General features: G+C 35.4%; 2 protein-coding genes, 1 long non-coding RNA gene and 1 pseudogene across 11 annotated transcripts; 3 read left to right on the top strand and 1 right to left on the bottom strand.

The window, feature by feature from the left end:
- Positions 1-4,143: 4,143 nt before the first annotated feature.
- LOC126728053 (zinc finger CCCH domain-containing protein 49-like) lies at positions 4,144-9,176 on the top strand. Its single transcript, XM_050433935.1, has 4 exons — positions 4,144-4,443; positions 5,490-5,759; positions 6,950-7,173; positions 8,072-9,176. The coding sequence occupies exons 1-4, from the start codon at positions 4,339-4,341 to the stop codon at positions 9,006-9,008; spliced, it is 1,536 nt and encodes a 511-aa protein (XP_050289892.1). The 5' UTR covers positions 4,144-4,338; the 3' UTR covers positions 9,009-9,176.
- Positions 9,177-13,667: 4,491 nt separating this feature from the next.
- LOC126728049 (uncharacterized) lies at positions 13,668-24,300 on the top strand. 2 transcript variants are annotated; one of them, XR_007656400.1, is made up of 6 exons: positions 13,668-14,204; positions 14,535-14,564; positions 15,673-15,770; positions 20,076-20,167; positions 20,247-20,493; positions 24,032-24,300. It is a non-coding gene; the product is annotated as an uncharacterized LOC126728049 (long non-coding RNA). The 2 variants fall into 2 exon arrangements; XR_007656399.1 differs by lacking the exons at positions 13,668-14,204; positions 14,535-14,564; positions 15,673-15,770 and having other exon boundaries at positions 19,830-20,167.
- A 13,246-nt stretch (positions 24,301-37,546) lies between these two features.
- On the top strand, positions 37,547-41,648 carry LOC126728013 (serine/arginine-rich splicing factor SR45a). Of its 8 annotated transcripts, none has more exons than XR_007656398.1 (8): positions 37,547-37,697; positions 39,446-39,468; positions 39,570-39,653; positions 39,785-39,902; positions 40,023-40,172; positions 40,347-40,431; positions 40,622-40,685; positions 40,789-40,971. XR_007656398.1 is itself a non-coding variant. In XM_050433903.1 (8 exons), exons 1-8 carry the CDS (start codon positions 37,695-37,697, stop codon positions 41,481-41,483), a joined length of 1,095 nt encoding a protein of 364 aa, XP_050289860.1. In that variant the 5' UTR covers positions 37,548-37,694; the 3' UTR covers positions 41,484-41,648. The 8 variants fall into 8 exon arrangements, 3 of the variants coding, with proteins under 3 accessions (XP_050289871.1, XP_050289860.1, XP_050289856.1); XR_007656397.1 differs by having other exon boundaries at positions 40,347-40,434; XR_007656395.1 differs by having other exon boundaries at positions 37,548-37,697; positions 40,332-40,431.
- Positions 41,649-43,239: 1,591 nt separating this feature from the next.
- LOC126695880 (alpha-glucan phosphorylase 2, cytosolic-like) lies at positions 43,240-48,267 on the bottom strand (annotated as a pseudogene).
- Positions 48,268-54,577: the final 6,310 nt, after the last annotated feature.

Below are 54,577 nucleotides of genomic sequence, written 5' to 3'. Positions count from 1 at the left end.
TATAACCCTAGGAGAAGATCCAAGCAGAAGAGAAGAGATGTTTAAAGTTCCGTCCCACTTATACTCAACTACTCAACAATATAGAGAACTTAAGGAAGACTTTACCTTTGGCACAATGGAGCTTGGAATTTTGTAGTGTTTAAGGATATCTAGTTGAAAGCTTCTATGATTCAACCTTATATAACTTGAAAGGAGTATTCTTCAAACAAAAAAAAATGTGTTGGTGGTGCACCCCTAACTCTAGGGCCAAAAGAATAGCCTTGGTTTCACCAATCAAAGGATCCATAGGAGGCAACACATATGATTGGGCAAAAAGTATGTCCCCCACATCATTTCTACCAATAACAGCAACCATAGAAAAGCCAAATCTGATAGTACTGTCGAAATTTATTTTCATCAAACGTACAAGAGGATGACACAAGGAAGCTAGGGGGTGACTTTAGGGCTATCCATGTTGCAAGGCGCTCTTGATAGGTTTTGTTGATAGATTCTACTACATATCTAGGTTCTATAGTGGTACCTAATTTTTATATATATTGTAGGCGAGTCCAACACACTAAGCCCACTTAGAATAGTGGATTTAGGTTAGATGGCCCAATATAAGTAATTTGTTAGAGGGTGGGATTCCGAGGTCAACTTTGATGTACTAGTATGATTTAATCTTTAGATGGATAGGAAAAAGTTAGATAATTCAAGAAAGAATAACATATTCTTGGAATTAATACTTCCTCGGACTTGGCCAAAGAGCAGTTGTTCATCTATTGTTTAAATCTTAATCACAGGATAGTGCTATAGAATATCAATATTTCTTTTCAGTTTTTCGTCCCCCCTTTTGTTAGGGCTTCCTTTCTTTATATACTTAACTGAATTGCATCTGAGCCCTCCACTTGTACAGTCATTGACCTTCCTTTAGATGCTTGTCCCATCAAGGTTTTGTTGGAAGTGGTAGAGTGTGCTGCAAGCTATGAAATCATTGTTTTGAGGTCATTCCTCCATTAATGCGGCTAACTGAGTTAGTTCAGTGCATTGAATTGAATGTGGAGGTGATGGTTACTTTGTCTGGATACTTCAATTCTTCCTTGATTGCACGTCTTTATAGTCTTCTTTGGTATTCTATTATCTAGTGCAAGTGGCCTACCCAACAATTTCCGATGAATGCTCGTTCTTCAGGCTCCTTAGAAGGTGGGCCTCTTCATGGTTCCTCCTTGGATTCTCATCCACATGTTGGGTCAGGACTAATGTGTGGGTGGGTCCTTCCCCTTCCTTGAACTTGGCCCATGGGCTCTATTCTGTACTCGGATCTTACCCCTCCCACACACACACACACACGCACGCACATATATATTGGATCCTCCAAATATTGTCAGTAAGTTATAGAGATAAAAAGAGTAAAATGATGATTATCCTCTTTAGGTATTGTAATGAATATGGATGGATTGATAAGGTGTTTCATAGTGTCACTAGTAGACAAGGATCCCAAATTTGAAAGGTTAAAGGTTGCAACTTGCATGTGACATAGTGGTAATGGTGAAAGAGCATTGAATGATGAGGTGCTCAATTAATTCTAAGTGGAGATTGCAAATCTCATAGTTTAAGTCGCTTTGGGCCTATATTTTATTCAATTCTTTTGTGGGAAGGGCATCCTAGTTGTACTTAGTGGGTAAAATCGTAAAAGTGATTTGTTATTTTTACGATAAAAGGTTAAAAATATATATTATTAATAGAAAAGTTATTTATTTAGCTTATTCAAGCATGTCAGTTCCATGCATGTGAGTCTCTCACGCTATGAAAGGAAGGTGCATATGCATATTATAATTATTTCTTAAGCAGGTGAGGGAGATTCAAACTTTAAGGGTCCATTTAGTAGAAGGAGTGGAAAAGTGGGAGGATAGAAAATGGTAGGAGGATGGAAAAGTGGGAGGATAAAAATTATTTTAATTTCCCTCATTTTTGTTTGGTGGGAAGTGAAAAAGTGGAGGGATAGAAAAAGCGAGTTTGTATAAATTTATGCATAAACCATTGTTAAAAAAATATGGCCAATTAAAACAAAAAAATTGATAAACAACCAAAAAAAAAAAAAAAAATCAATCACCTAAATTTATTAAAAAAATAAAAATCATGTCCACTACCTCTGCTTAGAGTGTGTTGGTTGCACCACTCTCCATTCCCAGACAAAATTATTTATCTTGTTTATTACCTCTCTCTGTCTTTACTTCACCCATCCAGATAAGGATTAAGCTACCTCATCACTTACCTCTGTAGCATGCATCAAGTGGTTCCAACCCATACTTACCTCTTTTGAGTAAGATGTCATCCCAGCAAGACATTTCTCTCAAATAAGTTTGAGTGGAAACCCCTAAATAGACCCCTTTTTCTCCCTACCACCAAACCGCACCCTCTGAAAGCCTTGACCTGTGGCTCACCTCCCATGTATTGGCTGGTGCCTTGGCCTTTTGTGCATGCTCCACTCTATTTGATTTTGCTTCTTTTTGGCCTTCACACCATTTTTGCTGCTTTTGCGTTTGTTTGGTTCTGCTGTACGTGTTAATTGGTGTTTATTTTTTGTGATGTGAAGGGTGTATGGCTTTTGGGCTCATATTTTCTCCCTTTCATCCCTCCTTGGAATGGGTATCACTTTGGCAAAAGCCTTCATCCTCTTGCTGAGCCCATACTTTTTCTTCTCTATGATAATGGGCCATTTGACCACTGATCCTGCCATATCACTTCATCATGCCTACTATATCTTTATCTCTCTTTTTATTTCTTATTACCCCATGAACTTGTGGGCTGATGTTCCTACCGTATCAACCCATTTCTTCATCATTCTTTTGCTCAGGGTTTTCTTGGCCTACTTTCCACATCTTTACCTCTTTTGGGCTTGTTGGCCAACATTTCTGCTGTACTAGCCCATTTTACTACTTTGATCTTTGGGCTTTCTTGGCCTATTTACTTCTTTTTTACCTTTTTTACTTCCATGAGTTTTTTTGTTAAATTCTTTGGGCTTTCTTAGCCCAATTACTACATTTTTATCTCTTATTATTTTTCGGGCTTCTTGGCCTATAAGCCAACCCATTAAGTTTACCAATTTATTTCCTAGGCTTCCTTGACCCATTTACTTATTATTTACCTCTTATTATTCCTATGGGCTTACTACTTCATTCATTGGGTTTCCTTGATTCATTTACTTCTTTTTTACCTCTTTTTATTTTCGTGGGCTTGCTAGCCATCAATTTTGCTACTTCAACCCATTGGGCTTGTTTCCTTATTTCTTTACTGCTTTCCCTTTTTTTTACCTTCTTTATTGTTGGGCTTCTTCTACTGTTGGGGCTTTTTTTTTATTTTATTATTATTATTATTATTATTATTTTTAAAGGGGCATCAACAATAACTTAAGGTTATAAATGAGCCTAATATTTATCAAGTATTGAATATTTAAGTTCCGCTTGACAACAAAAATAAAATGTTAAAGTTCAGCTTAAGCTTAGACAAAACCTACAAACAATGTTTGAACTCAATCTTGTAAAAGAATCCAAACACTTTAGCTGGCTCAACATGATTCATCAATCTATTTGAATTCAAACATATTAAGCTTTTGAGATTGAGATCCAACACAAGTGCATTATCAAGTCCATTTGGTTTAAACAAGTGGTAACTTTCAATTAATTAAAGGTTTAGTAGAATATGAGTTTATTTTCAAACCCATATCAAACCTATTACCAAGCACAGAAAATGAGTATAGATTCAACTTGTTTTATTTTATTTTATTTTATCAACCCTTATTTTTTAGGGGTTTTCTCATGAAATTTTATATATATATTTTTTTTGGCTTGGGCCTAATTTGTATATTAAAAAGGTTTAAAATTAAGGATTAGGCTTGGTTTTTTTTAGGGTTTGTTTGGGTAAATTGTTTAAAAATAACATTTTAGAAAAGTAGTTTTTTAAAATATGTCTTTTGAAAACACAGTTTTGAAATAACAAGTTTTATTTATTTATTTATTTATAGAGTAAATCTATATAAATAGTTTGGTTTATTTAATACCCTGTTTACCTTGGTCATTAAATTGTTTCACTATTCTAGAAGAATGGTAAAAAAAATAAAGGATAGAAAGATAAGGAAATAGCGACGGTAATTGGCGACTAGGCATATAGCCGAAAGTACCCAAAACAAAAGCCAAAACCATATTCTCTTGCAGCAAGCAACTGGCATCGACGCCCGCCCTTGAGACTTGAGAACCAGCACAAGCCAGAGGAGGAGGCCACAGTGACCCAATCCAAAGTCGGCGAAGACCTCTATATATATATAGCTTAGGCCTAGGGCACAACAGAGCCGAACCAAACATGGCGCATAGAATGCTCAGAGATCTGGAGGCCGATGGCTGGGAACGCTCCGACTTCCCCATCATCTGCGAGTCTTGCCTCGGTGACAATCCCTATGTTCGCATGGTATGCTTCTTTTTCAATCTCTTTTCACCTTTTCTTTCTTTGCCACTACAATTTCAATTTCTGTGAAACCCTAAATCCCCTGTTCCCAAAAGCGCAACTTCCCGCTTATCTTGTCATATGTTGTGTTATTGTTATTATTAGTTTGGCTTAGTAATGGCTTCTATGTATATAATTGTTGTGAAATTTCAAACATTTTTTTTTATTCGAAACACTAGCTTAATGAGAATGGTTTTTTTGGGGATGTAAAGGCTAGTAGAATTTGATGTGGTAAAGAGATGAATGATGGGTCCCGAAGAGAGCACGGGTTTGTTTGGAGTTGAAATAGTTGCAGAGTGTTTTGTATGTGAAGTTTTATGTATGTTTGTAGCTAATAGTAGTGGTGTGTCTCCATTTTCACATTGGTCTGGAAAATGTATTACAACTTAATTTAAATTCAATATTGTTTTATAATGAAATTGGTTAATTGGGATTTGGCCAATAAGCTCGAGCTCAATTGGAATTTCCTCCCATTGCAAGTGTTAAGTGGAGGGTGAGGTTATGGGTTCAAGACCCACATGTGTGTGTAATTTACAAAAAAAAAAAAAAAATGCAATCATGATTAGGTCCCTTGGAAAAGTAGTGATGGGCTAAAGGGGTTTCTTAATAGTTTTTTGGTCTTTTTAGAAAAATTTTAAGAGGCTTTAGTAATTTCTTCCAGTTGAAACATGGATCAGATTGTCATCTTACCATCTATATGTTTCTTTGGTCAATTATGCTTTGTAAGTCTATTGTAGAACTGGTTGATAATTCATGTTCTCTATATCGCTAATTCCTGTGTCATTTATTTTCTTGAGAAATTAAATGCAATTTAGGAGGGCAGCTTGTCAAGAAAGAGGTATGCAAAAAATACAGTATGACTGTATGATAAACTTTACTGTATTTTTTGGGTAGTGATACATGTATTTTTCATATTAATGCCAGTGCGGTTTCAAATTTCAATTTTCTTTTCCTAGTAATGGTCAATTTCAACTATTGTTAAGTATTGGTACCCATGTATTTGAATGCAGACAAAAGCAGACTTTGATAAGGAATGCAAGATTTGTACACGACCGTTTACAGTTTTCAGGTGGAGGCCTGGTCGTGATGCCAGATTTAAAAAAACTGAAATTTGCCAGACATGCAGTAAGTTGAAAAATGTTTGCCAAGTTTGCCTTTTGGATCTTGAATACGGTTTGCCGGTACAGGTTCGAGACACTGCTCTGTCAATCAATTCCAATGATGCCATTCCCAAGAGCGATGTGAATAGGGAGTATTTTGCTGAGGAGCATGACCGCAGGGTATGTTTTTTTTTTTTTTTTTTTTTTTTGCTTAAGATTACATGGCCAAAAAATGCTGAATTATGGAGTAGCATAGTGGTCGGTGATGGGAAATAATGTTAATTTATTTTATTACTATTACAACTTCATTTGCATTTGTAAGCCTACAAGAATATGTTGATGAATTTCTAATTTTATTTGGCTTTGTAATGCTGCAATTGTTTTTTCATTTGCATGGTGAACAACTACATTGTTGATGGATGAATATAGAGAAAATTGCTTTAACACTCAGAGCAAGTCAAGCTCCATGAAGCTTCTCCAAATTATTTCCTATGTAGTTGGGCAATAAAGATACCAATGTTTCCTGCTTTGGAGGTGTTTGAGTTTTTTTTCTTTTTTGGTTCTACATGGTTGATTGGGTCATGCACAATATCAATGAAAGAAAATGTTAGATAAAATCATCATGTGCTTTTTTAACGCATATCCTCAGTAGATCTTCAAATTTATGCCATGATGCTATTAATAGCCAGTTTCCATGTGTCCAGTAGATCCCGTGATTTCGTTGACCTTCTCTTGCTATAGCACTTCCCACGTGGTTACTGATAGTGTTGTTCATCTACCTAGTGCCTTGGTCTGTTATCTACCTCCACGACCTAGTTCTTTTGTCCGACTAACCAGAGTAGAATAACTGTAAACTTCCATTCCTATCTAATTTTGCAAATTTCCTTCCAGTATTCTTCTCACAGCTCTTTGGTCACTGAATTCTGATTTATCTGCCTCTGGCTCATTATTTCCTCTACGGCAGTCATGAAAAAAACCTCTCTTCAGCAATCATTAATATATAACTAATCTGGTAAGAAATCATAAGTAACTGCTGAAAGAAAATTTAGGTTTCAAAAACATTATACCTGTTGTAGGACTGCAATATTCTGGAGTTGAATAATTGTTTATTATAAAAAAGTTAAGGTTTAGCCTTTTGTTTCTTTTGACAAGGCCCAAGACTAAGTGTAAGGTTACTACTCTCTCTCCTCTTTGCGTTTTTGATTGAATGCAAGAGCTTTGGTAAATTCTAGTTCTCATGAGAGATGCATAAGTGATGGTTTAGTTTTGCTGTTTAATTTGCATTTTTTAGTTTTTGGCTTAGATGGCAAGGTTACATCTTCTCCATTCTGTCATTCTTTTGTGCTTATTTAAGTCTTTACTTTATGCAGGCTAGAGCTGGTTTAGATTATGAATCGTCATATGGAAAGGTTCGCGCAAATGACACCATTATGAAGCTTCAAAGAACAACGCCGTATTACAAAAGAAATAGAGCGCATGTCTGCAGTTTCTACATAAGGGGTGAATGCACAAGAGGTGCTGAGTGCCCTTACAGACATGAGATGCCCATAACTGGGGAGTTGTCACAGCAGAATATTAAAGATCGTTACTATGGGTATGTCCAGTGGTTGATGATTTCTTCATTTTTGAGTAAAATGAGGCATATTTAAGCTGATATCTCTCCCACTGGCTTGCTTGCTCTGTATGGTTTGATTTTAAAATGTCATGGGTGTGAATGCTAAGCTTTTATTAAATGTGATGGAGATTAGCATTTATGCCCATTCATTTTGGGATCATGTGGGTAACTCATACACTTGCATTAGTTGGTCAATTGTCATTATTCTAATATTCTTTGCATGGAAGTTCTAGATAATGGCATAGTCATGTATCCATGACATATATTGTTTGCAGTTTGTCTCTCCTACCATAGGCTAGGAGTTTATTTGCTGAAAACTCTACCTTCTGTCAGTTAGAATGAAAGAGCTTGGTCTTACTTGATTTTGCCATGTCCCACTAAGGGGGCTGGATGGTGTTACTACTAGACCAAAGGCCATTCTTGACTTAAAGAGATAGCTCATATTGGGATTGGTAGGGGTGACTAGTTGCTTAGTTTCTTTGAATTAGAGGGTTAAAATAGTCTTTACAAGGCAATGTTAAAAGTCTCCCCCTGCCCCTTCTCTTGTGTGTGTGTTTGTATTTTGCCAAGTGTGTTTGATCATCCATGTTTTTGTTTGGTAATATTCTTTACATCTCTGAGCATGTTTTGATTTTCAATGACTCAAATCAACCTTTGTGCTTTGTACTCTATTCCCTGTTCTTCCCATTGCCAAAAACCTGCAACAAATCACTTGCATGGTTGCACAAATGCCTGCACTTGCATGCTTACAGATATGTGCATCTGTGCACCTGAGCATGTAATGCATAACTTTAAGAGATTTTGATGTTTGCCTTTGATTTAATATTCTAAAATATATGCATTCTAACTTAAATAAATAAAATTCTAAAATATGCAGAGTGAACGATCCGGTTGCAATGAAGCTACTCAACAAGGCAGGAGAGATGCCTTCTCTGGAACCTCCTGAGGATGAGAGCATCAGAACCCTCTACGTTGGTGGGCTTAATGAAAGGGTCACAGAGCAGGACCTGAGGGATAACTTCTATGCCCATGGTGAAATTGAATCCATAAGGATGGTGCCCCTACGAGCTTGTGCTTTTGTAACCTACACAACCAGAGAAGGTGCAGAGAAGGCTGCAGAAGAGCTCTCCAACAAACTGGTCATAAAGGGTCTGAGGCTGAAGCTGATGTGGGGTAGACCTCAAGCACCAAAACCAGAGTCAGAGGGCTCAGATGAAGCAAGGCAGCAGCCTGCAGTGGCTCATAGCGGGATGTTGCCTCGGGCAGTTATATCCCAGCAGCAGAGCCAATTACAGCCACCTGGCACTCTGGACCAAAACCAACCTATGCATTATTTCAATATTCCACCTCCTCCTCAGCAGGAGAGAGCTTTTTATCCGTCAATGGATCCTCAAAGAATGGGTGCCGTTATTCCATCACATGAGGGGGCTTCCACTGGGCCCACAGGGTCAGGTGAGAACAAATCTGGGCCTGAGAAGCAGCAGCAAGGCCATCATTATCCCTATCAAGGTATGCCACCACCACATGGGCAATATCATCAGCAGTTCTATCCTCCATATGGATATATGCCGCCAATGCCACCTTATCAGCAATACCCTCCACCATATCATTCAGCAATACCCACTCCACAGCCTCCACCAATGAACCAGCCTTATCAGCATTCTGCACCACCAGGGTCTGGTACACACCCAGGATCTGCACCATCAGGATCTGCTACTCACCCAGGGTCTACATCAGGATCTGCACCACCAGTGTCCACCCAGGCAGGGTCTGGACCATCGGGATCCTCAACTCCCGGGTCATCTCAGCAGTGAAACATTTTTCCCCTTGTATTTTCTTTTTAACTTTTGGTTATAAGTAATGCACTTCTCATGAAGTTGACTAAACTGGCTCGCATCTTGGATTCAAAGATGCTTCTACTTTCAAGCATTCCAGAGTTGTATTTTATATCTCATGATATGTGCATTATAACTATTGGCTCCTTTTTGGGCTTTTTTTTTTGCCTTAAATCTTGTTTAGGATATATGGTGTCCTAGTGACCTTGATCCAAAGCAGTTAGATTTCATTTATTTATTTTTCATCCAATTACAATTTTGGTCTCTTGTTTGGTTTGTTCTTATCAAACTTCTGTACATGTTAGTGGCAATTGATATTTTTACTTTTTGAGTACATGTTAACCACCAAACTCTTTACTAAAATTAAGTAATTAATTCATTTATACTTCAATAATATAACAATTTTAAAAATAATAAATGTACATGTAATTCATTTTGATAAAATGGGTGAGGTAAAGTTTAGCTACAAAATTAGTTGTTGTCCTACAACTTCACTTAGTGTGCGTTTGGATAATACTTATTTTGAAAAAAAAAAAAAAACCGCGGACATAGACGCAAACGCACTATCCAAACAAACTCTTAATATCTTTTTATTAAAAGTGAATTTTGACAAATTCACTATTGAATTACATAATCTTCTTATATTATCAAATTAAGATGGTACTCCAACCCCCCAACTCCCCTTGCTCTGAGGAAGTCTAGTGGATGGTATCTCTGAACATGGCTCTCACTCTCAACGAAATTTGCTTTTTAAGGAATCAGGGATTCCACTTGGACAACCAGATTGACATCCTTGACTCGGTAAAGCATATCTATCTAAAGCTAGCTGAATTCTTTGCCATATTTGACCTCGAGAAGCCTTGTGCACCTCCACCACCACAGCTCACCTAGTCACCTCCACCACCACAGCTCACCTAGTCACCTCCACCCTCTGATTGGATCAAGATAAACTCGGATGCAGCCATCTCAGAAACTACCCTTGCATTTTTAGCTCGTGAATGTGATCACAAAGGCGATGTCCTCAAAAAGCAGAAGCTGATGCTATCCTTTGGGCTGTTCAACTCGCTTTATCTGAAGGTTGGGACATAATCATCTTTGGGGGAGACTCTAAAATTTTCTTTGACCTGCCTATCATCCCTTGGCTCCCTCTCCGCCTGGTCCATTAGTAGTATTATTACAAATATTTTATGTATAGTAGAATCCTTTAGTAGCTGCTCTTTCCAATGGGCTAAGAGAGATTGTAAGTTGTAACCACGCTTCTCACATAGCTGCCAAACTCTCTCTAACATCTCGTACTCCTTCATGTTTCAATGATCATAGTTTGCCTGTGCTTTAGTTAATGTTTGTAAGGTAGACTGTTGTTCTTAGTCTCTCTTGAATAAAATTGAAGTTTTATAAAATAAAATAAAATAAAAATGTCATCAATCAATTGTTTAAATTGTAAGTTTTTGTAGTTTAAAATTTAGTATAAAAAATAAGTTTATGGGTCATATACTAAATAGCATTCAATTTACACAAAATTTGACATATGTGTCTTAAAAGCGTAAAAAATATGCAATTTAATGGCCCTTAGATAAGAGAAAGGTAGGCTTAATGCCCTTAGACAAGACAAAAGTGGGCTTGTCCCTAGACAAAACAAGGATGGGCTTAAGGCCAAATACAAGACAAGAATGAGTCTAGGCCCAAAATAAAACAAGGATAAGCCTAAGGCCCAAGACGACACAAGGAAGGGCTTAATGCCCCTAGGCAAGACAAAGGTGGGCTTAATGCCCCTAGACAAAACAAGGATGGGCTTAAGGTCCAAGATAAGACAAAGAGAAGACAAGACATGGATGGGTTTATGCCCAAGACACAACAAAGGAAAGACTCAAAAAATGCGTGGTTATATTTTCAAAGTATGTAGAAACATTAATTTTTTCAAAAATTAATTTGTAGCTTTAGGCTACAACCAAGTTTGTAGACAAATTTTGTCTAAGTGAGAGAAAGGGATTGGAATCTACACTATGTTTGAAAGTGTGGAAGGAGATGAGAGTAGAGGTCTAGAGGGTAAGGAGGGGAAAAAGAGGAGAGTAAATGAGAATGAAGGAGAATGGTTACCCATTCACTTTGTATGAATGTTCTAAAATCTAATAGGAGAAAAAGGGGATTAGATATCCTCCCATTTGTTTGTAAATTTTAAAAATCAAGTAGAGAGGAGAGGTGAGGGAAGGTGAATTTCATATAAATTGAAAATTATGATATTTAAAAAAGAAAAGAAAAAGTAAGATGAAACATTTCATAAACACAACATTTATAATAATAAGCTATTATTAGTCCTCTTTATTTTTAAAGAACAAAGTTTGGCTTAAAACATGTTTGAAGTTATCTTGCTCCAACACGTGATGTGACGATTAGACTTTTTTTTAATAATATAGATAAATGTTCTTATAAATTGTCACGTCAGAAAAGATAATTTTAAACATATTTAGTAAGAAAATTTGCTATTTTGAAATGGATAATGTGATTGAACATTTTGCTAGTTGATATGTTCATAATATTTTTACAGCAAATCTTAGGGGCAAATTGTTTCTAATTCTAGTATGAGTCTTTTCCACTCATTAACGAGTAAGTTTTATAATTTCTCTGTCGCTAAAAAAGTAGGGTTTCCTCTTCTCTTAGGCATTAGAATTATTTGTCCCTTTTGTTAAAGGAGATTTTGTTCTCTTAAAGCAACAGGATTGCCTTTTGAGCTTGTGGATTTTTTCTTTTGGGGTTGGGGAAACAGTTTTTTATTTTTTCTCTTTTATTCTTCACGATACTATGGAGGATTTAGCAAACATCTGGAGTAATCTTTCTCTTACCGAGAAGGAAAACACTGGTTTCAAATTATAACAAGACCAGTGATCAAGAGAGTTCATCATTGTAGCAAAGTTCCTAACAACCCCTTTTTTGAACATGGAAGCTATGGCAAGGGCTTTCAAACAACTTTGCGTTCAACAAACGGGTTTAAGATTCGTAACCAAGGTGACCATCAAGTCCTTTTTGTCTTTGACAATTCCAATGACATAGATAGAATTCTTCAAAACCAGCCATGAAGTTTTGACAAACATTTGGTAATGCTGTAAAGGTATGAGAATGATCGTCCAATACGCAGTTTAGTTTTTAATAAAACTCTCTATTGGGTACAAGTCCATGATATTCCTATTAGATATATAAGTAAGAAGGTGGCTGAGGAGATATGTGATACAATATGAGAAGTGCACAAGTTGACTGGTGCAATAGATGAAGAGGGTGGAAATTTTATCAGGGTAAGAGTTACAGTCGATATTTCATTACTACTATGTCGAGGTAAAGTTATAACGATGGAGAATGGAGGAAAGAATTGGGTTTCTTTTAGATAAGAGAGGTTGCCTAATCTTTGTTATTGGTGTGGCCGATTGAACCACGATGACAAAAATTGCATGATATGGATTGAAAGCGAGGGGACTATGTCACCTGAGAAACAACAATTTGGTTCTTACTTGAGGGCTTCCCCCTACTCCTCAACTGGTAAGAATGTTATTTTTGTCCTTGGATACTACGAGAATTTTTGGTTTTGTTTCAAGGAGAGAGCAGTGGATACGGTAGCTCCTCCAGGGGAGGTGATGGTCAGAACTGAAGGCATCCAAGTAGGTATTTTTCAGCCAGATATGGAAATTGAGGTTTTTGGGGGATAAATTGAAATTGAAGAATTTTCAAATTCATAAAATCCTGCTGCTACTTTTGATGAGGAGACAATCATGGACATACCTTTAAAAGCATCCAAGTCAACTTTGAATTCTCCTCCTCCATTTATTTCTGGTAAGGCTTTTAATGATGAATTATTCCTTTTGAAACTATCCGATATTGACCAAGATATCAAGAAATTTGATAAGGAACCTTACGTGAAACAAGGGATATCCATAGGACCATAGCGTTACAATCCACTGATCCAGCTGTGGAGTCTAATCCGGACTTATCGAACCTAGCAAATCGGATTTTGAAAATCCCCCACATGTTGGAGAGGATGCAGGTATCCTCAGTTACGTAACAAATGAGAAGTTCAGAATTGCTCCATCTCCCCTACAAGGGAATTAGAAGCACTGCGTAAGGAAAGAAAACATGGAAAATAAGGGAGTGATTCACTAAGCTCAAGCAAGAGAGCAAAATAACCCTACAAAATGCGGGGGCCTTGAGCCGCGTTTTTTTAGGCCGTGGCTATAAAAAACGCGGCCCAAGATAGACTAAAGCCGCGTTTTATAAAAACGCGGCTTAAAGAAAAACTTAAAGTCGCGTTTTAAATGTGGGGCTATAGAAGGGTTCTGAAGTTGTGTTTTTTTAAGCTATAGCCGCATTTTTGGGGTTGGGGCTATGGCCGCGTTACCTCCGTATTTAATTTTTTTGGCAAACTCTTTTTTTTTTTTTTTTTTTTTTTTGTTTTCCTTAACTGTGGCTGCATTTTTAAAATGCGGCTGTAGCCTACCTAAAGTCGCGTTTTATAGACGCGGCTTTAAATTTGGTCTGAAGCCGCGTTTTAAACACACGGCTTTAGTTTTGGATGGGGCCGCATTTCTTAAACGCGGCCTCAGATTTTGCCTATAGCCGCATGTTAAAGACGCGGCTTTAGGCTTTGTTTATATACTATTGCTTCAGATATTTTCAACCCAAGCCTCTCAAGAGCCCGATCTCAATCCTCACTCTCCAAGCCTCGATCTCCGATCTCAAGCCTCACCCTCATCCTCCATCTCTCCGATCTCAACCCTCACCCTCCATCTCTGATCTCACCCTCACCCTCCATCTCTTCGATCTCAAGCCCTCACCCTTACCTTCCATCTCCGATCTCACCCTCACCCTCCATCTCCGATCTCAAGCCCTCACCCTCACCCTCACCCTCCATCTCCAATCTCAAGCCCTCACACCCCACCGTTATCGCACAGACAAAGTCCGTGTCTCGTGTCTCTCTTTTTGTGAAATCAGAAAAAGCTGAGAGAGACTTAAATCCGATTTTGCAAGGGACGATCTTCTATGGCTTTTGATTTTCATAGCATTTTTTTCCTATAATATACCCATGGCTGACCTCATCTCTCTCGCTTGCATGTGGGTCTCTCATGATGTCAATCTCTTGGGTCACAAGGATTGCTGAGGACTGACTTTGAGTTTTGGAAGACTTTGTTCTCGGTGAGTTTGAAAAAAGTTTAAAATTGGGTCTCTGATTTTGATTAAGTTTTGGAGACTTACAACATGCAACAAAAAATTTTGCAATTGAATATGAATCTATTTAATGAATAAATAAATAAATAAGTAAATCTATTATACTTAGCTATGAACAATTTATACTTGCTATTGATTATTGATCAAAAAGACAATGTTTAAAATCAAGATTAGTAAAGATGTAGTAAACTTTAAAATTTCTCTTCTTTTCCTCTCTTTATTGTTTTATTATTATTATTATTATTATTATTTATTTTTTATTTTTTTTTTATACTTAACCAGTATTTGTTTATGTAGGTATTCTCTCGTCAACTATCAATTTTTCCTGTAAGTTCTCTTTTCTTATGCAGTTGTCATCCTTCATATTTCTTGAAATGATTTTGCATGATTAACGTTTAGAGAATATTTATCTATTAGTTAGCTTGAGCAAGGACTAATGAAATCTAATATTGCTTATAGTTATATTCCAGAAATTTAGATCATAAATTATAAGCTACAAAATTTAAGTTCCTCTGTTTTTTCTCTATAAAAATCAATAAACTTTTCCCTATTGAACATTTAAAACATAGCTAATAAAATCCATAATTTTAGATTTTAAAATATTTCTTCATGTGAATAGAGCTTCAAATTTTGGTAACCAATGTGCACTGAGTTGATTGTTAATTTTTAGTTGTTCTTTCTCATTTTCATTTCGATATGCATGCATAAGCGTTTTGGTGACTTCCAATTGATTTTCCCAAAAAATTGCTTATTAATCATGACCACATACCTTAGTTGCCGTAACCTCTCCTAAATTTTTCATATTGTCGATGGATGATGTGTTTTGTATTTTTCCTTGAACTTAAAACCATTCAGAGCCATTGCTGTTGTAGTATAAGGCCTTGGTACGTTAATTAAGTAGTGCTAAACATCTTTTTAGTGGTTTTGAAATTTAAATAAGTCATTATTGATCTTGAATGTCTTTGCTAATATATTCATTGTCATTAAGTTATAAATTGTTCGTTAAAATATAAGTCCCTCCGTATTTAATGAATGACTTTGAGTGCTAGTATTATTGATTAGTTCGTGATGAACAATTTATACTTGCTATTAATGACATATTTTTTGGTTTTGGTTTTGGTGTTGTGCTTGGAAATGTTGGATTCTGCAACAATTTAGGAACAAAAGTTTTGACTCATTTTGAAAGTTTGGTTTTTGAGGTTGATGTGTTTTTGGGTTTTGCGTTTTGTGGATAGGATTTTGGTTGGTATTAATGTTGCTTTTGGGCTTTGATCTGTTTCTGGGTTTTGCTTTTTATGATGCATTTTGCTAGGGATTCAGTATTGTGCTTGGAAGATTTAACTGCTGCTCCTATCAAAGACCAAAACTTTGACTTGCAGTGAGGTTTTGGTTTTTGGGGTTGATCTGTTTTAGGGGTTTTCTTTCTGTGATTCAGGTTTGTACTGGTTCAAACAGAAATAAAGTTGAGCTACAAGGATCCTTGACTGACGGGAAACCGTTTGTCTGGTTGCTGAGTTTCTGAGAACATTGACTGTAAGAAAATGGAAACCAAGTGTTGATTTTGCTTTATTTTCTCTTGGTTGTTGAAACTAGATCAACTGAGGTTATTAGTGCATTAATGCTTGGTTGAGTGGCAGCTTGTTTAATTGGTTCTGGTCTATGAACAATGGAAAAATTGGCTAATGCAATCTGTTTAAAATGATTATTTGGTGGCAGCATGTTTTTTTTTTTTTTAATTTTTTTTTTTAAATTTTTTTGCATAAAACACCAAAAAAGCCAAGCAAACTCATGGAAAATGGGGTCCACTTTAGGTGACAGATATAGTTCAAAGTTTGACTGTCATTTTCTATTTTAACTATTATTATTTTTGTAATATTGTTGTGCGTAGTTAATTAATTTTAGCTTAAATTATCATATCATTTCATTTTTATTTATTATTATTTTATACAGTTTTAATTTACATGCATATTTCTCATATAAAATAACAGTTGCACACATATATGATCATTTTTAGACATATACCATATTATATTACATCCAACCCACTTTTAATGCTATAAAGTTTTTTTTTTTTTGGGATCAGACCCCCAAAAAGAGATTCTACATTTAACTGCATCTTATATATTTGTAATAAACATTTGTAATCTGAATGGAAAATTCTTTTCTTTTACTTCTTCATAATCTGTATATATTAAGAGGATTCAAAAAGTTAGTTATTGCTTTTTTTCCTGTCAAAAATACCCCTAAATTAATTAACTAACAACTTAAAAATGAGGTTAAAATAGTAAATTAGTAAAAGAAAGTTAGTTATTGTTTTTTTACTGTCAAAAATACCCCTACAAGATTTAGGTAATCCTTTTGTTAAATACTTATTGCATTTGTCCACTGATTTAGATAAATTCACTAACTGTTACATTCAATGTAAGATTACAAAACCGTTTCTAAATTAACATTGGTGCCTTTACATGTTGTTGGCTAGAAAGAATTGTAGTATTCAGGTTTAGCAAATTATAAGACAGCTGAAATTTTGCATGATATAGGTTTATTTTATTTATTTATATTTTTTTTTAGAAATAAATTTTAGATAAGTTAAAATCTAAGATTTTTAAGTTTTTACTTATCTAAAATTTTAAAAGGAGTAACCGAGTTAAAGAACCATGGATTCCGGGTGACTTTCTCATTTTATTTATTTTAAAAAAAGTGATAAGTGATTATCCTAACCAACTTTTATTAAGCCTTCAACGTGTAGGTGTAAGGATTTTTTTTTTAGCTAATATGTGTTTATGAACAGTTAAAACTCTTACATTTTAGATAAGTTTTATTATTATTATTATTATTATTTTAAGAAAGAAATTTTATATAAGCTAAAACTTAAGATTTTTAAGTTGTTACTTATCTAAAATTTTAAAATTTAGTTAAGGAGTAACCGAGTAAGAGAAATTTCTAAACAATTTTAAAAGTTTTATTTTATTAAAAAACTTAAAAAAATAAAAATAAAAGATAAGATAAGGATTAGAAGTTAAGACTAAGAGTACAGCTTGAATTGCCCGATTCAAATGGGAGAAGGTCTGTGTGGTGGTGGAAGTTTGTATTTGTGTAGAAGTTGAGTATTTTAAATTTTAAATAGTTAATGGATGTCTTTCCTATGTGTAAAATAAAAAACAAACTAAATTTCATGTTTATCTTAATCTATAAAAAATAAATAAAAAATTATTGTTTGCTATTTATTCATAGAATATTTAAAGTCCATCTATTACTTCTTTTTTTTTTTTTTTTTTTTTTTTTTCAAATTGTTGCAAATCCTTATAATATGTCACTTTTTGTTGTCTTTTAATTCACTAATGGGAAGCATTGATTTTAATTTTTAATCAAATTTGTATTAACTAGATATGAGTTCAGGAAATAATTTTTCATCACACCCCTAGGTTTTTTTTTTTTTTTTTTTTTTTTTTTAATTTTTTTTATTGGAAAATGTAGTAATCTCAAATTATAATAAATACTCTAAATTAACCCTTACCCAAAAAATAGAAGAGCTCAGAGTCTAGTATAAATTATTGTGTTTGGTGATTGGAAAACGATCTTCTAGAATATAGAAAAAGTAACTAGTGTTTCCGTTGTGGTCACCTAGCTACCTGGGATAGAAAAATAAAAAGTATTCTAAATTTTGTACTGCATGTAACGGAAACAGTACTAGATATCATCGCCCTAAGATGTCCCATGCAACTTTTATTACACCTGTTCAGACTAGATACATACTGCACGTCCTCTACTTCCTAGTTAGACTTATTAGGACCTATGTTGAAGAGCAGCATGTGTTTGGTTGCTTTGAATTGAACTCCATCATAGTTCTTCCAAAGCAACCAAAAGGTTTTAAAGTTTTGTTAGCTTTGGTTGGAAAAGGCCAAATCGGGAAATTAACCTTAAATTTCAAACATTATAATTAGTAGTTTATATTTTCAATCTATATTTTTTACTAGCATCTCGAGTCTAAGAGACTCGATTTAGGGTTTATAAATCGACTTTTTGGGACTCGATTTTCATGGGTTGTTCACGTCTGATGTGGCACTTTTTTCAAGTGGGATCTACCTGGAAATCGAGTCTCTAAGACTCAATTTCTAACCCAAAAATAATAATTATTAATGACCCAAAATGCAGAAAAAGCAAAAACGCGGAAAGAAAGAAAGAGAGAGAGAAGAAGAAGAAATGGAGATGCAAGCTCAACCCGACCCAGGCGTGCAAGACCAGGCCGTAGTGTGACCCAGGTCGTTGCGCAACCCAGGCCGTAGTGCGAACTAGGTCGCCGTGCGACCCAGGTTGCCACGCGACCTAGGTCGCCACGCAACCCAGGCCTCTCTAACTACAACCCTTTTTCTTTTTTTTTTTTTTTTTTTTTTTTTTTTTTTTTTTTTTTCTGATGAACACATATTCTTCTCTGATGAACACATATTTTTAGGAATTGCTGTTGTCGTTGTGGATTTCTTTTTTTCTTTTTCTTTTTAAATGTAAATCGAGTCTTAGAGACTCGATTTTCAGGTAGATGCCATGTGGAAAAAGTGCCACATCAGACGTGAACAACCCATGAAAATCGAGTCCCAAAAACTCGATTTATAGACCCTAAATCGAGTCTCTTAGACTCAAGATGCTAGTAAAAAATATAGTTTGAAAACTTAAACTACTAATTATAATGTTTGAAACTTAAGGTTAATTTCCATTTTTCTCCGTTTGAAAATTGAAAAGAAATCAAAAAAATAAAAGAGTCCAATGTGACAAAGATAAACAAAAAGTGTGGTCGCCTTAACTCTAGGGCCTCACAACCAACTGTTGAGTGGATTCCTACCATACTTCACCACTAACATTGGTCAGCTTTTGTTTAGTAACATTTTTTCTGTTGTTGTGCTACTTATTTGCTCCTACACATCACTAATTAAGTCTTACACCATTAATCAACTAATAATTCTTTATTGTTAATTTATTATTATTGTGCATTTCCTGCCCATTGTCCTTTTCCTTGTCCTTGTTTTTATATTTTATTCTAAAGATAGATATTGTTACATGCTAGTGTACATTTATCTAGCAACTTACAATAATAAAGTTTTATTTAGTTTAACTGGTAAAGATTTTTGTAGTCAAATAAATAATCTAACGTGTAAACTTTCCTAATGCTAAAAATTAATTAGTATATTAGCGTGATAATAAATATTAATTATCATAGAGTGGACACGATCGATATGTTAAAATTGTATTATATCTATAATAATTAATAATAATAGATTAAAAAAAAAAAACGCATCTTACTAGGGTCAATTATATGCCCTTTGTTTGAGATATGAGTGATCATATCTAGTTTAGAAAATCTATGATCTTTGCCATTATGGATCTTTCTCTCCCTCCACCAATTTTGCCTTTCGGTCTTCCCAAAATCACTAGAGATTCTCTCAACTGTATTGTTTTCTATTTTTTAGTTGAATTAAAATTTGTTGCTTTTTAGCTGCAAAGTAAACCCCACTCAACAAAGTCTTGGCATATTGTTATAACAATTGAATTATTATAATAAAAATATTCTTACAATGACATCCATTATTTTCAAAGTTCATCTTTTGGTTAAGAGCTTAAGATACAACATTCAGAATAGTTATCCCTGCCCACATTCTCTTTCCAGAATTTGTGCCATGTATTAAATTACTTCGAGTGTGGTCATAAGGATAAGTTGTTGTTGCAAAGGCATTCTTGCAATCCAAGATAGAAAATTTCTTATCTAATTTCTATTCAAAGATCAATATCTGGTTTAGTGGGGAAAGAATCCCAACAAGACACTAATGTCTTTCTTCATTTATGCAGGTGTCTGCCAACATGATAATATAACTGAACGAGATAAGCCAATTATCAAGCAAACCCTCTTTTCTTCATACAACACCTTGTTGGCTCCAAAGGTAAAAGCTGCAAACAGTAGTTATGTCTCATTTCTTTTACTCTTTAAAAGTTCCTTAACTACCAATTATTTTATACCAGACTTGTAGCTCTCAGCCACACATTTGAATCTTATTCAAGCACATGAAGTTTCTCATCAATTGCCTTAGCCCTGTGGGAAAAGCTCAGGAATAGTGATGCGGCTAGGACTATAAAAAGGGATGTCATAGAGAGGAACATGCATTAGGGTGAAATTAAGCTGTGTGAAGATCTAAAGAAAAAAAAAAACAGTGCTTTGTTAAGAGTGGAGATCTTGTTGCGATCTTGGCTTCACTGGGTTTCTAGAGAGGTATTATTGGATTTTTCAAATTAATTGTGAACTTCAGTTTTGGACATAAACTTACGCATTGCATTCTCTATTTAGAGGGTTTTCAATTGTGCATGATTAATTTTCTTGCTGCTATTGTGGGGTTTTTTTGAGCCAATATATGGTGCTGTATGTTGTTACTCATATGAAAATGTTGATAAGGATAGGATTGCATGATTACTGACAACTTCGTTGGCTGTTTAAGTTGTAGCTTTTTAGACCATGTCTTCCAAGTGTTAGATTATTGTGTAAATAGGTACATTAGCACAGTTAAGAGGATCAAGCACTAACTATTGCAAAATAATTATTGTATTGTGCTTACTTAAAGGGACATTATGATTAATGTGTTGTGTTTACTTAGATACACTACTTTGGTTAATCTCTCTTTGTGAAAGCTGGTAAATAAATTCGCAATTTAAAACAACACATGCCTCATACAAAGAAAATAGTAGAGCTCCCCACTTTAAGGAACCCACCAAAGGAATATAGAGAATTAGAAGAAAAAAAAAACTCAACATCTATCCTAATCCATTTAAATATAGGAGTTAAACAACACATGCCTCATTTTTAAAGCCAAATGCTAATTTAAATTTAAAATATACTATCAATTCATACAAAAGTAGGGTTATATTTCCACTTTATATAGAGAAAATGGTAGAACTGCTCACTACTCCTAGTAAACTATCAAAAGATGCAAAAGCAAGAGGCTTACCACGATGAAATTTCTTCGAAGGATAAAAGTTAAACAGTAAATCTGTAAAGGTCTCCTTTTAATAGACCAAATGCATATTCAAATTCAAAATAACAATTCATACATAACCTAGGACTTCAATAGGATCAATTTGAAACAAAACTCCAAGTAATAATTACTTACTTTCTCAAGAAAAAAAAAATCAAATCAAATACTTGACCAAATATTTAAAACACAATGACCAAGACCCATGCAAGACTTAGGAACTGGGAAAGAGACTTTAAAAATCAAATAAGCATAATTAGAAGAAGAGAATTCATAATCTTTTAATTTTTTAAATGCTTTCTACCGGTCCAGGAAGTTTGTAGTAAAATTACCATAACTATTTGTAAAAAAAGTCCAAATTGCTAGTTTTTTTATGCATTAGAAACTAGAGACACAGAGCTATTCAATGATTTTTTGCTCAGAGGCTAATTATTTTAGAATTAACCCATATTTGATATTGACTCTACCCAAAAATTTGGTTGAAATTCTGTAAGGATTTCACCAGATTAATGTTTGAATTTTGCAATGTTATTTCATTTTTCAAGGGACACTTTGGTATCTCTCTTTCCTAAGCAAAGACCAGTTTTTGAGTTGGGAATGCAGTCTCATTTCATAAGGGACCATCTGTTACTTGAATTCCACAATTAGTTGGACAAAGAATTCTACGTTACCTACATCAATTAGTTGGGATCATGATAAGTTGAATTTACTTGAATTCCACAATTAATGTAAGACTTTGGTTCACTATTTCTAGGAATCATGACATTTGTGGCTCTATACTATAAGCAGGAGTACAACTTACCAGTACGGGATAAGAATAATAATCAATGACTCTTTAAAGTGGTCCAAGACCGACCACAATTGAAAATTTGAACTTGAGTCATGTTGTTGGCTCAAAAGATGGGAAATATATTTAAAATCAGAGCATATTGATTATAAAGAGTAGTTGTTGGTATCAGCAGAAAATCCAATTTCATATCCAAGACAGGGATCATAAATATATAATAGCATGCAACAGTTGTCCAATGTGTAAATCTGTCTGTTTCCTTAAGAAGTTGCTTCTTTTATGCACCGCACATGCATAGCCATATATAATTTCCACTAGCACATTCGCCCATATCCTTCCTTTCAAACAAAATAAATATTTGTGGAAGTGGTACGGGTTTTCTAAATGACAATGGCAATTGCAGGCTTGGTAGGTCAATAATTTTTTCTTTTGGTTAAATTTTCTATACTCCAAAAATATTCCTAACATGGTATGTCAAGGGTAGCTTTGGGACACAAAATTTTGAGACTAAAGAAGGATCACATAGTGTATTTATCCATGAAAAACCTTTTCTATTAAACCATTTAGATTGTTGTAAATTTATCAAATATATTATATAACTAACCCTATTGTTCAGTAGTCTCACCAAGACTTGTCTAGCTGGCATAAAGAGTACATAAGACAGTATTTAAGCAAGTCGAACTTATTCTTTAGGCAAGGCAATATACAGAAGGTTCTATTCTAATTCAATAATTAATGACTTTAACTCTCTAAAAGAGTGTAGGTTACAATTTTGAATAAAAATACTTAACTTTTATATTATTGTTTGTTTTTTAGTATAGATACCAAATATTTTTGTCAGTCTTGTCTCATGATCATTTACATTTCATAAATACACTTTTTGTAGTACATATTGAGTTATAAAATACTTAACTTGTATATTACTTTTGAGAAGAACTTAACTTGTATATTGAATTGTGTTGACTTTACAATGCTAATTTAGACTATTGTACATAGCATGGATATAATTAATATACAGAGGAAAAAAAAATATAATTATCTCATATTTTTTATTCACCCTCCCAATAGATAAATTTATGACTCTATCACTCCTCACACTTGTCAAGTGCATAGGATGTTGATCAAATGTAAACCTATTACATGCTAGCTCATAAGAGGTTCACTGAGGCTGGAGATAACATGCCAAGCCTCTTTCATCAATCTTGAACTGCTAGAGCTTACTAAAGATTGATGAGCTTAGCTTACGAATTTGTGGTTTTGTTATGCTTTTTCTTTGGAAAAGTCATGTGCAGATGAGAGAAATAGCAAGTTTTAGGTTCTTTTGGAGTTTCAGCCAGAGCTCCTCCAAGCTTTAGTCAAAACTCTAATACAAATAGGGCTGCTTTTTGCTTTCACAATGTGTTGAAAAGTTATGGTAAAAAAAAAAAAACAAAAAAAACAAAACAGCAAGAGACTTCTTCCATGAAGTAGCAGCAAGAGACTTGTTAGTGAAAAATGGGTTATTTATATCCTTTTTTAAATTCGTTACAATCCTATAGTGTAATGGATTTTAATTTTAATCTTTTATTGCTGAATAAAAAAAATGGTCTCCGGCGTGGATTCATCAACTCCACGCCATGTCATAGTAAGGGTTATACTAAGTCTATCACCAAAGCTTTGATGAGTTATTGTTTGTTTGGTTAGCTTTTATAGTCTGGTTGGTTGGAATCGTTGGATGAGTGGAAAAGTGAGAGAATAGAAAATGGAGAGAGAATAGAAAAGTGCCAGGATAAAAAAGATTTAGTTTTTCTCATATGTGTTTGGTTGGTTGGGAGGGTAGAATAGTGGAAGGCAGAAAATCTCTTTTGTTTGGTTGAGAAAAAAAATTGTTAGGATAGAAAATAGAGTTGGTATAAATTAACCATTATTAAAAAAGAAAAGACGAGTATGCTTAGTTGCATATTTTGATCGTAGCATAATATTCGAAATAGCTGACTGCTGCGTTTATATTTTTGCAGTGCCATTATGGACATAAACTGTGGTCTACCTGTAAATCAAGGGTACAAAACCGATGCCCCACTTGTAGACAAGGCACCCCTAGAAGCATTCGGGATAGCCATAGGAAGTTAGAGACAATCATGTGTGATGCTCGCTGCATCTTTTTTGTGTCAAATGGACTTTAAACTTTTTCCTCCATTTTGTTGCTGTTTTGAACTGCATATTCCTCAAAGATTGATAATTTTCCCGTATTCGTTAAAGATATTGATTTGTGACAGGTTTGAGACAATTCTAGCTTGATATTTCTTTGAAATTTCGGCTTGTTATTTTGTTGCATGCAACAAGCTAGAATTTTGATTGTGTGACAAGTTTTTTATAGTAGCGTTTGTAAAACTTATAGTAGCGATTGTAAATGCTTTTGCCATCTGGCCTAGAAAGGAAAAAAAAAAACAAAAAAAACAAAAACTATAGCCGTGTTTTTAAAATGAGGCTATAGAAAAATTCTAAACAGGAATTCAGGGGGTTGTGGCTGCGTTTAAAATGTGGCTATAGGTGATAGATATAGCTACATTTAAAAAACGCGGCTAAAATATGTCTTTGAGGCTGTCAACAAGGGGGTATGGCCGCACTTTTTAAACCCGGCCTAAGACTAGGACCTAAAATCGCGTTTTAAACATGGCCTAAGGTGAAAGCTATAGCCACGTTTAAAACGCAGCCTAAGGTTTTGGTCTTAGGCCATGTTTTAAATGTGGCCTAAGGTTAAAGCTGTAGCCGCGTTTAAAACGTGGCCTAAGACCAGAACTTTAGGTCGCGTTTTAAACATGGCTACAACTTTCACCTTAGGCCACGTTTTAAATGGGGCTATAGGTCCTGGTCTTGGGTTGCGTTTGAAAAAGTGCGGCCATAGGCCCATCAATCCTATAGTCATAGGTTTTAGGCCACATTAAAAAACGCGACTATAGGCCAAATCGTGCTATAGCCACGTTTTTCAGACCTATAGCCGCGTTTTAAAAACGTGGCCATAGAACCTTTTTTTTGTTGTTGTGTAAAGTTACGTGATCTCACCTGCTTTACCTTAGAAAAAGAGTAAGGTTTCAAAGGGGGATGGATCATATGCAAATACATTGGCGGATGTTGGTTCCCTACCATACCAATCACAATGAGTATCCTAGTGTGAAACTGTTGTAGGCTTTGGAACCTACGTACAAAGAGAGAGCTCAGATTTGTCTTGTTTATACCTGAGACCTGGACAAATGAAGTAAGGCTAGATCGTACTCTTAGCAACATAAATTTTGATCACAAATGGGAAGTACCAAGAGTAAGTCGAGGTGGGGGGTTTGGTTCTCTTCTAGAAAGCTTCAGTCAATCTTTTGGTTGAGGATTCACACAGGTATTTTATTGATGCTTCAATTAATAAAAATACAGAAGCGGAGTGGAGGTTCGCAGGATTTTATGGGGAGCCCGATACCTCTAAGAGGCAGGATGCTTGGTAACAGTTAAGAATTTTGAACAATTGTCCCAATATTTCATGGCTATATGCTGTGGACTTCAATGAGATCACAAAGCAAGGGGAAAAAGTGGGAGGGGCCTTAAGGAGTCATGTACAATGGAACTCTTCAAAGATGTAATTGACGAATGCAGATTCATGGATTTGGGATATGTAGATGACAAATTTACTTGGAGTAAGTCATTTGAAATTGGGTATTCAATATGGGAAAGATTGGATAGGGGCTTAGCCACTAGCAGCTAGTTCCTAGAGTTCCCAGGTACAAGGGTAATACATCTATCTTGCACTTCTTCTGACCATGTACCTTTGTTGTTTAATCTTTCAGGTCTTGAAAATCGTCCCCGCAAGAAAGTGTTTAGGTTTGAAGAGACGTGGTTGTCTGACAACCGACGTGGAGAAACTGTGGAAGCATCGTGGTTAGTAGGAGGAATTTCGGGTTCAAGCAATGATGTACTGATGAAGGTGGACAAGTGTAGCAAGGAATTAACATGGTGGACTAAAAATTGTTTTGAAAATGTTCGAAAAGGTTGGAAGAGAAGCTCACTCTTAAGATAGTTGAACATGAAGCCATGAGGAGTGGTTGTAATAATCTTGTTAGAGAACTTAAAACTGAGATAAATGTTCTCATTAATAGAGAAACAAGAATGTGGTGCTAAAGATCAAGAGTTGTGTGGTTAAAGCATGGTGACAGTAACTCCACTTATTTCCATAGTAAAGCCACTAAGTGACACAGGAGAAACTCCATCAGGGGGATTAGAGAAAGTTTGGCACAGTGGCAGGTGCAACTCGAGAAAGTGGAGAAGGTGCTGATAGAGTTTTATGTAGAACTGTACACTAGCTCCAAGCTGGGTAGTTATCTAGAGACCTCAGCTCATGTGGCATACTCGGTTACAGTAGAGATGAATGAAAGTTTGGTGGGAGAGTTCATGGAATGGGAAGCCAGTGTAGCTTTAAAACAAATGGCACCACTAAAGGCCCCTATTCCAGGTGGAATGCCTCCACTATTTTTTCAACACTTTTGGCAGGTGATTGACCATGATATTACCCAATCAATCTTGACTTGGCTGAATGCAGGTATCTTGCCTCACCCGGTGAATCATACTTTCATTACTCTTATTCCCAAAACTAAGAATCCTGAATTAGTCTCTGAGTATAGACCTATTAGCCTATGTAATGTACTATGCAAGATTTTATCTAAGGTATTAGCTAATAGGCTAAAAAAATTCCTTCCCCACCTTATCATTGAGCACCAATTGACATTTGCAAAAAATCACCTTATCACAGCCAACATTCTTGTTGCTTTTGAAACCTTACACTATATGAAGAAACATGTTTCGGGGAAGAATGAGTTTATGACTATTAAGTTAGATACAAGCATGACATATGATAGGGTGGAATGGATTTTTCTTGAAAATCTTATGAGACAAATGGGGTTCTATAAAAGATGGATTGATTTGATTATGTTATGTGTGAAAACTGTTTCATACTCAATACTTGTTAATGGAGAGCCAAAGGGTTTGATTTATCCTACAAGAGGTATAAGGCAAGGGGGCCTACTCTCCCATTTCCTTTTCCTTCTCTACACTGAAGGACTACATATCTTAATAAAAAGAGCAGCAAATAATGGTGATATTAGAGGTTTTTCCCCGTGCAAATGGGGGCCAAAGTTAACCCACTTGTTTTTTGTAGATGATAGTTTGCTCTTTTGTAGAGCAAAAACAAAGGAGTGTCGCAATGTATTAGAACTTCTAGCTCAGTATGAAGCATGCTCAGGGCAAAAAATAAATAAAGATAAAACTGCATTCTTTTTCAGTAAATCAACTCAGGAGGGGAATAGACAAACTATTAAGAGAATGCTGGGGGTGCAAGAAATCCAACATTATGAGAAGTACCTAGGGCTTCCCTCTTTGGTGGGGCGGGGGAAAAAAGTGAGCTTTAGCTACATAAATGAGAGAATTTGGAAGAAACCACAAGGTTGGGAGGGGAAGCTGCTATCTTAGGCTGGAAGAGAAGTACTAAATAAGGCGGTTATTCAAGCAATCACAACTTTTGCTATGGGATGCTTCAAATTGCTCGTGGGTCTTTGTAATGAGATAAAAGCTCTAATTAGAAAATTCTTTTGGGGGCAGAGGGGTGACAAAAGAAAAATACATTGGGTTCCATGGGATGAGTTAACAAAACTTAAAGCAATTGGTGGAATGGGTATTAGGGATCTTGCTCTTTTTAATGAATCTTTGCTGGCAAAGCAGTCTTGGAGATTATTGCATGACACAGATTCTCTTTTCTATCGAGTGTTCAAGGCTTGTTTTTTTCCACAATGCTCAATCATGGAAGCAAAAGAGTTGGTCTTAGGATCATATGCTTGGAAGAGTATTCTGTGCAGAAGGGATGTGATTCAACGAGGTTCTTGTTGGAGGGTAGGTGATAGGAGGTCAATAAATATTTGGCAACATCATTGGTTACCAATAAAACACCCAACCAAAATAACCTCCCTAATGGTTGAGACAATGGATGAAGCCACAGTTGATTGCTTGATAATGCTGAGAAGAGATGCTGGATAGATGAGATAGTTGATGGATTGTTTGTAGAGGAGGAGGCAAGGCTAATTAAAAAAAATTCCATTAGCAAGGGTGACTACTCAGGACTCCCTTTATTGGCCCCTTTCACAAGATGGCCGATACTCTTGCAAAACTAGGTATAGATTTGAAAGAGGAAGCTGATCTAAATTTCCATGAAGACCACGGTGAGCATGACAAGAAACTGTGGAAATGCATTTGTGCACTAAATTCTCCAAACAAGACTAAACACTTCATCTGGAGAGCTTGTAGAAATGGATTGCCAACCAAAGAGAACTTGGTTTGTCGAACAATAATCAATGACCCCATATGTGATTGCTACACAGTAACTTCAGAGACAGTTTTACATTCACTATGGTCATGCTTTAATCTGGATATTGTGTGGGAGAATTTAGAATTTAGGGACTTGAGATAGAGTTCACATTTCCTAGACTTCAAGGATCTCATGGCATGGCTGATTACAAATGATCAATCTCTAGATTTTTTAATGATGATAGCATGGTCAATCTGGACACAGAGGAACCAGATTAGATTAAACCAACCCAACAGCAACACTGATCAAATTTACTAGATAGCTAAGTGCAGATTTGAGGAGCATAATGCCATTAGACCTTGACCACGCCCATGACAACAATAACCTCGTATTGCCTGCAAGGGTGGAGGTACATGGGATGGTCCCCTGCCCCCCCTCCTAAATTTTTTTAGAAACCCTCTAATAGTTGGTAAATTTAGATTTCACCCTATCTATATATATCTAAAAGCTGAAGCATAGCATTTATTTTTGCTACGCTTTAATTGAGCCACATCATTGCCATGTCACGAATTTTTTTTTTCCTTTTTTTGGGTTTCCACTTCACACATTCTCTTTAATCAATCCCATTTTCTCTCTCTCAACTCATCATTTTCCCATCAAACAAACGGCTAAAGTTTATACTATTAATGACTTTCCCATTGAATCCAAATTGCTTTTGAAAGTTCAAAAACGTGTACAAAAACACTTTTGAACGTTTAGACCCCCAAAAACCAATTTAATCAACACATGCAATATGTTAAACAACTAGTGTGCGGAAACTTAACATATGCTATAACATGGAATTGATTAAACAACTATCTAAGCCACAACAAAATAAACCACAGCAAATAATGTAAAGGCAGAGATAGAGAGGAAGGAAGATGCAAACACAGCGATAACACCAGATATGTTATCGAAGAGGAAACCGAAGACCTCGGCGAAAAACCTCTCCGCCGCCCTCCAAGCGGTAATCAATCCACTAGAAAATACAGTTGGGATACAAGGACAGCAATAGACCCTCCAAGCCTAATCTACCCAATGCACCTAAGCCCTCCAAGCTTCTTGCTCCAACGAGATTGCGCCGAACCTTTTTCTTTTCTAGCTTTCCGGATTCCGCTACTACACCGTAGCATCAACTAATGAATATTGGCTCCTTCCTAACTGCTTCCCAGAACTCCAAACGTCTGTCTCACAGAGATGATAATGGTGAGAACCAGGTTTGGTATAAAGGCCTCTCAAGGATTTGACAATGGAGAGGAAGAGAGTGAGGGAATTTGATGAGACTCTAAGGTAGAGATTGTGGGTGAAACAATCTGGTTTTTCTTTAGGGTTTTTCTCTCAAAATTCTCTCTGGAAGCTCTCTTTCAATCGTGGGTTAAAAGGGTATTTATACTGAAGTGGAGTGGAATGCGAAACGTCAGGTTTTTCCAAAATAGGGGTGGCTCGCGGCTTGACCTCGCGGCTTAACTAAGTCGCGAGTTCCAGTCGCAAGTTAACCGTATGGCCAGTTGTCCTGTTTTGTCCTGTAGTGCTCCAGCTAGCATGACTGTTCATCTTCCAGCATGCTTGGCACGTGTGCATCTTCTGGCGGGTTGAAGCCGCGAGTCCAGCCGCGAGTCCCAGCCGCGACACTCTGTTTTCTTGCACACTCTTGAGCAATCTTCACACTATCTCACTCACTACCCTTACAACAATCCCACCTAAATACAGGGTTACTAAATGCTGAATTACAAGCAAATTTGGCACGGAATAAAGCCAATTAGATGGTTGAATAATTTCAACCTTACAGCTTTCAATTCAGCAATCAATCATTCTCTCTCTCTCTCTCTCTGACTTATCATCTCCTTATCAAAAAAACGACTATTCTCCCCATCAAAACATTCAATTACCTTCCCTTGGATTTAAAACCCACCGATTTAGTTTTTTATATATAGATTTTGAAAGTATATTTGAGGTCACCAAATTACAACTAGAATTAGAAAGTCTATTTGAGGTTAGTTTTTCTTTTTCTTTTTTCCCTTGAACTTCTTTGCTTTGCTGCTGTAATTTTTATGGTTTGTAGTTTGTATTGCTTTTTCTTTTTCCTTTTTTTTTTTTTTTTTTTTTTTTTTTTTGGTTTCCACTTCACACATTCTCTTTAATCAATCCCATTTTATTTCTCTCAACTCATCATCTTCCCATCAAGCAAATGGCTAAAGTTTTATACTATTAATGAGTTTCCCATTGAATCCAAATTGCTTTCAATTCAGCAATCAATCCTTCTCTCTCTCTCTCTCTTATCATCCTTATAAAAAAAACGGCTTTTCTCCCCATCAAAACATTCAATTGCCTTCCCTTGGATTTAAAACCCACTATTTAGTTTTTCATATATAGATTTTGAAAGTCTATTTGAGGTCATCAAATTACAACTAGAATTGGAAAGTCTATTTGAGGTCATTTTTTTTTTTCCCTTGAACTTCTTTGCTTTTTTGTTGCAATTTTTATGGTTTGTAGTTTTATTGCTTTCTTTTCACCACATAAGTCACCAAATTACAACTAGAATTGGAAGGTCTATTTGAGGTAAGTTTTTCTTTTTCTTCCCTTCAACTTCTTTGCTTTTTAGTTGCAATTTTTATGGTTTGTAGTTTGTATTGGATTTTCTATTCCGGGGTTGTAAATACCATATTTCTTTTTTCCTTTTTTCAATTTTCAATTGATAGTCTATTTCTTTGTATTCATGTTCACAATTTTTCTTTACATAATCGCGTTTTACCCATTAATTTTTTTTGTATCTAAAGAATTGGAATGCATTTTTTGTTTTTGTTTTAGTACATGACCATTTTCCTCCCATTTGTTTATTTTATTTTCTGAATGGCTTTGTAATTTTTTTAAATTAAATACTACATAAATTCTTGCTAATTTTCTTTTAATCTCATCTAAATTTATGCTAATTTTTAACTTCTTAGAATAACTTGGAAGAGGAAACAAAATATTATGATTCATAGGTATGGACCATATGATCCTCTTTTTCTTTGTATTTGGGATTATAACTTAGCTTTATATGGTTATTTTCATTATTTTTTTGAAAAATTACGATGTAAAGGTTTGTACTAGATTTTATTTTCCAGGGTTGTAAATACCATGTTTCTTTTTTTTTTTTTTTTTTGAATTTTCAATTGATAGTCTATTTCTTTGTATTCATGTTTACAATTTTTCTTTACATAATTGTGTTTTACCCATTAAAATGGATTGGAATGCGTTTTATTGATTTGGTACATGATCATTTGCCTCCCATTTGTTTATTTTATTTTCCAAATGGCTTCGTAATTCTTAAATTAAATACTACATACATTCTTGCTAATGTTCTTTTAATCTCATCTAAATCTATGCTAATTTCTAACTTTTTAGTTCTTAGGATAACTTGGAAGAGGGAACAAAATATTATGATCGATAGGTATGGACCGTATGGTGTTCCTCTTTTTCTTTGTATTTGGGATTGTAACTTAGCTTTATATAGTTATTTTCATATATTTTTTGACAAAATTATGATGTAAATTACATTATCATAAGTCAGACATACAAAAGTTTTTTTTTTAATTATAATTTTATATAAATAAGATCTAATCTCTAATTCTTACCATTTATCTTTAAAAAAAAAAAAAAAAACTTACAATTTAAAATTTTTAAGGAAATAACTTTTGGACGCTTACAATGTTTAACTATTGCATCCATTTTATGACTGTGGACATGCATACAGTATTGAAACTATTGATTTATGTTTTCCGTGGTAATACTAATGTTCATTACTTTGGAATTAAAAAATTCTCTCAATTGAAGCATATACCTCAGTGTGATCTCATTCTTAAGAAATCTTGCAACTTAATTCAATCATGCTAATCAATATATATAAACAAATAGAATGATTTTGTACAGTCCAACACGAATTAAATCATATTATACCTTAGTTAGCTTAATTAAACTTATCTAATTCTCGAGAGGAAAAAAAAAAAAAAAACCTAAACTTATTTCTTATATCTTATTCTGAGTTCAATTTGGCTATGACATGTTGCACTTCAATCTATCATACTCCTTAATTATACATAAATATGATAGAAATAATATTTAGATAAATACAATAGGAAATCAACTGGGAATTTCTTTTGTACTTAAAAAAAAAAAATTCTTAAATGCATACTATACAAATTCCATTATTATAATAATTCTTAAATAGTATTGTAAGGCCTCAATTTGGGTCCCTAGCCCAAATGGTGGATGAACTTAGGCCTAAAAAGCTCAATACAATGAATTTGTAGAGAGTGGGTTGGAAAACTAGGCTTTAATGAGTTGGACAACAAGTAAAATGGATTCAAATGACAAGAAAAGAAAGATAGACTAATTTGAACTAAAGAAAATCGTCCTCGGCAAAGTCCGGGGAGATCAGCTCATATATATATATATATATATATATATCTCAAGTTTGATTACAAATTTAGTTTTTGATTGCTACAATGTTTTTCTCTTAATTTCTCTATTTCCTTCTCTCATTGCCTCCTTCTTCTTTTATACTATCTTCCCCTTTCATCTCTACCCTCCACGTGCAGGTTAGATGGTTGGTGTTGATATTTGTCCTATCAGCACCTTCCTGAAATCTTTGTGTAGTAGCTATAAGGCTGAAAACCACTGTTCATGTATCACTTCCACATTAATGAGGTCAGAGGGTTAGTTACAGAGCATTCAATGCGATGGTAGCAGCTTTCTCCTTAGATATTTTAGGACTCCCCCCTGTCCTATGTTTCTGTAATGCTTATTCGTATCAACAGAATTTCCTGGAATGTTCCCCTAGACGGCAGACCTCCTTTTCAGACCTCGGCTTTGGTTAGCCGAGGAGGCATTTATCCTTGGGCCACCCTCATAGGCTCTTATGACCAAAACTAACTTCTTCATTTACCAACACGGACTCTCTCGATAATGTTTACTCCTTCTTGGATGACTTCACGCCCTCGGATTGGGCCCCAGACCCAATATATACATAGATAATGAGCTCCTGTGCCCAATACCCCTACAAGTATGTACTTAAATATTCACTATTAACTCTTTTAGCTACGTAGTCAATTTTTTCCCCCTAAAGTGGGTATAATTTTCCTCTTAAATTATTCCTAAGAGGCATATATATATATATTTTTTTTTTTTATTATTATTTTTTTTTTAAGGGAGGGGGGTGGAAGTAACCTAAAAGGCAAGAGTTAAAACAATTAATTTCTATGTACAATTTCCCTTAGGGTATAATTGGGGGAAAAAGTCATTCCCTACCTATATATTTCTTCTATCTAATTGAAAAAAAAAACCATAAAATTCTCATTTATGAAGGAAAGTCTCAAATTTTTCATAAACTTATATGGTAGCCCAAAAGTCCTTCATTCAGACTTATTATTATTTTACCACATTGGATTTGATGATGATGATATATATATATATATATATATAATCACATTATATATATATATATATAATCACATTAACTATGCAATTTACCATTTATAAATACATTTTTCAATTACCAAAACATAGAAAGTCTCTTCCACTTCCCTAACCTTCCCCTCTCTCAACACTTATGTATTGTGTATACCTTTTCCCCTTCCCATACATAATTTTTATATTTATATATGTTCTCTTTTAATCTCTCTTAAAACCAATAAGCATAGTATTTGTGATGGAATTTTTTTAAATTTCACTACATGTTTGTTTTTGATATCTACTATCAAAGGTACCTCTCTCTCTCTCTCTCTCTCATTTCGATTTCTCTATAATCTTGATCTTCTATTTGTTAAAATTTAGAAATTGTGTTTGACTCCATCTTGCTAAGTTCTTTTTCATGATCATTGGTTTATATATTGTGAGTTGGCTTAAAGTTGAGGACTTGGGAGAAATCAAACAAGATATAATTGCTACATGAAAATTATAGAAATCAACAGTATTAATATATACAAAAACAAATATGGATATTTATAAACAATTATATTGTAAATATGTTTGCTTTCCCCTACCCCTTCTATGTTATTTATTGATTGACTAAGGTCAACTACACATTTAGCTTCCTTAGTTTTTCACATTTTTTAAATTGTATGGAAATGAAAAATAGAAATCAGTATATGTTTTGGGGAGAAATTTTTTTTGTAATAGTTGATTTTCATATATGAGTTTAGTGATTATGAAAATATAATTTGTTATAACTTTGTTTAATAGTTCTTATGTGATAAAATGGAAACAAAGTTTGAATAAATTGTTCATTAACTTCTCAAAAAATGCAAAATAATGTTAGCTTTCATATGAAATCTTCAAGATTCATTTTTATGTTCTAATAAAAATTATACATTTTCCATTTTTTAATTGTGTTCTATTTTGATGCATTTCTCACTATATTATAATGTATTACAAATATTGTCATAAATAATAATTGAGAGTAAAATGCAACATGTTTTCTTGCCAAAAAAAATATATTTATACAAAAAATCAAGATATAGACTTCTTTACTTGCATAAAATATATTATATATATTACAATGTAATCACATTATTGTGTGATGAGTTTGAGACTATTACTTATAATTCTCAACTACTATTCTCATTCTTTGCTTGGCAAAAAAGAATATGACATCAAATTTTCTCGCACATTGCGAGGGTCTGCGATTAGTTTTTTTAATAGTCGGCCCTTACAAGAATAAAGCTTCCCCCCCCCCCCCCCCCTTCAACACATCAACCAAATTTGGATCCCCAAAATCCTAATTTTTCACCATTTGTTTTTTTCCACTCCTTCTCTCAACACCTTAGCCATTTCTCATATACTTTTATTAACTTCTTCTAATTTTTAGTTTTAGTTCCATTTAGAAGATTCATTCATTTTTTTTTTTCCTAAAAGGATAAAACTTACATACGGTATATTAAATTCCCTAATTAAACACAACTATATTTTTGTTCTCCCCTCTCCCCGCGTGTGTGTGTTAAAAATACTTAGTATTCTCAAAAGAAAAAACAATGGGTTAATCTCACATTGGAAAATGAGTGTGAGTTAAAGAGGTTTAAAGCCTGTGCTGTGTATCCAAGAGTTAGGCCATTTTAGATATACATCACTATAAGTTTCTTTAAAAAACCTTCTCCCCTCTCCCCATGTGTGTGTTAAAAATACTTAGTATTCTTAAATATATATATATATATATAGGATTTTACTATTGTGTGCCTTTTCATTTTTGGAAAAAGTTTCTCGAGAATTGAAAAAGTAATGACAGTTTTTTCAATTTCTGAGAAAATGTTTCCAAAAATAGAAAGCTTAATGTGTGCCTTAAGGGCACACATTAACTGGACTCATATATATATATATATTAAACACAATTGTTCTTGAAAATGAAAATAATGTTTGTGTTTTATTGGTCATGGTAAATAAGTGGTTGAGTTTCATTAGGAAACATAATGTACTACACTTAAAAATGTACTGTATTTAAGTTTTTCCCTTTTCCCAAAACTATACAATATGCCCTTCTATTTTTGAGAGATAGTTTCAACTTATGACATTCGCTTTTGATTATTACTCTTTATCATCAGACCAAATAACCAATTGGTTTTTGTTGTTGTTGTTTTGTGTGTGTGTGTGTGTGTGTGTGTGTTTTATTGGTCATGGTAAATAAGTGGTTGAGTTTCATTAGGAAACATAATGTACTACACTTAAAAATGTACTGTATTTAAGTTTTTCCCTTTTCCCAAAACTCTACAAGCCCTTCCATTTTTGAGAGATAGTTTCAACTTATGACATTCGCTCTTGATTATTACTCTTTATCATCAGACTAAATAACCAATTGGTTTTTGTTGTTGTTGTTGTTGGTTTTTTTTTTTGTGTGTGTGTGTGTGTGTGTGTGTGTGTGTGTGTGTGTGTGTGTGTGTGTGGGCGAGGATCAAATCCCAGATTTTTTCACTTGGTCGTTTAGCTTGTTCGTATTTTAAGTATTTATAAGAATTACACTAATAAAAAAAAAATGCACGAAGACATGTATGTATGTTGTAGTTTGAATTTTTCTTGAATTATAAATTAATACGATAGTTCTACCTCGGCTTCCCTAAACATAGATTCCTGATTTCGGCCTTAATTGCATGGATTCCACCTCCGCAAGACTTGTTCAAGGTAAACTATGATGGGGCCAACCACCGCACACCCTTGGTGCTATGGTTACTTTATAAGTATAAGTGCTTGTAGGGTGTGGGGGGCAATGGCTAGAGTTCAAGTCTCCAGAAGGAAGCTTCACACACATATACACTTAGATTAGGTTAAAGTAGAAATTCTATTTTGTGTAAAAAAAAAAAAAAAAAAAAAAAAAAAAAAAAAAAAACAATGATGGAGCCATATTTGCTGAAGGCAACAAATCTGGTATAGGTGTTGTTATTCGTGACAACAAAAACAATGGGGTAGTAATCGCTTCTCTAATTCAATAGCTACCGTTAGCATATCAAGTTGTGGAGATTGAGGCACTTGCAGCAACTCGAACTCTTGAATATGCCCTGGAGATTGGTGTCAACCATGCTATTGTTAAAGGGGATTCAGAGGTAGTGGTAAAGGCGCTAGCTACGGAAGAATTCAGTTTGACTTTTCATGGTTTGTTACTTAAAGACTCAGTTTATTTTTCTAGTCAGAATTTTAAATTACTTTACTATCATACGAAGAGAGGGGGTAACAAAGTTGCTCACAAATTGACGAGATTAGCTGCCAATACTGTTAACTATGCAATATGAATGAAAGATGTTCCGCAATGCATCTACCCTCTAATTTAGGCTGATATACTTGTTATGTATTAATAAAGTTTCGATGTCTTTTCTCTCCCAAAAAAAAAAAAAAAAAAATTTCTAGTATGATCTGGCTTCTAAAATTACATCTTTCACTTTATTATCCCAACACGTGGTGAACGGCTATCCGAATTAGATGCCCACACGTAAAAAAATTAAAATGTGGTTGATAAGTGATAACGTCCCTCTATAAGACGTGTCGCGCGTTGGCTGGTCTCAACATCACGAACCGGATCCGCATAGACCCAAACCGGCTTTGGCTACCATTCTCAAATCTCAAATCTCAGATAACCACGGAACTGGACGCGACACGTTAAATTTAACTGGAATTAAATCTACTTTGGCGTCCGCTTCTCCAGAACCTTCCACTGGGTCCCTCCCTATATATAAACCAACTTTCCTCGCTTTCGCCCCTTAACTTTAATCCAAACACAAATTCCAATTACCTGTGAGATCAAATTACAATCTCTGCGATTTCTCTCAGACTCTGTTCCATCAGATCCTATGGTAAGCTCCTCCACATTTCTTTGCAGATTTGATTTTCAGAACCTTTGTGTTGCTTTCACTTCTGATTTTTTTTTTTTTTTTTGAAATTCTCGATATTTAGGTTTTTCTTCTTTCAGTTTGTATTTTTTGATTTAGGAGTTTTATTTTGTGCCAGATTAATTAAGAGAACAATTCGTTGATTTTTTTTTTTGTGTGTTTAATTTATAGAAGTGTGTGTGTCCGATAATATTGATTAATAGAGCGATTGTTGAATTTTTGATATTAGATAACGATAAATCATTTTCTTGATTGTTGATTTAGCTCATGTTCTTGATATAAGATTGTTTATGTTTGTTTATTTAGAAATTTGTGTTAAGAGATTTAGGCTCGAATATTAGAAGAGCCATGTTCAAACATAATAATGTGTTAATGAGAAAGCTTGTGAGTATGAGGCTCGGTTTAATTATATTTAATTTTATATGTTTATATGTATACGCGTATAAAAATATACTTATATAGATTTGATATTGGATTGTGTAAGTTTGTAATCAAATCTTTAAAATATCGGATTATTATTTGTAATTTCTTGATAATATAAATGGTTCACCTTTATATAATTTTTAACACTATAAGGTTGGTGAATCTAATTTTTATGTGTTCATAAAAAAATCATTCTATCTAATTAGCTAAAATAATATAATTCTAACTATAATTAGTTTTATTTTTTAGTAGAGATTTGTGAGAGGTAAAAATATTTAGTCAAAAAGAATAAGTTAACTTTAACCAAGTAGCTCAACTTTGTTCAGAATAAAATTAATTGAAAAGTTTGGAACTTTTAATACTTGGCTCGTTTACAGCCCTAAATTGATGTCATGGAAAATAGAATTCTTTGAGAAAAAAGTTTAATGAGTACTCTCTTCTGTAAAATATTTTTTCTTTTTTAGAAAGAGAATGGAATTGATACTCTTCCATTTCAGATTACTCTCTTTTTGAAAGAAAAAAAAAAGGGGAGAGAAGAGTCTCTCTTTTGCTCAAGAAGATAATGCACCGTAGAAGTTTATGATTTTTAAGTAATTGTTCTCTTTAAGTCATTGACAATTTGTCATGAAATTTTGAATTCATACGGCTTTGTTTATTTTAAGCTTTTCTATCCCGGATTGACCGCTGCCTTTTGAGTGGCAGATGGATCAATCGGATATCTGGACAGTGGACACCCAAAATGGTTTGTTAAAAACCACCGGCTACCATCATCCACCACCATAGAACTGCTCTACCGATAAACCAACACAAATCCACTACAGGACCAAATAACTGTACATCACCACAACACCATCCCAAACACAACCCACATGTCCATTCTTGACAGAGTAGGAGGATAAAAGGAGGCGATAGGATCTTTAATAGTGTAGGGCTTTGGGAATGAAAAATGAGAGTCAGCCTAAGGGGGAAGGGAATTCTGGGTAAAATGAAAAATGTGAGATAGAGAGAGGATAATTATGGATAATTCATTGGGAATGTGTCAACATCAGGTGGAATGACGGGAAAAGATATCACTGTAAATATTAGGGGAAAATACTTTTTTTTTTTTTGAAACAAACCTTTATAGGAATTATCTGGACTTATTTTTGCTGAATTTGATATTTAGGAGGGTTATGTTCATTTGTTTTGGATGCATGTGTTTTTAATTTCTATTCTTTTCTTTGGTAGTATTTTTTGTTCATATTGTCCTCTTAGAACTAATCTTCGTTTTCTATTTGATGGTTTCACAGATGTCGTACTCCAGAAGGTCAAGGTATGTTTTGTTCTAACATGTGATTGTGGTTTTATTGATATGGTTGTGTTACTGTCTCGGTTTCTAATTGCTGTGTATTTTACTTGTAACAAAATTTCTAGGTATTCTCGCTCTCCTTCACCATACAGGCGATACAGGTCTGTCTCAAGGTCACTGTCAAGGTCAAGGTCAACGAGCCGGTCAAGGTAGTGCCATAAGCACCCGTTATCTTTGCTTGTGGATCCCATTGTGTTGCTCTTTTATTTTATTTTTTTGGTTATTGTTTCATATGATCTTGATCTAGCTGATGGGACTCCTATTTTATTTTTTGGGCTAGGTATGGCAGGAGTCCTTCAAGGGATGTGGAAAATCCTGGCAACAATCTGTATGTGACAGGATTGTCACCTCGGGTCACAAAGAGAGAACTTGAAAAGCACTTTGCAATTGAGGGAACGGTATGATCGAAGCTAAATCTATTAAGAAATTGTTATGTTTTTGTACCCGGTCCTATTTTGTTGGGTATAGAATGTTGTGAATAATATGTGGGATCTCACTTCTATGAGTGGCTATTTTAGGTTGTGGATGTTCATCTTGTAGTTGATCCCTGGACCAGAGAATCCCGTGGCTTTGGGTTTGTTACAATGGCCACCTTAGAGGAGGCTGATCGCTGCATTAAGCATTTGAACAATTCTGTTATTGAAGGCCGTGTGATTACGGTCGAGAAGGTAATAGTTCTTTACATTTACTTTTGACTGTTGACCACTTGTTGCTTCACTAATTCTTGGTCAAAGTACTCCATTCAACATTGTATGAGATTATTCAATATTAGATGGTTTCTACTGGTTCTTTGAGTTTGAAAGTTGTTTGCTTCTTTCCACTTGAAGTTTTTGTGGCAGCAGGTTAGCTGTGTGTAGCAGCTCTTCACCAAACTCAAACTACAACTAAACAAACAAATCAAACACTTCAACAAGTATCAGACATGGGGTTGTATGCCCTGCATTTCTCTCTTTTCTAGCAATTAAATCTTGCTGTGTTTCAATTTCTTTACTATTTTCTTATATCATCTCTTTCTGTCCACCACATTTTTTTTTTAGATACTATCTTGCTGTGTGCCTATATCTTGATTTGTCTTGTAATTCGCTGATCTAATGCTTTGATTTTTCATTTGTTGCAGGCTAGGAGGCGGAGAGGACGCACTCCTACTCCGGGGAGGTATCTTGGACTCAGAACAATCCGAGGTAAGAATCTTCTTACTCTGAATAAGTTTCTTAATGGATCTTTTTTGTCTTGTTTTGTGGTCTATCTTGGTCTTATTTTCTCCTGTGACTTGTCTTGGCATAGTGCGCCGTCGAACACCTAGCTACTCTCCTCGGCGATCTCCCAGTTACTCTCCTTACCGAAGGGGTCGAAGTCGCTCTCCACGTTACTCGTCTGAACGTAGTAGGAGCAGATCATACTCTCCTTATTATGTCAGGCAGAGGTCGTGCTCTCCTTACTACAGCCGGCGGTCATACTCTCCTGACTACAGCAGGCGGTCATACTCAAGGTGCAGAACCAGATCTCCTTACTACAGCCGACGCAGGTCCTACTCTCGGTCTGCCTCTCCTTACAGTCTGTCACCTGTTAGTCAGCGTGATCAGTCTTACTCTCCTTACGATTCAAGGTACTGCTACCGTGATCAGTCTTACTCTCCTTATGATTCAAGGTACCACTACCGTTCTGTCTCTCGAAGCATGTCACCTAGGCCAAGAAGGTCAAGGCGGAGCTACTCACACAGTGTCTCACCCAGGCCTAGGAGGAGCTCTAGGAGGAGCTACTCACGCAGTGTTTCCCCAAAAGGAAGGACTTCCAGGAGTTATTTTAGAAGCGTTTCACCGAAACCAAGGAGCACAAAGAGTCGATCGCATGGTGGTTCGTCCAGGCATGGATATTCTAGAAGCTACTCTAGGAGTCCAAGTGGGAGTGTGAGTCCGAGTTCTAGATCGATTTCAAGGTCAAGGTCTGCGTCTGCTAGTTCTAGGTCTCCTTCCAGGTGAAGAGTGAAATGTCTTGCATATCTAGCATGCTAGGAGTGACCCAGTGAAATGTTGGCGTGGACAAACTAAGTTACTGTATATTGGGTAGTTTATGGTTTGTCTGTTGACTTATGAGTTAATAGTACTCTTTTTCTAAAAATAATCAGCAGCTTTTAGTTTTGCGAATGATCTTTGTCCAAATGGATGTGAAGTCCAGTGATACAAAACTTAATGCGACACCTTTGTCCAAGGGAAATTCTATAGCTCAGGTGATATAGATTAAATCTCACGATTCCCTTGTCCACTGATACAATTAATAATGTGCAGAGTCCCTCATATGGTGCTTGGGTGTATTATAGGTGCATTTTTAGTTCCAATGACTACACAGGCATGCGATTTCCAGGTAGGGTTCGGGCTTTTGGCGGCTCATGCTTAACTCTTGAGCTTTGCTTGATTAGGCTGGTGAGGGGGCTGTCTAAGCATCCTAGTCTGAGCGGTTCGCCATTATTTTTACTGTTAAGCAAAATTATTATAAGAAAAAAACCTGTGTGTCATGAAATAATGTGCAATTCCTGTGGTAATTATCTGTTTATGGAACTCAGCCTATTATAAGTTTGGCTTTACCTAACCATGGTAACGCATTGCTTGAATCTATATCAATTAGGCTTTGGCAAGTCCTTCAGCTAGCATTAGCATCAGAAAATGTTACTCTATCCTATTTTGCTATTTCAAACAGTTACTTTATCAATTATATTATTCTATTTTATAACACACTTAACATCTCGAAATTCTATTTTACCATACTGCACATTAAAATAATATATGTAAATAATAAAATATACTTTTTCTTTTTTTGTTTTTTTCCAATTTTTCTCCTCCACCTTCCCTCAACCTCTACACCGCGCCTCCACTGCCCAGTCACCACCCCCGCGCCTCTACCATGTCCACCACACTACAACTATCCATTGCCCACCAAAATCCCACCGGAACAAAAACTCATAATAATTAAAAAAAAAAAAAACCCATCGGAAAGGCAGAACCTAGAAGAACCAGCCAACCATACAGTGACCCATGGCGATCTCCACCAAATCCATCACCGTGACCCACGTTGATCTTGCCATGACCTTGCCGAACCCAAACATTGGCGATCTCCGACGACCAACAACCCACTTCAGCCACAACTCAACCACGACCTAAACACCGGACCCAACCATGACCAACAACCCAAACACCGAACCCAACCATGACCCATAACCCACTTCAGCCATACCCATCTCTTCCTTTAAGCACTGGTCATAGCAAAAAAAAAAAAAAACCACAACCACCACAGTGACCCATGCCAAAGACCAAAACCACCACAGTGACCCACGCTGTCACCCATGCCAAAAGAAAAAAAAAAAAAAAAGCAACCACAAAACCCACTAGATTGTAACCTACCAGAAAAAATGAGCCACTGTGATGTGTGATGTTGATGTTGGGAGGGGGATGGTGTTTGGGTCTGAAGAGAGGAGAGAGCAAATAAGAAAGAGAGAAGGAAGAGAGAGAAGAGAACAGAGAAAATGAGAGAGAGGAGAGAGAAAGTTCGCATCAGGTGAGAATTAAAAAAAAAAAAAAATATATATATATATATATATTTTTACAATATTGTTATAGTGCAATTCTACCTTTAGAATTGCATGTAGTAGTATTGCAAAAAAAATTGCAATACTTGGGTTTAGCATTCCTTGATGCAGAGCACTTTGGGGTTTAAAATGTCAAATTTTTCTTACATTTGACATTAGCATTCCCCAGTGCTGAAGCTGCTCTGAAGCACTAATGCCATTTCTCTAATAGGATAAGATATAAGAATTTGTGTGACAACTTGCCTTTTTTAAGATAAAACCCTTTTTTTTTAAAACTAAATTTAAAGAAATTGCAAACTTTGTACCCTTTCCATTCTCTCTTTCCTTGCGCAGCCTAGGGACTTCATCTGCTATTTCACCAAAGAGGAAAAAGTTCTACTCCCCATTTTCCTCCCTGATTTTTACATTAGCCCCATCCAGTGTACCTATAACGAGGCAACCATTGAGTGCAAATTTCATGTTGCTTGTGCCGCTTGCCTCCATGCCTGCAGTGCTAATATGCTGCGACAGCTCACTTCCTGGAATAAGTATTTCTGCTACAGATACATCGCAATTCGGTACAAAAACTACCTGGAAAATGTTGCCAGTTATGAGCAGATTAGTTTAGAATAGACCTTGATAGCAATGTGTATGTATAAATAAACGCCCATACAACATGCAGAACATAATAAGAAAGATTATAATATTAAATTAAGCGACATATGGCATGCCAAAAATTTTGACAGCAACATAGGTCTTAAAATGTCTGATATTGCTTTACAAGGAATGCTCATTTATAGTTCAATTTTCACGTTAATCGACTTTCGCTGAGTTCTAAAATCCCAATGGAGAAGGTATTTGCTAATTTTCCAAAAGGAAAAAAAAGAAGAAGAAAAAAAAAAAAAAAAAGGTGAGGACGAAGTGTACTGCATGCTGCTTCTATGCCAAGGAGAAAGAATATTAAGGGTTGTGAAAATCTGAGAGGATACTTGCTTGCTCACTCCCAAGTGTAGGAGATCATAGCAATATAATTCTCGAATTACCGAGGTCGAACCACAAGGAGTAGGATAAATTCAAAGACAATATAATTAAATAACAATTTGAGTGAAGAAGAAAAATACTTTTGTTTGGTGATTGTTAACAAGAATAATAATAAAAACTGATTTAAATCAATAATGTAAATACTAGGGAATCGGGATGTTTCCCTATATCGATATGAAATTCTTTGTGATCTAAGAAAATATCTATTTCATAATTGATTGTTCTTATACAATTAAAAACTTATAATTCGGTTGAACTGAGACAATTTAAGAACGTATGATAATCTCGATTAATAATGCCGTTAGAAAAGTTTTTAAAAAAACCCATTCACTTTAAAACTTGATTTCTATTTGAAACTATTAGAAATTCATCTAAACAATAAGAAAAACATGATTAAACTTATTGAAAGCATGGAAGAACTAATACATCAAAAAAAATCTAATTAAACAATCAAATATGTTGTTGATAAAATCCTAGAAAGAATTACAATGAATATTCATACCGTATAGAAGAAACATAACCCCTAACCCTAGCAAAGAGTTTAGGTTGCCATTAGAGAAAGAAAAATACAAGGTTTTCTCTGCCAAAATTCGTTCTACTCAGCCTCCCTTCAAAACCCTAATGTAAAAAGTGTCCAAAGAAAATAAAACTTTTTTTATTTCAATTTCCGTCCAGGTTTACAGCAATAACTTGTGAGTTAATTTCGGCCTTCAAAAATTGAGAATTTCTAAAAACTCAAAACTGGAAATTTGTAGATATTTAAGTGATGGTTCCAACCCATCTGGCCTTGTGTCAATTAGATTTTTGAGGAGAGAGATACACCCAAAATACTAATTAGTGCTCAAATCAGATTTTTCCTTTCTAGATTCTGCCTCTTTGATTTCTTTCTTTATTTGAAGCTTCCAATCATGTAGATGATCCAAACACTCTAGCTGCACCTCCTTTGACATTTAAGCATGGTCTTTTAGCTCCACTTTAATTCTAGTTTGGCTTCCATTCTCTCACAAATTCCTGTAAACTTATCTTTCTCACATGATTTCCTGAAAGTAAAAAATTACACACAATGAATAGCATCTTATTCAAGAAATTTTGTAAAAATAAATAATAGAGACTAATGCAAATTATGGCTTAATTATACAAATTAAGCATAGTAATAAGGAGATAACGTCCACATAAATATATAACAAGTATACATTTTAAGGCGTTATCAATACTACACTTATTCGTATTTTGTAGATTTTGTACTCTACTTTCCAAATAAACCATTTGATAAAAAACATTCACAAGTATAAGTGCTTGTGGGGTGTGGAGGGTAAGGACCGGATTCAAATCTCAAAGAGGGAGCTTCACACATATACTTTTTATTTTTTATTTTTTTGATAAGCTGCAATTCTATTAAATTAAGATGGAAAAGCAGGACAATCTGCATTACAAGCTAATTATAGGGGAGGGGGCAGATTGTCATAACTGAAACAAAAAGAACAAGAAGATAAAGCTAGCTTAGCAGCAATATGTGCTGGAACGTTACAAAGTCTCTTAACCCAAACAAAGGAACAACTAGGAAAGGATGGTGCGAGATTATGGATATTAACAATGGAAGTGCTGATGGTCCAGTCTAGAGCGATGGCATTGGATAAGGCGTCAAAGCAGCATCTAGCATCACCTTCAACTATGATGTGGGTCCATGCTTCATCCTTAGCTAAATGGACAGCCCAGAGAATGGCTGTAGCTTCTGCTTGTATAGGTGAGCACAGATTGATGATTTTTGCCCGTACTTTGATGGCAATACCTTCATGATTGCGAGCTACAACTGCTATGGATGCTTTTGTGTTGGATATGGCAGCGTCAGCATTGAGTTTTAGGCAGTCAACCGGGGCAGCAAGTCTAGCGAATTCGGCTCTTCTAAAGTGAATTTGTTTTACGGTAGCTAGAATGTCTGCTGGCCCACCATGGAAGAGCACATGATTTCGAAGGTTCTAAATGCAGTCCATAGTGATGATCATATTTAGAGAGACAATCCATGATTCGCTATTTGGGCATTGATGTTCCGGGGGGTTAATTACAAGTTTGATGATGTCTTCAGTAGAGTGGATGATGGCTTCCTCAGCTTTGAAGCCCCAGCAAGCCGAATGCCAGATATCTCTGGCAACCGGGCATTTGAAGAAGATGTGTAGGGCTGTTTTAATATCAGACCCACAAAGCACACAAGAAGAGTCAGTAATGTTTAGCCTTTTCATCAAATTTTTACACTTTGGTTAAATTAGAGTAGAATTTCTATTTTGTATTAAAAAAAAAAAACACCCTATGCCTTGCATTGATATCAATGATCATCTTGACTGAATAAGAAGCATCATAAGCATACCTTTAAGCAGGTTCATAACAAATCTCACTCTCTCTCTCTCTCTCTCTCACACACACACAAATGGAAAAATGAAAAAAAAAGAAAAAAGCATGGCAGACCATCCCCTTCCAAAACATCTAAGCAGTAAATTCTCTTTCTGGAGCCATAGAAATGCTTATACATAGCAATCCCATCAACAGAAGGATCAAACACTTTTGCCTAGACAATGCTAGGAACGAGTATAATCTGTATATTTTAACCATCCTTGTCAACAGTGCGGGAATGAAGATTTATATGAAAATCAAATTTAAATAAAATTACCTTCAAGTAGCTATTGACCTCAGGATCATTGTTGACAACAGCACCAGCATCATTCACCAGCTTGACGATTCTTTTAGCATTTGTATATGTTACAAATGCCTCTCCACCAATCATGATGGTGCGTGAAGTAGTCTTTTTCCGCTCTTCAGGCCTCATCTCCTATCATATTCAGTTTCAAGAAAGTTCTCAAAGATAGTACAAGAATTATGCTAAATTAAGAATGATAAACATTCTATTTAATCATGAGATGTCTTTTATACCTTTGAGTTCTTGTATATATAAATTGCTCCCAGAATATTCAGCAACTGTCTCTTATATTCATGGATCCTCTTGACTTGTACGTCAAATAGACTATTTGGGTCAATGCTCACCCCTGTGGCCCGTTCTATGTACTCTGCCAAATACTGCTTATTAGCCATCTTGGCAGAGGCCCATTCAGCTTGGAGTTCCACATTGTCGGCAAACTATTGGAGAAAGCATTAGTAATGAATGTGAAATTTTTGTGATTGGTAAATAGCACCCGCACCAAGGGTTCTTGAACCCATGACCTCACTCTCTATTGCATTATTGTGGGAGTGGGTAGTGCCATTTGTGCTAGAGCTCATTGGTTATGAAATTTTTACAATACACGAAGCAGGAAGAAAATAAAAATATTTCAAACATTTCTAAAATATATATTTTAAACATACCTGTCGAAGACCTGTGAGGAGGTCAAGGTTGGTAATCCATTCTTCAGTTTTTAACCATTTGGTTATTATGCGACTGAGCTCAGGACTGCAGAATCGAAGACATCGGTGAGGAGTAATGCCATTAGATTTATTTTGGAACTTTGTTGGCCATAGAGAAACATTGTCTGCAAATAACTCAGACTTCAAGATCTCACTACGTAACTGGGCCACACCATTTACCTACAGAGAGATAGACAACAAAAGGTTACTATGATTCAAATAAATTCAATGCTTAAATAAATAGAAGCAGATGGGGTTTCCACAAAAAAAAGGGAAAGAAATAGAGAAAATAAAATCAAAAGATAAAGCATCTGAGTAACATTAACCAATAAAAAATATCTCCAAATGTGATCAATACCAACAGTTCTGTAGAAAACTAAAAGACTGCCAAGTAAGCTACATGAGATGCTCTCTATGCAGATTTTCCAAAGAATAGACCTCTTACCGTATGTGCAGACACCACACATAAATTTGCCATCCGCACAACTGGCTTTTGGGGATTGTTATCCAAAATGCGCATGCTAGGAAGCTTACTTTCAAGGTCAGGTCGTGCCTTATGTATCCTTGCAATGAACTGCATGACACATACAATTTCATACTAAAAACTCAAATACTTATACAGTAGACATCATAGATATTGTTTTTTTTGGGGGGAGGGGGGGGGGGGGGGGGGTGGTGTGGTGGGGGATAGGGGAAAAAGAACTGGGTAAGGAATATACTCTCTTGTCTATTTCTTCTATAATCTCCATATGGCGAGGGAGAAGCTTCCACATCACAGCTTGTGACCATTTCTCAAGTGCATCAGGAAGCACTGTGTGATTAGTGTAGGCAACAGTCCTGGTTCAATCTTTAACGTATGAATTGAGCTACTAAAAACTGCACAGCTAAAACATGCCGAAAGACCAATAAAGCAAGAATGTTCTACTGCAACACCCTCAGTGAAAATGCTCTTAACAAACATAAAACACAATGCACCTTCTTTGTGATATCCCAAGCTTCATCCCATCCAAGCCCCTCCTCATCCATTAGTAATCGCATCAGCTTTGGGATTGCAAGTGTAGGATGAGTATCATTCATTTGTACTGCAACCTTGCTAGGAAACTCAGACCATTGCCATGATCCCTTCCCTAGTTTCCTCTCCTTAGATCTGAATATAATGTCCTGTAATTTGTCCCATGATAAGAGCCAAAGATGGCAAGAATTGCATAATGGAAAAACAACTGTACATGGCTTTTTATCAGTGAATGAAAGGAAAATTATAATGCAAGACAACTGTACATTATTTTAATAGATCCCCTGGAAGCATAATTTCAGTGTGATGACCTCCATTGGTTCTTATATTTAAGAGAGTTAAGGATACTACATTATGCATCCTCATGCACTGACCTTCATAGGATTGGTTTGCAATTTTCCCTTACATTAAATGGTTTTTTTGTGCTTCCAGATTACATCACTGGAAGAAGTATTCTATGATATATGAGAATGTAGTACCATATGAGCATATTCTAAGTGAGAAAGTCATACTGAAAGAAGGAATGAAAAATAAAGGGCAAAAAGAAAAAAGATAAGGAATTAGACAACCTGAAGTGATGCACTACATAGAAAGAATTGTTGTTTCAGCCGTAAGAGCTTACCATTTTCTTTAGCATCCCCAGGATATAGAACTCCACAAATCTGCAAATGCACCATTTTGTTCAGTTTTTTTCAGGAAAAAATGAACACGAATACGTGAACATATGTAATTGTATAAAAGTAAGTTCACCAGAATATTAACTAGTTAGATATCCAGCAATACGCAAAAATTTAATAAATAGAAAAACAAAATTTTTAGCAAGATGAGAAAGTTAATTATGAAATTTATTTTTCATAAACTGAATGGTGCCTATTCTTTGATTCAAGGGGTAGGACCACAAATGCTTGGCAGACTACTCTTTTCATTAAAAAGAATAACCATTAATCAATTCTCCTGATCACTATAGTATGTTTGTGCAATTACCTCTTTCTTGCTTCAAACCAAAAAGAGAATTGATAATGAATGAAGGATCAAGAGCCCAAAGGTGATGAATACATTGTTGGCCTATGTTTGAGACAAATGGTTGAAAATCTATAAGCACATTCTAATGAAAGCCTATGGGTGTAAGTTGAGAGCATTTTTGTAAATGGACCAAGCCCTATGAAACAAGGGCAAGGCTCATGAGAGGGAAGGAAGTGACTTTGTATTTGGGCCTTCATTAAAATGGACATAAAGATTCTCTAAGAACATCTAAATAAAAGAAGCTTCTAATTTGGGACATAGAATTAACAAATGAGACTTTTTTTCAGGCACCATTGCACCACCGAGACTAAGTAAGCACATCCCTACCTCAACTTGGGTTCGACAAAGTGATGGAAGGCGTTTGACTAAGGTTGATATCATACCTCAAGAAGAGATGACTACTCCAAGTGATGCTGCACTAGCGGAAAATATATACAAGACGATAGAAGATCAAGGCAAGGTACTTGAAAAGATGGGAACTCGTCTCACTAAGTTGGTAGAAAGTAAGTTCAAGAATCCCCTTGTGGTAGATGTGAATAAGGAAGAGGATAAGGAAGAGTGGGATGAGAAGGATAAGACCAATTATGAGAGGAACAAGCAATTTGAGAAGCTTACCGCCGAAAACTTGGCCATGAAAGAGAAAATGGGGAAGATGCAACTAGCCTTTCGCAAGGCTCAAGGGATTGATGGTTGTCTCTACAACATGGGTGGCCTAGGTTCCAAAACTCCCATTCCATTGCTTCCTAAGTTCAAGATTTCTGATGCAGAAAAGTTTGATGGAACTGGGGATACTAAACAACATGTTAGGAGATACATAAGCATAGTTGAGATGAAGGGCTTGGATGAGAAGCAAAATTTGCATGCATTTCCTCTCTCATTAATGGGAGACGCATTGAGATGGTACTATAGTTTGTATCCAAGTAGGACCAAGGTATGGAATGAGCTAGTGGAGTTGTTCGTAGACCAATTCATTTTCAACACCATGATTGATGTGGCTTTAAGAGACTTGTATACTACCAAGTAAGGTGTTGGAGAGACTTTTTCCAAATACATGAAAAGGTGGAAGGGGAAGGCTTCCAAGATTGTCAATAGGCCAAATGAGAAAGACCAAATCAACATGATCATCAAGAATTTTCTTTTGGCGTACAATATTAGGCTTCTGTCATCGCCTATTAGTTCTTTTGGAGAATTGTGTGATTGCGGAACTAGGATAAAAAATGCCATTAACAATGTACAATTGGAGAAAGGAGAGAGCAAGCCTTTAGTCAAGAAGAAATATGGGGGAGGATCATCTAATACCAAATCACCCAACCCCGTAAATGTGAGTTCCATCATACCCTAACAACCTTTAGCCTACCAAAACTTCAAAAAGAAAGCCCGCCGAGAATTTTCTAACCTAGGAATGACCCTTGCCCAAGCATATGAAAACTTGACCTCCAAAGGATTTCTCATGCCTTTAGATCCTATAGCTATGCCTAATCCCTTACATCCTACTTGGAACCTCAATGAGTATTGTCACTTCTATTAGAAATCTGGTCATAAGACTGACAATTGCTTTTGCCTTAAGCATGAGATACAAAACTTGATAGATAATGGAACTCTCCTAAATCCAAATATCATCACCAAGCCTAACATTAGGAAGAAACTCCTACCTGATTATCACCTAGCTCCTCCGCCCATATCAGAATTGTGTCAAGGTCGAAGGGATTGATTGGGATTGTCCTAAGTTGATAAAAGTTGTGGAGATTAACATGGTCAAAATACAAGGAATTTGGGTTGAAGATGATGAAAAGTTGAAAAATGCCATAGCTGTTTGGGGAATTGCCCCTAAAGGGATGTCTAAATTGAAGAAAAGAATCCAAGAGGATGATGTGGCCAATGTCAATAGGAGTGGAAAACATTACAAGCTATCCTTTTTGGAGAAAGATCACCCTAGTAGAAACTTGGGAGAGGGGTCGAGGCCCGTTGGTATCAATGGGAATGAGGAGAAAGAGGAGGCTAGGATCTAAGCCCAACTAAAGAAGACTCAAGCACATGTGTTCGTATGGGGTTTGCTAATGGCCTCTCATAAGCACTAAAATGCAGTATTAGAATATGCCTCAAGAGGTTTTGTCCATCATGGGAGTAGAGGTCCTATCTCACCCATTTTCTTACCTTTTCTGATGAAGAACTTCCTCTCGAAGGAGTTACTCATACTAGGGCCTTTACAAATCACCATCAAATGCATGGGTGCTAAGGTTCCAATGGTACTTTTTGACAATGGATTCGCTTTGAATGTATGCCCATTTGAGATCGCTCTCAAGGTCGTTCTAGACTTGGAGACCATCATCCCTTCTCCTTTGACTGTTAGAGCTTACGACAACACCTCTAAGAAAGTTATGAGAACTTTCAAGGCTCCTTGCAAAATTGATCTTTTGACAACTGTGGAATTTCATGTGATGAATATCACCCCTAGCTACAATCTCCTCTTAGGAAGAGCATGACTTCACCCTATTGGAGTTATCCCCTCCACTTTGTACCAAAAGATGAAGATCCCATGGAAGGAAGGAGTTGTCGTGGTACTTGGGGATGGAGAAATCTTGGCTCCCTTTTGTGTACTTGAAGGTGAGGATAACGAGCTTCAAATGAGTGGCTTTGAGTTAATGAACATGACTGATTATGGGTTGAAGGATGAGAAGTATACTACAAATTTGCTTTGTTATTGTAGACACGAGGTGATCACAATGATGAAGAACATGGGGTACATGCCCGATATAGATCTTGGAAAGGAAGGAAAAGGGGTTGTTGAATTACCTGATTTCAAGACTTAACCGACTAGGGAAGGTGTAGGATTCTTTGAAGGTTGTGATAGAATCAAGAAAAATCTTGGTACTTTCAATGAGAACTTTGTAAGGGAAGGAGGAGACTTTCCTTTTTGTGGCTTTCCCGAGCTATGGGTAGGCAAGGATGGAAAGTATATCCTAGTTGGGAGATCTTCTTTGAGGAAAAGCTCACCTTCAAGGAGGAACCGACTGTTGTGAGTAAAGAAGTTCAAGAGGAAGTTGACTGGGTGGACTACATGGATGCTGAAGTAACTAGTAAGTTGTCGCGATGCACGGATAATTTTATAATATTTTATATAAGACGGTTTTGTATAGTGTTGTATATATATTATAAAGAAAAAGTAAACTAAATTAGAGTAAAAAAACATATACATTTTGAGATATTAAAAATTACTTTAGTAGTTTCACTACATATTTATGGCCTTCTCAAGGTAAGATAATTTTTTTTTTTTTAAAGATCATGAAACCAAAAATAAATGCAAAAAAGTAAGGGATCATGAAAATCAACTAATTTGTGTTGTGTTCACATATTTCATAATGTGAAATGAAAGTATGTCTAACTCTCTCACTGTCTTCCTCCCATCGATGGTGCGACATTAAGACATGGTGTGGGAAAATGTATATGCATTTGTCTTATAGATGATTTAAAATTATGGTAGAATATGGCTTTACATTGCGTACCAAATATTTTCTCTACTTATATACCTAAAACAAAAACTATCCAATCAAATTACCCAAACCTAAATCATATTTAAGCCCCTAATAAAAAAAAAAAAAAAAAAAAAAAACCTGTAGGGGTTTCAGCGTATTGATGGTGGTGGGATGCCAATATGAGGGAGGCAGCGGCCCCTCAGATTTCTCTTTCTCTCTCTTTCAAATGTTTTGTCAGTCTCAGGTCTTTTATTTTGGTAATATGTAGTGAAATAATGCATTTTATTTAACAATCTAGAATTTATTTGTGTCTCTTTATCTCTCTCTAAGGCCTTATCTGGTTAGTTATTACTATTAGTCCTTAATTATTATTTTATTGCTTTTTTAAAAATATTAAAATGGCGGGTATGCTAAAAGACATTAAGAAGAGAGAAAGGTGTAGTGTAAGCTTAGGCAATTAATGAGAGACTAATGAGATAACAGTAAAATAAGTCAATGTAAACTTTTGGATAACAGTAAAAAAAAAAAAAAAACTTAATGAAAGAGGTAGAAAAAGGCCAAATGCAAAATTAGAGTGTCACTTGGCAAGACCTCATGCACTCCTACATGAGGTCTCTGCTTTTATATATATATATATATATATATATATATTGATGGGAGCAATGTTGAAAATTGAGGGGGACATGTTTGCCATCACCTTTGAAGAGCCAAGTGATCCTTTTACATTCATCATGTCTACTGATGGGCACCTTAGCATTTGGACTTAGCGGTTTTTCTAAAGTCTTAGGGAAAAATGTCCTATAACACAAGTTTTGATGTACTTTTCAACATTTCTAATAAGATGAATTCTGATTTGGCTTAATTTGATGCGTCCCATAATATTGAAATTTTGCACTTAAATGATTCCAATGAATTTGAAAACGAAATAATAAACAATTGGAAAAGAAAATTGAACTTATGGAACCAATTCTTGAAACTCTTAATTTAGACAATGATGAGAATCCACGCTTAATTAAAATTGGCTTTACTTTAAATGAACAAGAAAAGAAGGATCTCAAAGAACTACTCTCTAAATTCCAAGAAGTATTTGCATGGTCTTACGAAGATATGTCAGACATTGATCCAGAGATAGCACAACACCATATTGATACTCACTCTCACATAGTGCAAGCAGAAATTGAGGCACATGAGAACTGAATGGCTTCTTAAGATCAAAGAAGAGGTGACCAAATAGTTGAAGGTAGGGTTCATCAAACCCGTCCAATAAGCCAAATGGATAGCTAATGTTGTGCTTGTACCCAAGAAGGATGGAAAGGTAAGAATGGGTGTGGACTTTAGAGACTTGAACAAGGCTTGTCCCAAGGATGATTTCCCTTTACCCCACATAGATATCTTGGTAGAGAACATTGCTAGTAGTGGATTGATGTCTGTTGAGGGCCAAAATTTCACAAGAAAGCCCATTCCATGAAAAGTAAGGAAAGACCATGGGCCTTAACAAAAGAAGGTCCAATTCATGAAGTTAAGAAGGACCATGAAGGCCCAAAGTCCCAAAAAGAAGGAAAAATAAAGAAATAA

The sequence above is a fragment of the Quercus robur genome, chromosome 1 (assembly GCF_932294415.1).
Source record: "Quercus robur chromosome 1, dhQueRobu3.1, whole genome shotgun sequence".
Lineage (NCBI taxonomy): Eukaryota > Viridiplantae > Streptophyta > Magnoliopsida > Fagales > Fagaceae > Quercus > Quercus robur.
Note: the sequence above shows the minus strand (reverse complement) of the source record. Positions and strands in the feature narration are given on the sequence as shown.

Excerpts from the sequence above, each read along its gene's own strand:
- LOC126728053 (XM_050433935.1), top strand. The coding sequence starts at position 4,339 with ATGGCGCATAGAATGCTCAGAGATCTGGAGGCCGATGGCTGGGAACGC. Across the intron at positions 4,444-5,489 it reads ACAATCCCTATGTTCGCATG|ACAAAAGCAGACTTTGATAA; the intron begins GTATGCTTCTTT and ends ATTTGAATGCAG. Across the intron at positions 7,174-8,071 it reads ATTAAAGATCGTTACTATGG|AGTGAACGATCCGGTTGCAA; the intron begins GTATGTCCAGTG and ends TAAAATATGCAG.
- LOC126728013 (XM_050433899.1), top strand. Across the intron at positions 39,469-39,569 it reads TCGTACTCCAGAAGGTCAAG|GTATTCTCGCTCTCCTTCAC; the intron begins GTATGTTTTGTT and ends CAAAATTTCTAG. Across the intron at positions 40,686-40,788 it reads TGGACTCAGAACAATCCGAG|TGCGCCGTCGAACACCTAGC; the intron begins GTAAGAATCTTC and ends GTCTTGGCATAG.